Source organism: Dendropsophus ebraccatus, chromosome 6, assembly GCF_027789765.1.
Source record: "Dendropsophus ebraccatus isolate aDenEbr1 chromosome 6, aDenEbr1.pat, whole genome shotgun sequence".
Taxonomy (NCBI): Eukaryota; Metazoa; Chordata; class Amphibia; order Anura; family Hylidae; genus Dendropsophus; species Dendropsophus ebraccatus.
In genome coordinates, this window is record NC_091459.1 from 119,345,510 (window position 1) to 119,412,321 (window position 66,812).

The following is a 66,812-nucleotide window of genomic DNA, read 5'->3' on the forward strand; positions in this document are numbered from 1 at the left end:
ACCAGCAGGGGGCACTGTGTCCTCCCCACATAATCATAACAGCAGTGGGCAGTATATCCTCCCCACATCATCAAACCAGCAGGGGGCAGTGTTAAAGCCCTCACCACAAGGGCTCCATACTCCAACCTGTTAATATTATTTTTCTTACTGTTGTTTTTTTTTAAAGATAGGAAAATTCATTCCTCCAGCACAGAAAGACGGATACCTAAGTGAATAAGACAGGATGATGAGACATACCCATTCACTTTAGCGTTGCCTGTATCCTGCATCAATTACAAACGTTTCTCTAGATGGGAAAGTTAACTGCAACACTGGACACCAGTCAGGAAGACCAAAGGGGCCGTTTCCACTTCACAGGGTCTGGTCTGTGGTAGTCACACTCTACGAGTCAATGCTCTATTACCAGCTAATGTGCTTCTGGCAGGAATTAATTTGCTGGTATTGATCACATTAACATTCTAGCAGATAGACTGACAGCACAGGAAATCTCAAGATTTACTGAAAACACCAATAGAATGGAATAGGGAAAAGTTTCCCATGATCAGAACAGATCTAAGCTTTGTACAGCAGGGTAACATTTTCAATAGAGTTTCTGTGACTTTCAAAAAGGTGCCTATTGGAGAGAAGAAGAAGATAGGATAGAAGAAGAAAGAAAGAAGGAGAGGAAGATGGAAAGAGAGAAAGGAAGAGAGGAAGAAAGAAAGAAGAAGGACAGGGAGAAAGAAAGGAGGAGGAGAGGAAGAGAGATGAGAGGAAGAGAGATGAGAGGAAGAAAGGAAGAAAGAGGAGAGGAAGAAAGATGAGAGAAAGAAAGATGAGAGGAAGAAAGATGAGAGAAAGAAAGATGAGAGAAAGAAAGAAAGAAAGAAAGAAAGAAGGAAAAAGGAAAGAAAGAAAGAAGGTAAAAGAAAGAAAGAAAGAAAGAAAGAAAGAAAGAAAGAAAGAAAAAGAAAGAAAAAAGGAGAAGAAAGAAGAATCCTTATCCTTACATTCCCAACCTTTTTGGTGCATGATGTAATGACGTCATGTAAAGTGCTCAATGTCACTGTAACCAAAAACTGGCCTCAGTGATCATGTGTTCAATGTGTAGAGTCTGAGAGTGATTGGCTGCAGTGTCACATTTTACTTGCAGAAAACATGTCGTTGTTTGCTCCAGCTTTAGGGGAATTATGATGACGCAGAAAAAGATTTTTCTCTTCCTTGGTGTCCATTGTATTAGAAAAAATGTTGTTTTACAAAATTTATTCCAGAACTTTTTTTTTTTTTTAGAAAATAAACAGATGGCAAACGAAACAGTGGATTTTAACACCTTACTATCATTTCAGTGAAGTTCTGATAGGTCAGTCTGGGTGCACAGACCCCCAATGATCAATAGAAAGAGTGGGGAGAAGGACTCTGCTAATGTCTTCAATCCTCATTTCTCTGCTTACTGCAGGACATGGACTCTACAGAGGTTTATGGAACCTGTCTCCTGCAGTGGGCACAGAGATGGGTAGAGAAGTGCTCAGCTATGTGCTTCTCCCAACTATATTTAGAGATTCTGACAGATCAAAACTTTCCATGTCAAAGATTTTTCGTCTGTTCGGTTCCCTCCTCAATACATAGCTGCAGGTGGTGGCCTACTGTACATTTATAGAGAAGTTTTTTTTTTTTTTTAGGGGTGGGGAGCATTATTTATACATACTTTATCAGTCTATGCACCCAATGCATACATGGAACATACTGTAAATGTAAAAGAACCAATTCCCCAGCCAGTATGTGACTATATCATTACCTGTAGTTCTGACATGTGATGCCCATCCTGGTCTTCCTTCTGTGTGACGTTCACACCATTACACTCCATTAAAGCCACTTTTAGCCATTTCTATTTAATTATATAAAACATACAATTATTCACAATTTGTTGTTTCCATGAAAAGGTTCAGGGTTAATCATTAAATGGGATTGCTAAAAACATTCATTCTCCGCGCCGGCCTCGCCTGTTCATCACAATGCCGCTCTGCATTAGACGCGTGACACGCAGACAATTAGTGGCCGCTGGATTGTGTCAGGAAGGAATTAAGAACATTTTCTGTGGACGATCAAGAACGAGAATTCAGCAGCTGAGACGAGAGGAGACTCAGAGTTTGGAAGGGACAGAAGCCGAGTGAACTTCTCCCAGCCATTTAATGAGGATTTCATTCACAGTGTCCGGTCTGTAAGAGACACAATCACAGTATTATCAAGTCATATAAAATAGCCAAACACTTATGCCCTGGATTATATAACTTTTTATACCTATTATTTTATCATATCACAGCTGTTTTATACTTGTAATGTACTTCTACTGTATTATAGTAGTTATATTCTTGTATATAGAGGGCAGTATTATAGTAGTTACATTCTTGTATTCAGGAGCAGTATTATAGTAGTTATATTCTTGTATATAGGAACAGTATTATAGTAGTTATATTCTTGTATATAGGAGCAGTATTATAGTAGTTATATTCTTGTATATAGGATCAGTATTATAGTAGTTACATTCTTGTATTCAGGAGCAGTAATATAGTAGTTATATTCTTGTATATAGGAACAGTATTATAGTAGTTATATTCTTGTATATAGGAGCAGTATTATAGTAGTTATATTCTTGTATATAGGGGCAGTATTATAGTAGTTATATTCTTGTATATAGGAGCAGTATTATAATAGTAGTTATATTCTTGTATATAGGAGCAGTATTATAGTAGTTATTTTGTGGGTGGTAAGATGTAGAGACCTGCACCGCTCCAAATATGGCACTATGTGGAGTGGGTCTGTGGAACGGTCTTGAGCCAGACAATAAGTGTGAATGTGGCTGCTGGGTGGGGGTTTAGACTACAGAGGCAAGATGTACCAAAGTTCAAGAAAAGAAACACGTAGTAGCACTCACCCGTACTTCAGCTTAGCGGCTTTATTACATTCACAAGTTGCAGGGAGGGGAAGGATTCAGGTGTGTGCGCGTCCTGGGACGGCCGTTTCGGGGATACGCCCCCTTTGTCGACCAGGTGACAAAGGGGGCGTATCCCCGAAACGGCCGTGCCAGGACGCGCACACACCTGAATCCTTCCCCTCCCCGCAACTTGTGAATGTAATAAAGCCGCTAAGCTGAAGTACGGGTGAGTGCTACTACGTGTTTCTTTTCTTGAATTATAGTAGTTATATTCTTGTATATAGGAGCAGTATTATATTAGTTATATTCTTGTATTCAGGAGCAGTATTATAGTAAGCATATTCTTGTTAATAGGAGCAGTATTATAGTAGTTATATTCTTGTATATAGGAGCAGTATTATAGTAGTTATATTCTTGTATATAGGAGCAGTATTATAGTAGTTATATTCTTGTATATAGGGGGCAGTATTATAGTAGTTATATTCTTGTATATAGGAGCAGTATTATAGTAGGTATATTCTTGTATATAGGAGCAGTATATAGTAGTTATATTCTTGTATATAGGAGGCAGTATTATAGTAGTTATATTCTTGTATATAGGAGCAGTATTATAGTAGGTATATTCTTGTATATAGGAGCAGTATATAGTAGTTATATTCTTGTATATAGGAGCAGTATTGTAGTATTTATATTCTTGTACATACGGAGCAGTATAATAGTAGTTATATTCAGTATTATAGTAGTTATGATCCAGGAGAGAAAGAAGCGCTGATCCTCACACCTATGGCTGACACTAGTGCCTCTCGGCTGCATATAAAAAAATCAGAAGTTTGTGTGTAAATTGATCAAGCCACACTGCCCCATGTACCAACGTGCAGGTCTCTGATACACATGGGTCCCTACACTAAGTCCACACTGTGTCGGTCAGTGACCACCACCCCCGCCAGTAGTTATATTCCTGTATATAGGAGCAGTATTATAGTAGTTATATTCTAGTATATAGGAGCAGTATTATAGTAGTTATATTCTGGTATATAGGAGGCAGTATTATAGTAGGTATATTTTTGTACACAGGGGGCACTTTTTCTATTTTTCATCTATGCACCCACCTTCTATTCTGCCTTTGTACCATCTGTTTTCTGTTGGGACGTGACATACAACAGCAATATACACAATCAGGTACAAAATGAAACGATCTATCACAATCAATAGTGAATGAACGCTGTCAGCATAGAGATTCAGATGTCATTTATGAGGCAGTAACCTGTAATTTGAGGTTCTGAGATTTTCCCTCTAATGTGTGTTTACAACCACATGTTATATTAGTAGAAATTGTCCTGCAGACTGTTATTTCAACATCTCATACAGGTCACATTATAGCCGGCTGGATCTCTCCTGTATAATTATTTTGTATTTTTCGTTACAGTTCAAGTCAACCGAACTTGTTAAAAATGTCACTTTGTACAGAGCAGCGGTGGAGTGTACTACTGGGAGCAGACTGTCAGCTTTGATTTAGGGGACCTTTACAATTAAATAGCCCCCTGAGACTTGCCTTGTCTCACTCCATCGACGTAGGAGGTGTCAGGGCTGGTAAGAAGTCTATCATGTTAGCCCTCTTGCCAATGTTAAATGACTTTTGGTCAAAAGGGGCATGTAGCGAGTTATTTTTGTACTCTGTGATACATTTGTCTGTGCTGTCAAATGCTATGTAATAGATTTACAGTGTCCTGTCCTGGTGATTGATTCTAAGTAAGTGGATTACCTGACAGACAGTAAGAACAATAAGATTCTAGCATACTTTGTACTCTTATGCAACGGCTGATCCCTACCCCTATGTGTATGCATTAGGTATCAATGACATTAGTTTAGATAATGAATGGTAATGGGTGGGTGCATGATGTCACTATTAATACGACATCACTGATGCAATGTACTATGAGCAGCAGTAGCAGCATCCCTCTATTCTGTCGTATACTTTCTACTAGTTGTTTGGGTTCAGTTCCTATGATAATATCTCACAGCTGATCTATTGCTCTGGATCAGCCATCTTGACTGCCAGCTCTAGACTGCTTGGAGGGTAGTTCCTATTTGTTTGTCTCTTTAAAAATCCCTGCTTGTGCATTTTTATGCAGACTATATTGTCTGCTCTGGCACTTTTCATTGGTTTTGTTCAGCTTTATTTTTCTGGGTCCTAGACCCTTCTTGTTGTCTCTGCTAGGGAGAGTTAGTTTAGGGTTTCCATAGGGACATTGCAGGGACAGTGAGGCCTAGCTTGTCTGTGTTTTTGTTCTTATTACCTGCCGCTACTCATTAGGGGAGGCTACCTTGATGTCTATATATTACATGTTAACACCAGAATAGACATTACACGGGGGCGGGGATGTTATGCCAACAACTGCTGCACTAACGCCAGGAGGGAGAGGGAAGATAAGGACCATTAGCACTTAAAACCCCACTGCTGTCCCTACCTACCTGCCTCAACTACCCTAAGACGACAACTTGGCGACTGCCACAGAATGCAGAGAAGATGAACGAACAAATACAAAAAGTGAACTAGCCAGGGGTCAGAACCTATTGAGCACCATAATCAGATCCTATATAATAGTCAATTAGCAAGAGAAGAGGTCACAATAAACAAGGAAAGAAAGATAAAAGGAAATGCTAGTACGCTTAAACTGAGACTAATAGCAAGCACTGGAGTCAGGGATAGTTTATGGGAAGCCAGGAATATGCCCCAGGTGTGCTTGGACCGGTCCCTGACATCCCAGTTATCGCAGAAAGAACAGGAGAAGTAAGAGCGGTAGGGAAGGATGTCAATCACAGAAGCAAAACTAAATTTAACTGTTAGACAGCCAATGTAATCTTAGCAGAAGAGAGGGGAGATGTAGAGATCTAATTACCACTTCAGAGGAATAGAGCCGCGTATAAACAAGGCACAAGAAACCAAAAAAGCACAAGATTATAGCTGAACATGCCTCCTCTGCGCCATCTCCTGGCTGTAAGGTACAGCAGAAGTCTGAATGGGTGTGGATGTTAAAGGGAAGCTGCCTGTCCTGAGAGCTGCAGCGCAGTGTAGCAAAGTGATGGGGGACAATTGTCCCTCGGCTATACTGTGCCGCACCTGCAGCACTCCCAACACAGTTTCCCCAAATGCAATGTCTATTGTAGTACCAACATGCATTATAGAGGGACACTCAGAATCACTAGTTAATGCAGATATTGAATGGTCCCAAGACAAGGACTTGAGCAGCCCTGCAGTTCCCAACACTGCCATTGGTGGCAGCAGAGAGGCCATGTCACCCCTACTGCTGCTAAGGGGTAGTCACATGTCCATTGAATTCTGTCCGTACTTGGCTGGTGTTCGGCGCACTGGACCTGGGAGCTCCCAGCCTCATGATTAATTATGATGTCGGGAGCTCCTGACACAGTACACCAGCACAAACATCCCAACATTATAATTAATCATAATGCTGGGAGCTTTCAGGTGAAGTCTGCAGAACAGCGTCCGTGTACGGACGGAATTCTACAGACGTCTGAATGACCCCTTTAGTGTAAAAATGTAAAACAAAAAATATTTTGTACATTTTCCTTTAATAAAGTGTTAATACAAAGTTATATTACTTTATTAAAATAAATGTAAAAGTTCTGATATGTCGGGGTTAGACTGTTCAGTCCCCCATTAATCTCTAGAGCTGGGAGAAGTGAATGGCTGAGCGCTTCTCTTTCCAACTCTCTGCAATCTCCATCTCACTGTATGTGACGAGCTACATAAGCTTATAATGTCTGATGAAGATCACAAGGAGCTGGGGAGTGACGTATTAAACCACTACATCTAATGAAAACCTGAACAGTCCGACCTGACCGATCAAAACGTTTGACATCTCTGTGCGACTCATCAAAAGATTAAAATCTGAGCTTAAGCCTGTGGAGGATTTCTTTATGTTTGGTTTTATAAGTTCATTACAATGAATGGACGAGGTTGCTCCGCTGTCTGGGTCTATGTTACTTATCTAGGTTTTGTTGTACAATCCTGTAGGACTGTGTAGCCGGGCTTCCCTCCTGTGTCTGTCATAATAACCACACACGTTTCTTTACTCTGTGCCCCCAATTCTCACTGAGCACAAAGTAATTGATCCTACATTGATGATTCAATGCGAAGGTCAAGCAGTTGTGCAGCGTCCTCTCCACAGCCGGGGATCAGGTGTGCGCCGAGGACCAGATCATGTATAAATCACAAGGAGTTCAACAATAGGTCAAGATAAAGCTCCATGACTCAATGTCAGCACGAGTGACAGGCAGGTGACGGCATCGCAGCTCATCGCTGCCGGTGGGGACGCTGTATGGCTATGTATGCTGAGGGCACGCTCTACACATGCATCACACATACAGCACGGAGAAGCGCTGAGAAAATAAGACTGAAATTGCTATCAGGCAATATAATTGCACAAAGGACTAAAGTGGAAAAGCTGTTTTTGGGGGAAGAAAAAAGTCACCATAGAGGTGTATTTTCCCTGTAACTGGTGCTCATATGTCTTCCATATCTAGCAGCTCTTGCCTTCATCGGTAGTAGTAGGCAGTCACATGGAGCGATGGCTCTGAGCTCCCAAAGCTGACAGCAGCAAACACTGTAAATGCACATCAGTGGTGGGATAGGGGGGCGGCTCCCCGTGACAGGCTGTGCCGATCCGATGGATCAATTTAAGGCCATGTTCACTGAATAGGGGCTGCAGAAAACTGAAATGTCAGTTGTTTGCGGTGCCGCTAGGGATCCGGTCGGAGCGTATACAATGTGTATACGCTCTGGCCGGGATCCCATAGACATCAATGAAAAGAATATTCCTGTAATAATAACGGCCGTTGTACAACGGCCGTGATTTTATGAAAATATATGTTCTGTGAATATAGCCCAGTACTGTATGAGCAATCAAGGAGATGGTCATAAAAGACCCCTATGGGGATGGAAAATATATTTAAATATATCTGTCATCACCGTGTGCGTAATTGTCCAAACTATTAAAATATAATGTTAGTAATCCCATAAAATGAGTGACATATATGAAAAATAAACCAAATGCCAGAATTGCTAAAGATGCACACAGCTCTCTAGGTGGGAAAATAGAAGGCAGACCAGTGGAATTAAAAGCAAATTCATTTAAAAAAAAAAAAAAAAAAAAAAAATATATATATATATATATATATATATATATATATATATATATATGTATTTTGTTAACTTGAACATCGCAAAAAGCTACATTAATTGGATATTGTTCTAGTTACACTGACCTGAAGAATCACGAGGTAAACAGCATCAAAACAATCAATAAATTTGCAAAATTGCATTTTTTTTTTTTCAATTTCACCACAATTTTTTCTGATTTACAAAACAAGGCTATGTTCACACTACGTAAAAGTACACATCGTATACGCTCCGGCCGGGATCTCGTACGGGGCCGCAAATAACTGACATGTCAGTTTTCTGCGGCCTCAATTCACTGAATTGCGGCCGCAGAAAGACCTGTCAGTTCACACAATGAAGCGAGCGGCTCCAGCCGCTTGCATCATTGTGTGCTGTGGGAGGTTCTGATGTGGGCGCGCGCTAATGCGCCCGCATCAGAACCCTTTGGCCATTAAGATCATCCGGCCGGTACCTAAGTACCGGCCGGGATGATCTGGGCAGAGACCGGCCGTTCTGTGACCTGGCCGGGTCATGGAACGGCCGGTCTTATACGTTTTGTGAACATAGCCTAAATGTGTAAATCCCACCACAAAATACAATTGGTCCCACAAAAAACTAGCCATTGGAGATAATAAAAGAAGTGTGGCTTTTAGGAGGCAAGGAGGAAAAAACAAAAACACAAAACAGAAAATTGGCATCTTCCATAAAAGGTTGATCTAATGGGCACTTTAAAGGGTTTTTCAGATTTAACCTACAGTAGCGTGTCCCCATCTACAAGATATGGGACAGGTATGAAATTGTGGGGGTCTAACCTCCATGCTGCCCAGAGATCTCTAGATCAGCACCCCAGATCCTTTCATTTGGATGGAACCACAGGTCGCCACGTGACCCTCAGCTTCATTCATTGTCTATTGCAGACTAGTGCTTGACAAGTCCTTGACTTAAAGGACTTGTCCAGAACAATCAGGTTAATTTACCTCACCCCAGAAAACACATGAACAAAGAGGATAAGAATAGGGTCTGTGACCTAAGGTCTCGGGGGATCTGGGAGAAGCCTTGTGTTCTTGTATAAATCAATGGGATTGTATTTCCTATACAAAAGAGACAATGTCCAGAGGGATAGTAAATGTGGGTGTCTGCCTGTACGCCTTAATCTGCTCTAATAAGGTACCTGGAAAGGCTCCACTTTGGTAGACTTCTGCTAAGTAATGAATTACAGCATATAGACTTTACAGGTGGAAAGCCGTTGTCAGACATCTATCACGTCTTATAAACCCAATAACAAAAGTAGATGAAATTCAAGATGCCGGATCCTTCTCTCCATTGAAGGTATCAGGTGTGATGGCTGGGGAGAATCAGGAGATTGGGGAGGCTTGCATACGCATTGATGGTTGGCCAATCCTACTGACATCAGTATGTATGGGCAGCTCTACAGACAATGGTCTATGACAAAGAGGTATACAACTAAACTGGTCTCCAAAAGTAAGAACGGGTTCTCTCCAGAATCACCAATGAAGTCACAAGCCTCACAACTTGACTAGGAATTTTACTCAAACCTGAAACCGATAAACTGTTTTTTTTCTATGTACTTATTCCTTGTTATCAATTTAAAGGGTTATCCAGGGTTCTTTAAAAAAACAGCACCACCCCTGTCCACAGGCTTTTTGGTACTAAAATTCAGCTTCATTTATTTTAATAGAACTAAACAGCAATACCACACCCAAACTGAGGACAGGGGTGGTGCTGTTTCTGGAAGAAAACAGCAATGTTTTATTAGGCTATGTTCAGACCTCGTATTAGACCGGCCGTCTATGAAAAATTCTGATGAAAAAATTCTGATAAATAGCACTGAATAGCGGTCGCAGAAAACTGACATGTCAGTTGTTTGCGGCGCCGCGAGGGATCCCGTCCGGAGCGTATACTATGTGTATACGCTCCGTCCGGGATCCCATAGACAGCAAGCCAACGTATTTTTTCGTATTAACAACGGCTGTTGTTGCAATCGGCAACAATGGTCGTAGAAATACAAAAAAGTACGTTGTGTGAACATAGCCTAATCCTGTACAACCGATTTAATGGCCAGATAAAAGAGTTTGATGCAATGAGAATAACAAGGTCTACTTGAGGAAATCCAGCTGATGTATGGAGTCTTGGAGGCAATGTTCCACGTCTATATCATCTAATAGATTAGATGATCATCTAATGTGTATGGAGGCCTCTTGACTCTCCTTCCATGGCAGATTTCAAGGGGATGTTGAATTTTAACTGCTTAATAGTGTTTAGCGGACTCTCCAAACTGTTCAGGTTCAGTAGTGTGCTCCGAACGCTTGGCAATTGACTCCTGGTGGCAGGAAAAGATGGATGCAGTCCTAGGACTGCCTGGAAAACATGGATACAGCCTATGGCATATGGCCGTATCTATGTTTTCCAGGACTCCCTAGGGCGGCATCCAACTTTTCCACCCACAGGGAGTAAAATGCTGAGCGTTCGGGTTCAGAAGAACGTTGCCGAACATATCGGCACTACAGCCCAATCCTATTTTTCTTAGGAAGTGGTGCGAAAAACGTGGCTGCTTTCTTCCAGAAACAGTGCCACTTTGTTTGTGGTATTACAACACAGTTCCACTGAAGAGAATAGAACGAGTTACAATACTTCTGGCAGCTATATCCTTCTAATCTCAGACAACCCCAGACAACCCCTTTAAACATTGGACAAAACCAATTCTTGGCTCTGATCTCACATTAGACATTATGTGTAACCTGCCATGCCGTTCTGCAGCCCTATGTAAATCAAACATCCTTGTTCTGACGACTGTACAGCACCAGCAGCTGTACATTGTAATATATTAAATACAGTCTGGGGGTGTAAATCACGAGACGGCGGCGCTCCTGCTGAGAGATGTGCGGATTAAGTATTCTCACAATAAACGAGTAAGTCCGGGCTTCTCGGCAGGAACCCTATGGCTCATTCATCTAAAATGATATAAATGATGTGTATTATGTCCCCGTATAAAGCTGCGGTTATATCAGGTGTAATGGCCTCATTATTTTTACACGTTACGTGGCAGCGCCGGCTGCGAGGCCGCAATTATATATGGAATCGTTACTAAATTTCCTCTGTACCATGTTATTACACCGGCAATGGAGAGCCCTTCCATCCTGGACTCCTATGCATATGGAATTCATAATCACTTTCATGTGCTGTTATATAGCCATTTATTTTAGTGTTGTCACAGTCTGTTTTATATGCATATATTAGGAGGGCTATAAACACGGATATAACACTATAATAACCTGCAAAAGAAGAAATTATTACAGTGTGTGTGTGCGGTAAATGCCTCTCCCACCCCATAAAAACACAATGTCTGCTGAAGTTTGTTTACTGTGAGCGAGGGGCAAGTCGTCGGGATTGTTCACACCTTCAGGTTTTTAATTGCAGCACAAATTTTTCAAACAAGAAGTCTCAATCCTTAACCCTTTAAAAACCGGGTTAACTTTTACGGTTTTATTGGTAACACTTATCTACAGAGCCAAAGGAGGGCTTGTTTTTTGCAGGACCAAATGTACTTTCTAATGATCTCTTTAATCTTACTATAAAATGTAGCGCAAACCTGAAAAGTAAATTATTTGTGGAGTGGAATGGAAGTGTCCTTGTCATTAAACCTCTTCATGTCATAGCAAATTTTCATTTTTTGCAATTTTGCAGTCTGACAAGTTTTTTTTTTATGTCATTCACCCTGTGAGATCAGGGATCTGATTTAATAGTTTGTGCGATCCTGCATGCAGTAAATATGTTTAATTATTAATTTTGTTTACATTTTTGTATTTGCAAAATAGTAAAAGGTGGGTGATTTAAAGAGACGTATTTTTTTTTTTTTTTTGCAGAAATCAATAGTCCAGGCGATTTTAAGAAACTTTGTAATTGGGTTTATTAGCCAAATATGCCATTATCTGCATTTAAAAAGCCTTTCCCCAGGTCCCCCCCCCCTCCTCTTTTCCATCCACTGCAGAAAATCAGGAAATTGTGACTTGTTGCATCAGACATACCCAGTCTAGTCTATAGAGAGGGGAGGAGGGAGGAGAGAGGAGGAAGGAGGGAGTTAGCCGACAGCAGAAAGCAGATAACAGGATTACAGGCACAAGCTGGGTAACAGCTGTAATCAGAGCTCAGAGTAATCAGAGCTCAGAGAGGTCAGTGGTGACTGTCAGAGGAGATAAAGGGTGAGGTATTTGTAGATTAACTCTTTGTTGTCCTGTTTTGGTCTTTTATTTAGCTCTCTCCATAAGAGAACAATGAAGACAGGGGGGAGAGCTTCAAACTGCTTTTTCATGATAAAAATGCATTTTTTGACTAATAAACCTAATTACAAAGTTTCTTAAAATCGCCTGGACTATTGATTTCTGCAAAAAAAATTCACGACAGTGACACTTTAAACTTTTTTTTGGGATGGATTTCTTGATGTTTTACCATTAAGATCCATGGAGAATTTACTGCATATTGTTTTTTGGCAGATATTTTGGCACTTAATGCATTTGCAGCCTGTCCTTATAAAGATAGATAGGTGACTGGTTGTAATTCTGCTTTTGATGAATGCTAGGACATCCTGCTGGGATAGAGGAAGGGCAGCTGCTTTATTCAGCATCTGGACACAGAGTCGCTTACAAGGCTGCTGCAGAGACCACGTACTGCTGAAATTATTATAACAGGTCTGCAAGAAGTGCCCAAACCTGGTATATGTAGGGAACATATCATGCACAGGCAGTCTTATTCATTGAAGTGTAACTAATAGGTAAGTGACCTAGTAGCGTCTGTAGACATCTGACCTACAGTGATTAATATCCTCAATATATACTATATCACACTCCACCAGGAAAACAAATATAATATAAATTATTACACACAGGGTATTGACAAAGCTAAATTGCTGCCAGTTGTTACCCCTGGCATCTTGCTCCAGCAAGTGGCAATAGCTCCAGCTGAGCAACTAGACATCTCCTCCTCTGGTCGGGTTAATCATCCATTGCCGTGCTCCCCTCCTCACCAAGGCTGGTGTAACCAGCACACACAAAATTCATCCTTAACCCTTTCAGGACCAAGGCAAATTTTATGAATATGACCTGTGTCACTTTATCCATCAATAACTTGGGAATGCTTTTACCAATCCTTCTGATTCCAAAATTGTTTTTTTGCTACATATTCTACTTTATGTTAGTGGTAAATTTGAGTTTATAGCTTTAGAATTTTTTTGTGAATAACTCCAAAATGTTGTTAAAAATTTTAAAAAAAGCGCATTTCTCTACATTTGAAAGTCTCTGCCAATAAGGAAAATAGTAATACAACATTCATTATTTATTAATTCATATCTATAACATGTCTACTTTATTTTAAAAGCATTTGGTGAACATGCTTTTACTTATTTAGGATGTTAGAGGCCGTAAATGTTTAGTAGCAATTTTCTAAATTTTCGTGAAAATTTCAAACTCAGAAATTCTTTAGGCACCAGTTCAGTTTTGGAGTATATTTTAGAGGCTAAAAAAACTAAAAAACCCCACAATTCAACCCATTTTGAAATCTTCACTCTTTCAAATGTTTAAATTTACATTCATTCAGTTATTTAACCCTTTGGGCATTTCACAGGAATAACTGCAAAGCAAGAGTGAAAAGTTAAAATTCGCATTTTCTTTCCAGAGATTCCAATGTAATCCTATGTGTTTTTTACAAGACCAATTACCGTTACTGATCCACCAATGACGGCAATTGCCGATGCTAGACCCTCTTTGGGGGTCCAGTGGCAGTTACACTAAACTGTCAGCTATCAGCTGAAAGATTAGTTGCAGCTCCCGGTCACTGTTTGTGTAAACAGTGAGCATCTGAAGCAGGTCAGTAAATTTACTGACTTTTGCTTAAAAGGGGTTAAAGGGGTTTTCCAAAAACATGGCCACTTTCTTCCAGAGACAGCAAAACTCTTGTCTCCAGATTAGGTGCAGGTTTTGCAGCTCAGTTCTATTGAAGTGAATGAAGCCTAATTGCATACCACACCTGAACTGGAGACAAGAATGATGCTGTATCATGAAGAAAGCGGCCATGTTTTTCTAACGCTGAATTACCCCTTTATGTTTCAGACCCTGATCTTGATTTCTGGTTGACCTTATTCCTGGATATCACTCCTACCTTACCTTTGGGATCCTTTACTCTACTCCCCAGTCCAGCAGCACTAATACAACTGGGACTTAAAGGGATATCCCCATCTCAACTAAAATACTTATACTTGTAGGACTCATCAAGTAAAATATTTTTACTTACCAAACTTGTCTTCTTCCCCTACAAATGTTAGTTGAGATAGTAATACCCATTTAAAGGTTCCACTTCTTTGGTAAGAAACATATGACATGGTTATTTTATTCCAGTTTATGTGACTCCAGAGGTTTGCTTACACTACAGTGTATACATTGCATCTTTAGGAAGATATATTTTATCGGTCGGAAGTATTATATATATTCTTTTAAAATCTATGTTGGATCACATCACACCAGAAAAGCATTAACCCTAAAATCTGAGGACTGCGATCACTTTCAGAGAAGAGGCAATCCGCCAGCAGATAACATGACAGACCTGTAATGTAACCTGAGACAGTAGGTTAAATGAATGCCACTGAGCAATGTCACCAGGGCGCACAGATGGGTGACAGCAGCCGGGACTGAGGATTAATGAAAATTTTTCTTATCAGCCATCAAACTTGTCAAGATCCCATCTTCTCCAGACCAAAACTAATCCAGTGGAAATGTCACCACTGCTGGGTAACAGTATGACTCCGAATGACTGCCAGACGCCTCATAGTAACAATGCTGCAGAATATAATGTTTAAAGGGCAACACCACAAATTACCTATATTACTATATATACTTTATTACCGATATTATAAACTGAGCCCTAAATCTTCCAAACATACAGATGTATGCGGTTTTAGGAGATTCATCCCCAGTCCATTTATTTGCATAAAATAACTTTATACCTTTCATAACAGCCATGAAACTGTCCACTATATTTAAGAACATAACTACTATACTAGGTAAATGAAGAGAATAGGAGCGGTCACTCACCACGATATAGCCGTTGAATGCTTTATTGTCCACATAGAAGTGTGGCAGGTAAGGGGGAAGGTGGATGAGCGGGTGCAATCAGACAAACTTTTTCATGCGGTCATGTGCTTCGTCAGGTCTGGCCAGACCTGACGAAGTGCGTGACCACGTGAAAACGTTTCTATGATTGCACCCGCTCTTCCACCTTCATCCTTCCCTGCCGCACTTTTATTCTCTTCATTTACCTATGTTGGATTGACTGTTTAGCGCTGAACAATTCCACCAGCCGGTTAGACCACACAATCCAGTACTAAGCTAGATAATTTCGTCTAGCTGTATAATCAGTAGTGCCAGCCATCTGATTCTTTCCCTACTTGTATAACTACTATAATACAGCTCAGTATATACAAGAATATAAGTTCTATAACACTTCCTCCTATATACAAGAAATACCATTATAATGCAATGGTGCAGATAGAAGACAACGGGGCATTAACTGAATCTTCAGGCTTGCTCATACTTTATTTAGCCTTGGCAGGAAGAAGCGACAGTGGACGTGAAACTGTGTTCCGAGGGTGTGCATGCCCGCGAGTCCGCCTGTCCTCCCTACTCTCCGTGATGTATCGATCTAAGTAAAGTATAGCAAGCTTAAAGATCCAGTGAGTGCCTCATTGTCTTCCATCTGCAACTTTGCATAACTACTATAATACTGCTCCTATATACAAGAATATAACTTCTTTAAAACTTCCTCCTATATACAAAAATCTAACTACTATAAGGCTATGTTCACACAGCGTAAAAGTATGGCCGTTGTTGCCTATCCGTACGTACAGCAAAACACCTTGCATGTTCTTTTATGGGATCCTGGCAGGAGCGTATACACATAGTATACGCTCCGTCCGGGATCCCAAGCGGCGCCGCAAAGAACTGACATGTCAGTTTTTTGCGGCCGCAATTCAGTAAATTGCGGCCATAGGAAACCCTGTCAGTTCACACAATGGAGCGAGCGGCTCCGGCCGCTTGCTTCATTGTGTGCTGTGAGGAGTTCTGATGCGGGCACACGCTGATGCGCCCGCATCAGATCACTGCGACCGGAAAGATCATCCGGTCGGTACTGCAGTATCGGCCCGGATGATCTTTGCAGAGACCTGCCGTTCTATGACCCGGCCGGGTCACGGAACGACCGGTCTCATACGCCATGTGAACATGACCTAATTGTGCTCCTACTATAACACTGCTTCCTATATAAAAAAATAACTAATATAATATTGCTCCTATATACAAGAATATAACTACTATAATACTGCTCATAAGTACAAGAATGTAACTACTATAATACTGCTCCTATATACAAGAATATAACTACTATAACACTGCTCCTATATACAAGAATATAACTACTATAATACTGCTCCTATATACAAAAATATAACTACTATAACACTGATCCCTATATACAAGAATATAACTACTATAATCCTGCTCCTATATACAAGAATATATCTACTATAATAGTGCTCCTATATACAAGAATATAACTACTATTATACTGCTTCCTATATACAAGAATATAACTACTATAATTAGCAATTTGTAGAGCAGGTCTGAGTTAGCACCAAAGTCCGTATAGTATCTGCTGTATACCCATGAGCTAGGATCATGCACGTGAGGAATCTAGGCAATGGAGAGCAGCATGGGGGTGCAAAAAGCTTATAACAGAGTAAATGAAATCCAAACGAAGAGAACAGAGCTTGCACTCACCAGAAGATCGCTGCAAATCAATCCATTTATTCAGTCTTGACAGACATGTGTAAGGAGGGGTAGTGAAAGCAGGGGCGTCCTGATGGCTACAGACTGTTTCCCGTGGCTAACCACGCATCTTCCGGCCTTATTTTGAATATCATTTACACATGCATGATGTAAACTATTTAAACTACCCTCCCCCCGGTAGTGATGAAAGACTTGACAAAGCGCTGAGGCGCGAAAAAGTTGTCTGCTACACGCTCCCGCACCCTTGTCCCCGCTCCCTCCCTGTGATGTCTGAATAAACGCACAAAGAGATCATTTCATCCGGTGAGTGCTTGGACTTTTTTCTACCTATACACATCGTACTGCCCTTGTCTCTGTTTGAGCACCGTGGCCATTGATCATTGCACCTTAAGCCCCTTATCCGACTCCAGCGCATAGCCACTGTTTGAGCAGTATTCAGACAGTGCCGGAACCTGTATCTTCCTCGATATAACTACTATAATACTGCTTCTATATACAAGAATATAACTACTATAATACTGTCCCCTATATACAAGAATATAACTACTATAATACTGCTCCCTATATATAAGAATATAACTACTATAATAACTGAGGAAGAAATTCTGAGTTTGCACCAGAGTCCAATAACATGTAAAGTCTGCCCACGAGCTAGGATATGCAAGGTGAGGATAAATAGGCTACGGTATGCAGCATAGGGGTGCAAAAAGCCATGTAGAGGTACAAGGACAATCCAAAACCGGAGATAAAGAAGCTTGCACTCACCAAAACCGCTGCGGTATAAGTCACTAGACGCACCTGCCTTCACTTCCACTCCCCACTCATGTCTATCAAGACGGAATAAAACGGACTTATACCGCAGCGGTTTTGGTGAGTGCAAGCTTCTTTATCTCCGTTTTTGGATAACTACTATAATACTGTCCCCTATATACAAGAATATGACTACTATAATACTGTCCCCTATATACAAGAATATAACTACTATAATACTGCTCCCAATGTACACGAATATATCTACTATAATACTGCTCCCTATAAATACAAATATAACCATTGCCCAAAGGATAATAATATGGAGGTAAACAAAACAGCTTTAAATCTGGCAGTATTATTCCTTTCAAAGATTAAATTGACTGTAATCTTTTCTACTATACGGGTGAATCCCCATTGGGGCCATAACACATACTTCTCCATCTGAGTCCAGTGCCCACAGTCTTCAATATGTCCTCTTGTCAGATTTGGAATCTATACAATAAATAGTTGAATACAGAATGTTAAGCTGGTCACAAGAATTATATACAATGAGAACCATAAGGGTTAGTGCACTTGTACTTATTAGGAGAAATTTTGTACTAGACACATAATACAGAACCAATAGAAGTCTATGGGACCCTACTGTGCCTCCATATAAAACTGTAGATAAATAATATAGGAACTCATCATGTGACATGTCATATGATGGTGGTATTTCTAGCATTGCCTGTAGGACAGGATATCTATATATTACTGGCTTTATGTATGATCCTTAGTGGACCTGAATGTACAAAATATCTGGTAACTGGTGATCGGATAGAAAACATCTGTGAATTGTGCAAAATATCTGCAAAATTTTGGGGATTATAGATTATCAATGATAACAGAATTTTGATCATGTCTATGGTGATCGGATTTCTCTCGTACTCACCCTCTTCTCCATGCCGGTGGTCATCACTGGAAGTAACACTGGATCCTTCTCGGCTGTCACCATCAAAGCTGGAACAAGAATCTGAAAATGGAAGAAAAAAAATTGTAAAAGTTCTTTACAGTACTTTTGTTTGTGCCTATGGAGAGAATTGGGTTCCTGCTGCTCCAGCTACTTCCATATCCCCCTTATAAGTCTATGGAGAGAATGGATGTCGTGCTTCTCCGGATACTTCTATATCTCCCATATAAGCCTATGGAGGGAATGGGGGTCCTGCTGTTCTGGCTACTTCCATATTTCCCATATAAGTCTATGGAGCGAATGGGGGTCTTGCTTTTCTGGCTACTTCCATATCTCCCATATAAGTCTATGGAGAGAATGGACACCCTGCTGCTCCAGATACTTCTATATCTTCCATATAAGCCTATGGAGGGAATGGGGGTCCTGCTGTTCTGGCTACTTCCATATTACCCATATAAGTCTATGGATAGAATGGGGGTCCTCCTGCTCCAGCTACTTCCATACCTCCCATATAAGTCTATGGAGAGGACGGAGGCACAAGGGTATCCTCCTCTCTATATGTTCCCTGCCTGTATGTAGAGGCTGCTGGCTGCTTCAACACATCGTATGGACAGCACTTATTTAATGGAGGAATACTGTTAAAGGGATGGTCCATTATAGAACTCCTCAGAACAGTAAATGTAGAAAATACCAGGATAAGATAACATTTTGTTTAGTGTTAGTGAGGTTCTCTACTTGGGATAAACTCTACTTGTTAGTAGGATATCTTTGCGGATCACCAAGCATCCTCCTTGTGAGATCTCCAGCAATCGGCCATATTCTGACATGAAACTTGGAGAGAAGTGTTCACTTTCCCTGCAGCGCCACCACAGGGGAACATAAGAATTACACATGTTGTATGTGCTAAACAGGAAAGGACGGGACCTCCAGAGAGGGAGACGCTCTTTGCGAACAATCTCTACTTTGGCAAGGAGATCCGCCTCCTGTACATAGGACTTTGTATTAACTAGCACTTGATTTTTCAAACTGAAGAACCCCTTTAATTTTCTATAAGGTGGCCATCGTTCATGCAGGCAACGATGTAATAAACTAGATGTTTTTACCATTGTCTTCCATCTTTTAAATATGACAACGTAATAGAAAACCTTTAGCTCCAGGCAGCCACTGACTGCCGCACTGGTGGCCATACTGGTCATCACTCTGCTCTCCCGATATTTTTTATTTATTGCTGGGATACCCTGCTGGGGAACTCAGCCTTTTACAATATCAAGCATATAAATCAGGAGATTTACAATGTCAGGGACTGTGGGGTGTCAGGATTTGTTTTGCACTGTCAAAATCAGAATAAATCCTCCATATAAAAGCGGCACATTATCCTGTTATGAGAAAGCTGGCGGGAATGTGCGGAGCAGCAGGTGCTTGCAGGATATCGCCATTGTCTGCAGACGGGTATTAATATATTTACATAGTGAGACATTAGAGACGCGCTCCTCACCTGGGGTGCAGGGGGAAGCTCTTATAGATCCGCACAACGTTCTGCTCCCATAATTATATGCAAAAGCTGAATTAATAATCATATGAAGAGTAACCATGCCAAACCAAACCTCCCTGTGTGTCACATCACATCTGTCTATATGCAGCGGCCAGAAGACTGCGGAGCACCGAGACTCCACTACTCACCAATGTCACATCATTCATATTACTACACTGTATTCCAGCTGATAGAGAAAAGGCAAGGTCCTTAAAGGGGCAGAATACAATGTCTATCTATCTATCTATCTATCTATCTATCTATCTATCTATCTATCTATCTATCTATCTATCTATCTATCTATCTATCTATCTATCTCAGATCGCAGATGGTCCCCTTATTAGAGCTCCTGTATGGACATTATTACATCCAGACCCTGGAGCACAGGATAGGTTCCAGTGATCAGTTTTCTATCAGTCTATGTGCTAATCCACATTAGATGGGAATATTCAGTGATGTGAGTGACTTGGAGTGAGGTCTGGCTAGATACACCAGGGTCAGGATGTCAGTGCCAGCCTTGAGCGGTTGTCTCATGCATTGCTGAGAGTACAGTATATGGAAAAAGGAGCAATCGAAGAGAAACATCCAGCGAAAGTGGATCATGGGGACAGAAGTAACAGATGAAAAGCACAGTCTGGAAACTGCATCCACATACAACACTGGTGTTCAGCAAACATGTCCATACCCACAACTCCCCACTGCTGAGCACAGATGGGCTATAGCAGCAGATGACCAGCTCCAGGGCAATTGTGTCTAATGGTCCTTTTACACGGGCCGATTATCATCCAGGAGTGTCGCTAAAAACGCTCAGGCATTTGATAATTGGTAATATGTAAAAGTGACATTGATCAGTAAAAGACCAAGAATACGCCCAACTTTCGGCTGATCGTATTTTTTGTGCCTGCTTAAAAATGTATTTTTATTGGATGCACATCGTCACAGGGGTTTGTGCGGCCAAGAAACATTGTACATAGAATGTATATATTTGTGCTGTTAGTTTCGAGATGACAAGCAATCTTAACCTACCAGCCATGCTGCTTGGCTCTCCAGTCCTCTGACCGTGGCTATAACTTCAGGCTGCTGCCTTCTCCGAAATGATTGACAGCTGGAGGAGGCGGGCCTGAAGATACAGCAGGCGCAAGGACTGGAAAGCCAAATACCGATTTACAAGCAGCATGGCTGGTAGGTACAGACTGCTTGTGTGATCTGGTAACTGACAGCACGGATATATACTGTACATATCTATGTTTTTTGTTTCCAGGGCTGCACGATCAATACAAGTATCATTCATGCAGCCCATCTGCTCAGGCTGCTAGTGGAGAAGGTGTAATTGTGGGGAATGTTTTCCTGGTGGACCCCGGATCCTCTGATACCTGTGGGCGGACATTCACCTGTTTCCCTTTTGGCAAAAGGCTGTCAGTAGGACAATGCACCATTCACCTGGGTCATATAGTCATGTATTGGCTCGAGAAACAGGACAGGGAGTTTTATTTGCTGCTTCAGCCTAATCCTACAGACATCTTTGGGATAAGATAGACCAGGCTGTTCAGGGCATGTCAGGACCGCCACCTGTCTGCATGAGTTGATATTTCAGCAGAATAACCCACTAGAATCTGTCGCTAGGAATTGTTGTGATTCTGAAGGAGACATGATACTAGACCTGTGGCCATTCAATATATATTTCCATTACTCTACCTTCCTGTGCATCTCATTGCACACTTATTGACCGCTATCTTACAAGATATATGGACTTACCTTCCAGTTGTGAGCCTTGACTGCCCACTCCCAGCTCCGGTCCATGTTTCTGTACCAGTTTAATGGCCCCCTGTACGACAAAGAAAGTGGATCAGTCTCCTTTACAAATATATGTCTGATCAGCCCCAACATAATATTCTCTGAAAGTTTATTCCCTCATCATGAAACCTCACAGCAAAGGAGAGACGTCTCCCTGCTCTTACATCCAGTGCTTGCTTTTCCCATTACTGCAGATCCCTGCTGCTGTCCTGTGTTCTGTCTGTGTCCGATAGCAGTATAGGCAACAAATCTTTTCGCAAAAGGTACGGCCATTGTTGCCGATTTCAACAACGGCCATACTTTTACGAAAAGATACATTGTGTGAACATAGCCTAATACAATGAACGTCACACCAACCTGAATCCACTCTTCTTGAACTGTGAGACGTAAAACTGCAGCTCAGATTCACTTAGCATCTTGCTTCGAGGAACTTCTTCTGGGAGACCGACAAACAGGCCGCCTATGGTAACAGGACAGCAGGAAATGTATCATCTATATCACAAAACTACAATTCCTATTTCTCATGGGAATTGTAGTTTCGCAACAGCCCTAAGGCAGCAAGTCTGACACCTGTAATCTATAATTGGAAAATTTCCTGGAGATAATGGAAGGAGGGATAGTTACCTCGCTCACAAACTCCGCTGGAGCTGATGAAAGATGGAAGCTTGTCCTGTAATAGAAGAAATGTAAGTAAGAAGACATGAGCCGCCATGTTTCTGGGCCCCGGGGTTCTTTGCACTGAATGGTAAACCATTTAGAAGGCAAAACTTTACTTTCTCTCGTTAGTAACAATCCTGATGAGGGAGCGCAGAGCATGGCAGTGCGGAGACATGGCGCAGTCATCGGGGACAGGGCGTCAGGTTGATGGAGAATACAATGTGACGCCAGACAAATGGTTATATAAATCCTGTCTAAACTGAGGGCCGCTGTGATGAATTCAGCAGTCACCCCTGCAGCAGCTGCATCCATCATCCCTGATCACTCCTGCCTCCATTGGGCTTGTTTATCAGAGGCAAGAAGGTGGAAAGCTGAGAATAGACTTTACATAGCTATCAGCCACATGGCTGCTCTTCGTGCCCCCCCCATACATAGGTCACTGCCACATCCCTCTGTCTCCTTCACACTCATCTGTCCCCACAGACACCCGTGACCCTCCAGGACCCCTCTGTCCTCCTCCAGAATCCTCTGTTCCCCACCAGACTGCTCTATTTCTCTCCAGATTCCCTTGTTCACCATAGACTCCCACTTTATCCCCCTCTAGATAACTATTCAGTATAGATCCCCGTTCTCTCCATACTGAGCCCCCTTCCCCAAACAGACCTCTTTGGTAACCCATCTCTAGATTCCTTTGTTGCCTTGACCCCATGACACCTCTGCCACCCCACAAATCCATACCCCCTAAGACACCTCTGCCACCCCCCAATCCCCCATACCCCATGACACCTCTGCCACTCTCCAATTCCCCGTACCCCTATGACACCTCTGCCACTCCCCAATCCCCCATGACACCTCTGCCACTCCCCAATCCCCCATACCCCATGACACTTCTGCCACTCCCCAATCCCCCATACCTCTATGACACCTCTGCCACTCCCCAATCCTCCATACCTCTATGACACCTCTGCCACTCCCCAATCCCCCATGACACCTCTTCCACTCTCCACTCCACCATACCCCATGACACCTCTGCCACTCTCCACTTCACCATACCCCATGACACCTCTGCCACTCTCCACTCCTCAATCCCCCATGACACCTCTGCCACTCTCTACTCCCCCATACCCCATGACACCTCTGCCACTCCCCAATCCCCCATACCCCTATGATACCTCTGCCACTCTCCATTCCCCCATGACACCTCTGCCACTCTCCACTCCCCCATACCCCATGACCCCTCTGCCACTCCCCAATCCCCCATACCCCATGACACTTCTGCCACTCTCCAATCCCCCATACCTCTATGACACCTCTGCCACTCCCTAATCCTCCATACCTCTATGACACCTCTGCCACTCCCCAATCCCCCATGACACCTCTTCCACTCTCCACTCCACCATACCCCATGACACCTCTGCCACTCTCCACTCCCCAATCCCCCATGACACCTCTGCCATTCTCTACTCCCCCATACCCCATGACACCTCTGCCACTCCCCAATCCCCCATACCCCTATGATACCTCTGCCACTCTCCATTCCCCCATGACACCTCTGCCACTCTCCACTCCCCCATACCCCATGACACTTCTGCCACTCTCCAATCCCCCATACCCCTATGACACCTCTGCCACTCTCCACTCCCCCAAACCCCATGACACCTCTGCCACTCTCCACTCCCCCATACCCCATGACACTTCTGCCACTCTCCAATCCCCCATACCCCTATGACACCTCTGCCACTCCACAACTCCATACCCCTATGACACCTCTGTTACTCCCCAATCCCCCATGACACTTCTGCCACTCTCCCATACCCCTATGACACCTCTGCCACTCCCCAATCCCCCATACCTCTATGACACTTCTGCCACTCTCCAATCCCCCATACCTCTATGACACCTTTTCCACTCCCCAATTCCCCATCCCCCCATGACATCTCTGCCACTCAAGGCATTCTGCTATTAACAATGATCTTGAAGACAGTGAAGCTTTAAAACATAGTGTATTAGAAAGTTATACAACTGTACTTATAAACTGATTAAAACTTATTTACATAACTCATAAGGACCATTTCATGTCGTCACCCAAGCTGATAAGAAATGTATGTGATTCTGGGGTCTAGGAAAGCTGGGTAGAAACCCCCATGAGAGCTGTAACAAGGGTCGTTGTAAGTATCACCCAGCTTTCCTAGAAACAGAGGTGACTAAGAAATACACGATGTAAGAAATCCACAATGAATAAAAGTTTTAACACCTTGAGAAAAGACGACACCACAGAGCTTCTGTAAACCTTCTCTCCAATATAGAGATCATCAATAATTGATGGAGGAGAAGGGAAGAGTTTAGTGCCGCTCTGGTTAGTACTAATCTCTCTGACTCCTGACCTGTCCGTGTCACCAACACCTCGGATAGGAGAGTCTGACTCCAAGAGCAGGAGGTGACGGGGAGGTTACATATGACGGCTGCTCCGCTCCTCTCACCGGATCACTTCCACCAGCTGTCAATCATTGAACCGTGTAGCAGACTAGGAGGGTGACATTCTGAGCAGCCCCCACAGTACTGTGATCCCCATATACAGTACATAAGAAGACCCCAGGGAGCACAGTGTACAAATAAATATAAGGTATATATGTGTATGTGTGAGTAATATCTTTTCCATAAGCCGCCACAATGAGACGGAGTATCAGTTCACACGTATTCTGTGACACATATAAAACATTAATGAGGTCGGATCCTTTGTCGCTGCTATTTTCCAGCATGGAAATCAGGAAATCTGGAGACGCTCGAGATTTTCTCACTGAACATTTCACACTTCATGTCTCGTGTTATATCACTATTAATCATGTAAAACACGGTAGAGGGTTGTGTGTGTGGAGAGAATGGTGAAAACCAGATATTGTCCTTACAATGTGTCTCAGGAATAATCAAATATTACTATATTATTAGTATTATTATAGTTAGCACAAATATAAAAAGCAATATAAAATTTTACAGTAGCATAAAAAAAAGATAGATAAAAATATTTTTTTGAATATGTTAAAAAAAAGGATAAGGCAGAATTGTGAGTGCAGCTCTGGGGTAGAATTACCTTTTCACCTGGACCGCGGAAAAATATTTTCATTGTTCTTTCTAAATTTTTTTCCAATTCTGCTTCAGCAACACCCTGTAAATGGAAAGGTGATTAACCATGGAGTCGGATGTGGGATTAAACAGATGGCGGACTATACTGATTTGTCTCTGCCATGATGTCATCTGCTTTAGTCATCACGTCACAGATAAAGATGGCTGCTCAACAGCACGTGTGGTCAAAGGTCATGGTGCAGTGTATTCTCATGTAGGTAAATGCTCCTCATAGTGCTGTGGACCATGCTGATACTTGAAGTTCTGTACTGAGGAGGATAAGAAAATGAATTCGCTCACCGACTCCTGGAAATAAACCTGGTAATCAAACAGGGGGTTCTGCTTCATCCTCTCGCTGGCTCTGACCTCTGGATCAGCGGGGAAGAATGGAGTATTTAGCGACGCAACCGCTCTGAAAAACAGAATGTATGAAATGGTAGAAATAACCTGCTAGTTCTTAAATGGTCACTATCGTTTAATTTTTATTTTTTTAGTACAGGCGATTTTAGGAACCTTTGTAATTGGGGTTTTTAGCCGAAAAATGCATTTTTATCATGAAAAAGCAGTTAGAAGCTCTCCCCCTGTCTTCATTGTTCTCTATGGAAAGGGGAGGGGTTGAGGGAGATGAGGCACCAAAACAGGACAACAAAGAGTTAATTTACAGCTACATCACCGGGCTATCTCCTCTGAAGTCAGCACTGACCTCTCTGACCTCTGAATATCTGCTTTCACACAGGTCCCACTGTGTAATCCTTTGTTCTCTGCTGCTAATCTCCCTCCTCCCTCCTTTCTCTATAGGTTACACTGGGCAAGACTGATTTAAAAGAGTCGTGATTTCCTGATAATGAGCAGTGAATGAGAGAGAGGAGGGAAGGGGGGACCTGGGGAAAGTCTTTTTGAATGCAGATAAAGGCATATTTGCCTAGTAAACCCAATTACAAAGTTTCTTAAAATTGCCTGTACTATTGATTTCTGCAAAAAAAAAATAAAAAATAAAAAAAAAATATGACAGTGACACTTTAACCCTGTCACAACCTGGGGTCATTGATTCCTCAATGCCTAAGTCGTTTTAGAACATCAGCTTATGGGATCATAATGATCCCATAAGCTGATGTCCCGGTGTCTGCCCTCTCTCCGTTGTCCCCTGCCGCTGTTACTATCTTGTGACAGCGGCAGGGGAGAGAGGAGGGGGCAGAGCTCAAGGGCGCGTGCCCAGCCTTCCCTCCCAACCCCCGCCGGCTTCCGTAGCCAGGATACCATGGCTACCATCAGGGCTCTGCGATCACTTCGCAGAGCGCTGATGGATACCGGCCAGAGAATTCTCCCTTAGTAGAGGGAGAATTCTCTGTCTGGAGCCCTATAGATGCTGTGATCTGTGCTGTCAATGTCCCTAGTTCTTCCACTACATACACTTTAGTCTGGACCTCCCAACTATCTCATCTATCCTCCTAATTTCACGACAATACCGTCACATATAGGTGTCATGTACTTACTTGACTCTCTCTGGATAAAAGAGCGCCATGTTCCACACAAAAGCACCGCCCCAGTCATGGCCGATGAACGTAGCCTGTGAAATCCCCTGCAAAACCAAACATTAAGAATAAGGCAACACTCACACATTATGTAGGGCTACAGACTTTATTTAAATAGCCCCCTTTGCGCGTCCATATGCATTAAGGGGCCATGATCAAAGAAGCAAAAAAAAATTACAGGCCCTAATATAGATCGCAACTGCAGCACAGATCACTGCCCTCTAATGAATAGGTGTATGCATAGTGGCAAGCTATGGACGTACATTGGTAGGGATGTCTGTGACTACAGGCCCTCGGCTATGAATAGCCCTGTGGAACGTGTGAATGTAGTCTAACTATTGACCCCTTGCCACCTTAGAGAATTTTTTTGCATCTCCATATTCCTGCCCCTATAACTTTATAATATTAGTTTTTTTGTGGTGTGAGCTGCACTTCTCATGGATACCATTTTGCTTCCATTTTTATCTAGATTCTGATGTTCGCAGTAGAAGATAGATACTAGTAATATTTACTAGTTCGACAACTGATACCGATTATTCATTTCATTATGGTTTATATTCATTTTTATATGGTGAATAAGAATCAGAAGAAGCTTTAAACTTTATTAAACTTTGATTACTGTTTTTTTTTATTCCTTCCAGTAAGGAACGTGCGATTACCTGTACAATACACTACAGTAGTTCTGGGTTGCAGCATATTATGTTTTTACTGTTCCATTACACCCAGCCTACAGAAGATGTAACATAGGCCCACAGCACCCATTACAACCCCTTAACACCCCACAATTGTGTTATAGATGTTGTCTGAATCCCAAAGAAAGCCCATTTTCTATATATTTCTATATATAACCCCTAAGAGGCCACAGTCACTAGTGGCCACAGCATCTGGAGGGTTAAACCTCAGGATCAGAACTATCTCTGATCCCGTCTGTAGCCAGAGGTTATTATCTGCATAGCGCAATATGGAGTGGGCTGAGCTCCTGAGCCTGCATTATATCTCCATGGCGCCATACTTTCCCTGCACACATCCACCTTATATCTACAATCAATGTCATCAAGGGTTAAAGGGAATCTGTCAGCACCCGAGTCCTACCTAAGGTGGTGACAGTGTGCTGTAGCTGGTAGTCCCCTAGTAATGGTGCCTTTTGGTAATTTGCCCGTGCAGTGGATTATGCACAATCTCAGGTCTCCTACTGTAATGAAGTGTCAAAGAAGAGTCGTTTGTGCCACACTCTGGCACACCTCACCACTCCTTCCTCCTCCCTCTTCTTCATGAATAATCAATGCTGCCCGGCCTCCTGCTTGCTCAGCTGTCAGCCAGTGTCTCTGATTGCAGATCAGTCCTGTAGGGCCTGGGTGCTGACAGATTCCTTTTAAATATAGAGTAATATGGCAGTAATAATAACATTTAGCTTACATGAAATACATGATTGTGTAGAGCCTGTGCCCCCTACTCCATACCAGGGACAGAGGGATTACAATATGTGTGTGCTCAGATGCAGAATATATCCAGAGAGAGATTATTAAATATATTTAACACATAGTAAAATGACTTAAAGGGACAGATGTCCTAGCTTCAAGGAAATAAGAACATTACACTGTCCTAGCCTCTCTGCTCCGACCGCCATCTCTGCTCTCTCTGATATAAGTAAGCAGACCCCATGTCACCCCCTGCCTGGGAACATCAGCGGCTACTACTCCTCTACAGACAACAGCGAAGGCGATAAATGGAAGCGCAATGTGCTGAGGTCGGATCGCTGCCCCCCCGCTCCTCTGCTATATTGTGAACAGACAGCGCTGTAATAAAACACAGATGGAACAGCAATAAAGCCAGACACATAAAATGAGCAGAAAACATAGAGGTGAGAGCTACAGGCGCAGATCAAGAATGTTACACTCAATAAAAAGGTCCGTATACCAGCAAAAATAATGGGAAACATCAATTTTATATCACTCACCAGCTTATCCAGGAAAGTAATCATATCCTGCAAGAGATATAATGGTATATAATACTGTGAAAAGACACAAGTGTATAACTAACAATGTAAAAACCATAGACAGTCTATACTGCATCCAACTTGTGGAGCCGCGGCAAATGCTAAGCGTTCGGGTACAGAGAACATTGCTGATATCATCGGGCACCGCAGACACGGAGTGCCGACATTGCCATTTATTACAGAGAACGTTGCTAAACCCTAAGAGTTTGACAAGTTCGCTCATCCCTACACGTAAGCCGCTGTCCCCCAGTCGTTCGGACATTACTCACCAGATGTGACAATGCACAAAGCACAGATAAATGTAAAGGTATATAATCTGCAATCCATTATGATGGTTATTATTCGGCCCTCCCAATGCTCCATTGGGAGATGGCCTTAAAGCCTATAAAGAATATACAGTAACTCCCTTGTGCACCATTGCTTTCATCTATTAACGTCCTTAAGTAAATCTCTGAAATGTCTGGCAGCTGAACGAGGTTCTATTATTACTGACGGGAAGACTAGCTTGTGCAGCTTTATGTGCCCTGGCCTGCATGAGAAAGCTGACCCTGTGTATAGGACAAGCACTTTGCCTCTTGTGTAACACCCCCCCCCCTCATTTCTGTGTAGTCTATCATGATTCTCCAAAAATAAGACATAGCTTTATTTTGGTGGGTGTTAAATATAATCCCTATTCCAATAATAACCCCTAGTTACAGTCAGCTGACCAGATCTTGACACTGGGTGGCTGAGCATCAGACAATCAGGGCCAGATATGTTATCCTCCGACCCCAACTGCTCAACACAGCCTGCAGGGGAGGCAGGAGGGGTAAGAAGATGCATAGTAGGGGACATTGGATATGGGGGGGGGGGGGGAGAGGGTACGGGGGCCAACTACAGAGGAGGGAGGGAGGTATAAAGTATGTGGAATGGGGGGGGGGTCTTACTATAGAGGGGAGAGGGAGGTATACAATAAGGGGGCCTTACTGCAGAGGGTAGAGGGAGGTATTTAGTATGGAGGTCTAACTACTTGCAGTATAGGAGCCTAACAACAGTGGGACATACAGCATGGCAGCTGCCTACTGTATAAAGTGGGGATACAATGTAGGGGCATACTGAGTTTCTCAGAAAATAAGACCTAGCCCTATTTTTGCAGAAAAAAAATATTATAAGACCTACTGTATCTCTGTAATACCTTGTTTATTCTGACTCTCTGAACTGCTAAGTTCTGCAGGATATTGTAGCTACTATATACTGCATAGATCTTGTCATACCTTGCACAGTTGTGGTTGGGAATATTCTTCAATCTCTGGAATAAAATATAAACATACTATTACAGACTATGGATACTATAAATGCATTGTAAATGCATTATTTCATTGTAATTACTTTGTGATATATATCTCAATTCTAAACATTATGCTAGAAAAATGTATATACAGTATATTGTTTGACGTTTTGTATACATACTGACCGGGTGGAGCGGATGACTCCCCGTAGCCCTTCATATCCAGGGCTATCGCTCTGTAGCCAGCAGCAGCCAAGGTCGGCAACTAACAGGAACACAGATCAAAGGGGAATGTTATGTCTGGATCATACATTTATAATATGTTACACCTCACTGGCCATTTTATTGATCCCGCTGTGAACACACTGATCAGATGCTACCGTCATGTCACCCTGGATGACATCACCATTTAGAAATAGGAATGAGAAGTGTCATTCTGTAGCTGTGAAAGATCTCATGGACCATAAATATAGGTAGTGCCACTTTAAAGCGGTCCAGCACTGCGAAAGTTACTAAAAGAACTATAGGTCCTCGTATTGCTTACCTGATACCTCCAGGAATACCAGCTCTCCGGAAAGCCGTGACACAGGCAGATGACCGGCCCGCTGCCCACGTCTACATAATGCAGCTTCACTCCGGGCTGGAAAGAGAGAAGTATAACAATACAAGAGAAACTGAGCTACAACCACATCTGAAAGAACCGCCATGATTTCTACACGAGAAGAAAACAACTTCACAAGACTAATTCCGTCCATGGTTTTCTGTTAGAGATGAGCGAATATGATTCGATCGAGTAGGTATTTAAACGAATATTGCGGTATTCGAAAGATTTAAATTCAATCAAGTAGTGAGTCGAATACGCGGGAAAGCCCTCCCATCGCAGTTGGCGCTTTTTTCAATCCAATGACCATGCAGGGAGGCCGTGAGGGACCCTGGGAGTACACACACAGCGCAAAAACGGCGTCTACCCTCATTGGACGGCTGAACCACATGACCTCGAATCTTAAATACTTGGCTCCCGCCTCTCGACCGCAGATGAGCTTTCAACCTAGCCAGGGAAAGATCTTGCAGCAGGGAGAGATAGGTTTTAGTAGCGTTTTGGTCAGGCAGGATTACTACAGAACCCAAAAGTCCTTTTCAGGGCTAAGATCAAGCAAAAAAGTCATCTCTGAATCAAACAAATAGATGATATAACAGCAGCATCAACAGGTGTATTCATTCCAGTACCCTGTGTGTACAAGTGACTTATAGTGTCCCTGTTTAACACCACTAAGGGCAAGTTATACATATTGTTCCAGTAGCCCACTAAGGGCACCTGATATATACTGTTCCAGTAGCCAAGTAAAAGGCATGTGATACATATTGTTCCAGTAGCCCAGAAAAAGGCACATCATACATACTGTTCCAGTAACGTTCGTACAGCATTACGCGTGGTACGCGCGAATAACAGGATGCTCTGTGGACGCACATTGGAATCATGTATAGTATGTAACACTGCGCAAGAAATACGAAGGAAATGTGTGAACATTGCCATAAATGTTCGTAAAGCATTTGCAAATATTTTACCTTCGCAACTGCAGAGAGTGGCATTATACAGCGATTTTGGGGTGTTGGGTGCACCCAGGCATGCCCCCCCTAATGTCCCAGTGTCATTCTGGAGGTGTTTGCATCGTTTAGGGAGGTTTTATGAGAGACTTGGTGACCTCCAAGGGGTCGAATTTTGATTTCCAAGTGACGGAAATTTTTTTCCCATAGACTATAATCGGATCGAATACTCGTTCAAATAGTCTAATATGGGTGCCTTTCGAATTCTCGAATATTTCACTACTCGCTCATCTCTATTTTCAGTGTTTGTGTAACCTTTTTGTTTTAGCTTAAGGATTCCGAAACATTCTCTCTACTCAGTGATACATTGTATATAAAAGTATCTCATCTGATAGACTCACAGTGATTTCAAGGAGTCCTACTATCTGCCCTGTCCTGCAGAGAACAACCTCAGTATATGTGGAAAGTGAATGTAGATCTACTGTATCGAGGAGAGGAGTAAGGGCCCTATTACACTGGATGATTATCGTGTGGAAAATCGTTATATTGTTTGAATTTAAATGATAATCGTCCCGTGTAATTGCAGGCAACAATCAAAAAATTTTTGTGTGTTGTTGATCAATCATTTAGATCTGACCCTAAAATCACTGTTAATTAGCTAATCTTTAGTTTAATTCTGCGTTTATTCACTAATCGTTCAGTGTAATTCTAAATCGTTCCTTCTTTTGCTGGGATCAGATGGAGTAAACGATGTTTAACGATTGTAAATAACGACTATCGTTCTGTGTAACATGGTGAACGATTTTAGGTTAACAATAAACAATCTCGTTTGCGATCATTTATCGCTAATCGTTCAAAATCGCTTCTTCTGATAGGACCTGAACTGTGACCAGAACTCTATTTTTGCATTGTGGAATTCATAACATATGAATGAGAGGATAGATAGATAGATAGATAGATAGATAGGAGATGGTCGGTCAGAATATAGCTTAGCCAGATGGTATACTGATGGTATACTGGGCACACAGGTATGGTGGCACACCTGCTTTTAGTTTATGGAGGCTATCTATACCCTTTACCCTGTGGTCAGCTACCTGCCGGGCTGTGAGAGGGTCCCTTGGGCAAATATCACGCTGGTCCAGAGTAGAGTTGTAACCCATCCGGACTATCAGTACCGCCACCCACAGAAAGGGGAGATGACGCAAGGATGTGGTATCTACTGTGTAGGTGCTTGAACAAGAATCACTGAGTCCCGTTAGCATAAATAAATCTCCTTTAGTGAGAGTATACTTTATACAGCAGTTAATAGTGCACTGTAGACTAGACAAGACAGGAACTGTACTGAGGACCTTCAGAGCTTTGAGTAGCGAGTAGTTGAGAGGAGTTGGTGTTGAGAGTTTAGAACAGCTGGGAGGAGTTTGTACTGCAGGTTCAGAGTAGAGGAGAGGAGTGTGTCGTGGGAGTCCCAACCCAGGGTAGAAGTGTGCTGTGCCGGAACTTTGGAAGAAGAAGAAGAAGTAGAATACTGTAGACTTGAGAGTAGACTTTTACTTGTGCCCGTGTTTTGACTTTTTGTCTTTACACCACCTACTGCCCACCAGTGTCGGACGACCCGTCCTAGAGTGTGATACATGCCCCAGACCCTGTTACCTGGGATGAGCAGAGTGGCCAAGGTTTCCTGGTGTCACCCGCACTGCGAGATAGAGTACGTAGGCTTCTAATGACTTTGCTCTATTCGGATCAGTTCCTCTTGTTATCAGGATACTGTCCTGCTCTTTTAGACTAGTTCTCGGCGGGGGTTGGGATTTTATCTGACTAGTCCTCTTCCTAGAGTAGCCTTACACTGCATAGTGTGTAGAAGTGCTGCTTTCAAGAAACTGGTGACTAATTCTCCCATATGGGTCTCCTCTGCTCAACCAATAGACTAGGCACAGACTAGAGTGGGGGTGTACTTACTCTTCCCATGCAACAACTTCCTACAGGTGATGCAACTAATCCCTGTGAGTGGTGGAGAAGAGAAACATAGAAGAAAGGGGCTCAGAGATAGGTAGAGAGAAGAGAAGGTCCTCATTGCTGCACAGATCACAATACACAATTACCCTTTGGTTACCTATAGCTGTGCAAAACATAAGTACAGTTACATACAATAGTGACTTATTGTGGCAAAACTTAGGCACTGCTTCATCACCACAGTTTAGTTAGAGTACAGACTTTTGCGAAGGGTGTAACCATAAGCAAACCCGTGGTGGGACACCACAGATAGATAGATAGACAGACAGACAGATAGATGGCAGATAGATAGATAGATAGATAGATAGATAGATAAATGACATATAGATAATAGATACATTGGAGATAGATAGAAGATATATAGATAAAGATAGATAGATAGATAGATAGATAGATAGATAGATAGATAGATAGATAGATAGATAGATAGATAGATAAATAGATATTTTACCATTATGTGGCCCTTTGGACCGTGGTATGCTCCCTCACTTCTACATAGATATAATCCCAGTATCATCCTAGGATGTCCCCGGCAGCTCCAGAAAGTGAGATAAATGTGATTTATTGGGGCTGGCGGCTCATAGTATTAGTGAGGCTTCACTGCCCCCCTGACCTCATCCGTGCACAGCTATCCAGTCCTTTCATGTGGCGCTGATCAATGTGCTGCCCACTGAACACAAGATAATGGCCTCTCCTTTATCTCCTACTGCAGTAAGCAGGGATATATCAGTATATATTACTCACAGGGTCAGAGGTCACACACCGCCCATATCCACAGAGGTCAGTGGCCTCCTCACCTTACAGAAATAATCATACACAATAAATGACTGAGGATGATGCATAGAGTGAGAGTCCTTTATTCCGGCATTAAGGGTGCAGATAGGTGATAGGTAGAGATCATAGCTCAATGTAAATAGCTGCTGTCACTGCCACACTGCAGGTATTGCTGTGAAATCATAGCACTGCCAAAACTTGTGGGAAAGAAAGTTCTGCCACACATTAGATGAGTCTATTCTAGCCCTGTCCATGCAATCTATGGGTTAATGCAGTCTGGCCATATAACTAGAAACCTTATCAATGTCAGTCAGCGACTAAAACCCTCTAAACAAGGCTCCTGCCAGCATCACGGCTGGTGACGGGCGTTTATCTCTTGATCTGATGCCAGACAGCAGCTACCTGCGGTACAAGATGTTCTACAAGGAGCAGCTTCTTATCTGCTCCTTACAGGAACAATACCAACTTAATAACTACATGCTGCCGTACGCTGTCAGGAGCCATACACTGCCATGGGGAGCAGTACACTGCCATGGAGTAGCCCTACACTCGCAATGGGGGAGCCGTACACTGCCATAGGGAAGCCGTACTCTGCCGTGGGGGAAGCCGTACTCTGCCGTGGGGGAAGCCGTACTCTGCCGTGGGGGAAGCCGTACTCTGCCGTGGGGGAAGCCGTACTCTGCCATGGGGGAAGCCATACACTGCCATGGGGGAGCCGTACACTGCCATGGGGGAAGCCGTACACTGCCATGGGGGAAGCCGTACACTGCTATGGGGAGCCAAGGATTTGAGGAGTTTTACATGCTAGTGATATAGCCTATGGCTATGTTCACACAGCATAAGTACCCTGGGAATAACAGAATTCCCGCGGAACTTATGTAGTGCTGCCTTCTGAGGAAATCCTGGCCGGAGTGTATACACATAGTATACACTCCGGCTGGGATCCCTATCAGTGCACACTATGGAGTGATAGGCTGCGGCGGATGCGCCTGCACCAGAACTCTGCGCCGCAAAAGATCATCCGGCCGGTACTGCAATACCCACCAGGATGATCTTATCAGAGACTGGCTATTACATGACACAGCCGGGTCACGGAACGGCCGGTCTCTTACGTAGTGTGAACATAGCCTATGGCTGTATCCATGTTTTCCAGGACTCTCTCTAAGACAGCATCACACTTTTCCAGACACTTGGCGTCAAAAGTTGAGCGTTCAGTTTAGAAAAACATTGCTGGACTCAAATAGTTTGGGAAGTCCGCTTAACGCTAGTCCTGCATGCAAGAGGCGGATCTGACAATATCTCCTGTGGAATGGCTTCAGCGAGCAATAAGGAAATTAGAGAGGAGTGGAAGCTCAGTTCTCATTCACTTCATGGGAGATGAGCTGCAGTTACCCAGCATGACCGCTACACCACATGTCTGTCTCCAGCTATGTTCTATGTGCGTAACACGGCTCTGGCTGATGGTTGGAGATGCTGGGTGTCGGACCCCAATACTGATGGCCTGGCCTAAAAGGGTCCTGGAAAACTCATTAACACCAGAGGAAGCAATTTACCCTACAAAGAGTACAATGGCATGTGCTATGTGTAATATGGAGCATCCTCTCAGCAGGTACTTACATAGCCCACCTACCAGGACCATTTCTACTAGCTATTTAGTGGCTAGATCTGTATGGTTTATTTATAGCGATAGCCCTAATGTAAAGTGACTCCCTTTAGACAATAGACAATGGCTTCTCCGTATCCTCTTCAAGGACTGAATCATCAGCGTAACATTTCCATTATCTTATAGAACAAGCTGTGGCATATATAGATATACACGTGTGGTCTGTGATGAGATGCAGCCTGTCAACTCTCAATGAGATGAACACAGGAGCTGCCACAGGGAATCGGCTCCGCTCCTCTGATATCACTAATAATATCTTATCATCGCGTGTTAATAGAATATCCATGAAACAGACTGCGCTTCATTATAACGTGTTCTGCCAGATATAACATCCAGCACAAGGCCGAATCTTTTGTAAAAGAGGGAATAATAGAGAAGTAGGTGAAGGACATGATCCGGTGTAGACAAAGGAGAAACTGTGAATAGGTCGCCTGCATGGTCTGGAAAACATATATGTAGAGTGATAACATTGTGCCATGAAACCAGCTCCTACATGTGGAGACCTGGACCCCACAGCTGTGTGATATATTATCCTGGACCCCAAAGCTGTGTGATCTATCCTCCTGGACCCCATAGCTCTGTGATATATCCTCCCTGACCCCAAAGCTGTGTGATATATCCTCCCAGGCCCCATAGCTGTGTGATATATCCTCCTGGACCCCATAGCTCTGTGATGTATCCTCCTGGACCCCACAACTGTGTGATATATCCTCCTGGACCCCAAAGCTGTGTGATCTATCCTCCTGGACCCCATAGCTGTGTGATACATCCTCCTGGACCCCATAGCTGTGTGATGTATCCTCCTGGACCCCAAAGCTGTGTGATATATCCTCCCGGACCCCATAGCTCTGTGATGTATCCTCCCGGAGCCCATAGCTCTGTGATGTATCCTCCTGGACCCCATAGCTCTGTGATGTATCCTCCCGGAGCCCATAGCTCTGTGATGTATCCTCCTGGACCACACAGCTCTGTGATATATATCCCCCCAGACCCCATAGCTCTGTGATCTATCCTCCTGGACCCCATAGCTCTGTGATATATCCTCGCTGACCCCAAAGCTGTGTGATATATCCTCCCAGGCCCCATAGCTGTGTGATATATCCTCCCGGACCCCATAGCTCTGTGATGTATCCTCCTGGACCCCATAGCTCTGAGATATATCCCCCCAGACCCCATAGCTCTGTGATGTATCCTCCCAGACCCTATAGCTCTGTGATCTATCCCCCCAAACACCATAGCTCTGTGACGTATTCTCCCAGGCCCTATAGCTCTGTGATGTGTCCTCCCAAACCCCATAGCTGTGTGATGTGTCCTCCTGGGCCTGGACCCCTTAGCTGTGTGATGTGTCCTCCTGGGCCTGGACCCCTTAGCTGTGTGATGTGTCCTCCTGGGCCTGGACCCCATAGCTGTGTGATATATCCTCCCTGGCCCCATAGCTCTATGATGTGTCCTACTGGAACCCATAGCTCTGTGATGTGTCCTCCTGAACCCATAGTTCTGTGATGTATCCTCCCGGACCCCTTAACTCTGTGATATGTCCTCCTGGACCGTATAGCTCTGTGATGTATCCTCCCAGACCCTATAGCTGTGTAATATATATTCCCGGACCCCATACCTCTGTGATGTATTGTCCCAGACCCCATAGCTCTGTGATGTATCCTCCCGGACCCGATAGCTCTGTGATATATCCCCCCAGACCCCATAGCTCTGTGATGTATCCTCCCGGACCCCATAGCTGTGTGATATATCCTCCTGGACCCCATACCTCTGTGATGTATTGTCCTGGACCCCATAGCTCTGTGATGTATCCTCCCGTACCCCACAGCTGTGTGATATATCCTCCTGGACCCCATAGCTCTGTGATGTATCCTCCCAGACCAAATAGCTCTGTGATATACCCTGCTGGACCACATGGCTCTGTGATATATCCTTCTGCACCCCATAGCTCTGTGATGTGTTTTCTTGGGCCTGGACCATACAGCTCTGTGATTAATCCTCCCGGACCCCATAGCTCTGTGATGTGTCCTCCCGGGCCTGGACCCCATAGCTCTGTGATATATCCTTCTGGACCCTATAGCTCTGTGATGTGTTTTCCCGGGCCTAGACCCCATAGCTCTGTGATATATCCTCCCGCACCCCATAGCTGTGTGATATATCCTCCTGGACCGCATAGCTCTGTGATGTGTCCTCCCGGGCCTGGACCCCATAGCTCTGTGATATATCCTTCTGGACCCCATAGCTCTGTGATGTGTTTTCCCGGGCCTAGACCCCATAGCTCTGTGATATATCCTCCCGCACCCCATAGCTGTGTGATAAATCCTCCCGGACCCCATAGCTCTGTGATGTATCCTCCCGGACCCCATAACTCTGTGATGTGTCCTCCCGGACCCCATAACTTTGTGATGTATCCTCCTAGACTCCATAGCTCTGTGATGTATCCTCCCGGACCCCATAACTCTGTGATGTGTCCTCCCGGACCCCATAACTTTGTGATATATCCTCCTGGACCCCATAGCTCAGTGATATATCCTCCCGCACCCCATAGCTGTGTGATGTATCCTCCCGGACCCCATAGCTCTGTGATGTATCCTCCCGGACCCCATAACTCTGTGATGTGTCCCCCCTGACCCCATAGCTCTGTGATATATCTTCCCGGACCCCATAGCTCTATGATATATCTTCCCGGACCCCATAGCTCTGTGATGTGTCCTTCCGGACCCCATAACTCTGTGATGTATCCTCCTAGACTCCATAGCTCTGTGATGTATCCTCCCGGATCCAATAGCTCTGTGATATATTCCCCCAGACCCCATAGCTCTGTGATATATCCCCTCACACCAAATAATTCTGTGATATATCCTTCTGGACCCCATAGCTCTGTGATGTGTTTTCCCAGGCCTGGACCACACAGCTCTGTGTTAAATCCTCCCAGACCCCATAGCTGTGTGATATATCCTACCGGATCCCATAGCTCTGTGATAAATCCTCCCAGACCCCATAGCTGTGTTATATATCCTCCCAGACATCATAGCTCTGTGATATATCCTCCTGGACCCAATAGCTCTGTGATGTGTCCTTCCAGATCCCATAGCTGTGTGATATATCCTCCCAGACCCTATAGCTCTATGATGTGTCCTTCCGGGCCTGAACTCCATAGCTCCGTGATGCCCCCTGTGACCCATAGACCAGGCGCCTTCTTCCCTTGCATCATGCTCTAATTCTATAGACACTATCGGGGGAGGACAGGGGTCACATGGCCTCTGACCGGTCTGTGGGCCCCCATACACAGCTGTCATGTCCTGTGTCATCTCACTCCTTTCTATCATAGACAGCAGGAAGTGTTTCAGCAGTTTACTCTACAGCAGTTCTTCTGTGGGATTGGTGTGATCTGGAAAAGGTCGGCACTCCGATGAAAAGCGGTGCCTGGGCCAAATAGGGAACATCAAAAAGAAAAAATCCCGGCACTCGCCAACTTCTGCAAAGTGATTTATTTACACGTGCATATACAGACAGGCGGATAAGGACGCGTTTCGGCGTAGAGCCTTTCTCAACAAGAAAGGCTCTACGCCGAAACGCGTCCTTATCCGCCTGTCTGTATATGCACGTGTAAATAAATCACTTTGCAGAAGTTGGCGAGTGCCGGGATTTTTTCTTTCTTCTGTGGGATTGGACCTGATGGACTAGCCTTCACTAGCCCACACACACACAGCAGTGAGCCTTGGGCCCCCATGACCCTGTCCCGAGTTCTCTTTCCTTGGACACTTTTAGTAAATACTGATAACAACATAACATCCCATAAGACTGTCGCTCTGGAGATATTCTAGGCCCGGCGTCTAACTTTCAAACTGAATGGTCACTTGCTTCAATATATTCCCCCTCCCATGACATGACAGCCGCCATTGCCACCAGATGGTCTATGTTATTCCCATTACTTGAATGTGATTAGAATGGCTATCGTTGATCAGTGTAATGAGTTGGCATTCTGTGTATGGTATATGAATATAGTGTGTTGTAGAATTATATTTATTACATGGAATATGGAATCTTACTTTTATGGTAACGTATCCATGAGGGACAGTGTCGGGGTCTGCAGAGGGGGGCCGTACTTCTTCACTTTCTATGATCTGTTATAACACAAGAGGGAAATTTATTTTCATACAATATATAAAAGCCTTAGGGCCGTATTCCACGGCCCGACATTGCACTGTAAGCGAGTGCCGATCAGATAGATCTGCCTTAACACAGCTTGATAATCGTACATGAGGCTGCACAGATATTATTAGCGATGCCCATGCAGCAATGTGCAGCAATGTGCTGCCCGCGGACGACGATTTTTAAACTTGGTGAAAGACAATGAGCTATATCTGCCTGAATCGTCCTGATTGGGCAGGTTATTGCTCCGTATGATAGGACCATTACCCAATGCTCATAGTCTGTTTTCCCCAGACACATAGTTTGCTATATTCTCATCTGGATGCCGGATAATCAGACATGATTTCCATCCATTACCTTCACGCCTGTCAAGTCCTGTAGCTCCTTCAAAGCATTTTCTGTGTCCTTGACCAACACTGTCGCTATCCCCATATCACGGGCGGGTTTCAGGTTGGCACCAATGTCATCAAGGAAAATGGTCTGTAATAGAAAATAGACAGTAGGTAATCAGCGTCATGGAGAACATTCTGGAAAAGGATGAAAAAAAACGTACATGATGTGTGCACAATTATGTCTGTCACCCCTAGTCTTGTCAACAGAAGGTCTGGGATTTGTATACAGGAAGGTTCTAGTTTGGAGTCTTTAAATAGGAGGGTTATGATCTGGGATCTGTATATAGGAGGGTTCTGGTCTAGGATCTGTATATAAGAGGATTCTGGTTTGGAGTCTGTATATAGGGGTATCAGATTTGGAATCTGTATTTGGGAGGGTTCTGGTTTGCGGGTCTGTATATAGGAGGGTTCTGGTTTGGGATCTGTATTTGGGAGGGTTCTGGTTTGGGGGTCTGTATATAGGAGGGTTCTGGTTTGGGATCTGTATTTGGGAGGGTTCTGGTTTGAGATCTGTATTTGGGAGGATTCTGGTTTGGGGGTCTGTATATAGGAGGGTTCTGGTTTGAGATCTGTATATAGGGGTATAAGGTCTGGGAAAAGTGAAGATTGGCCTGCAGTCTTTATACAAAGCAGTCAGGCCGGGGATCTGTTTACAGGGAGATCAGAATAGCACAGCTACTTTCTTGTAGAAACAGCTCCACCCCTGTCCTTAGGTTGTATGGTATTACAATACAGTTCTATTCACTTTAATAGAACTGAGCTGCAAAAACCCACACCCAACCTGAGGACTGAGTGGTGCTGTTTTTAGAAAGAGGCTTTTTTTTAAAAAAGGATCAGCCCTGTAAATGATTTTGTAACAGACATAACCCCCTATATGATGGTGATTAAGATGCTACCCCTATAAGATAACGGCTCACCTCCTGAGGCTCGGCTTTCAGCATCTTCAGGGCATACTCATATATCCGGCTTTCTGGTTTCCTCATTCCGATGCGGCAGGATTCGATGACCAGGTCAAAGTGGTGGTTCAAGAAAGAGAATATGTCAGCGGTGCGCTGCCGGCTGGGGCTGTCATCCACCCAGTTGTTAGTGAGCACACAGGTTTTGAACCCTGTAAGTAGAGAATTAAATGGTGATGCAAGTCATGGACCTGTCATGTGAAGGATACTCAGAATACCATAGAACAACCCATGCTTCCCAAAACGTAGCTGATAAAGTGTCTGTACCACATCAATGGTAAAGATCTGATGTGTCAGGACTGATAACAGCATTTGTGTCTGTAATTGCCCTTTAAAAAATACAGATGAGGTGGTATATGAAGACTGAAGCCATACAAGACTGTGTGATCAATGATCCTGGAGAGAAATAAGATGTTCCCATAGGATCTGGTTATTCGGCATATGTATAAATTAGCTGTGACATGTTAACATTGCAGTCAGATAAGAGGTGTAGGTTAGTCCCTGACCTTGTCCCTGAGAATGGATCATATTGATCAGATGTATTGACTCCCTCCATACGCCTCTGATTTATATAGAGGTACACAGAGGTTTTTCATGTGCGTCTCTGAATGTTAAGATCTATATGCCCTAGAAACACACAACGCTTCAATATAAGGTTACAGTATAAACATATAATCACTAGGGGTTAGCAAAGTTAAACATCCCCATCTCAGAGGGCTCTGAAGGGCACTTTACATGATGCCAGTAGGTGGCGTTGTAGCATTTGTAGGGTTTAGCATTCGTCAGTATTAAAGCTGATTAGAGAGCAATGTTCAAAATTAGGGGGGGGGCAACTTGAACATTTGTATTGTGATTTCCCTAACTACAGCGCCACATACCAGTAACTTTTGTACCAAAATTTTTTATCTATTAAAGTGACTCTGTACTGTCACTTTGCCGCCCTGAAACCAATAGCACTGCGTTGTAGAGCTCCTCCCACCACGCCAGCGGATCGGGGGTCGGCCTGTCTCCCAGTGCCAGTATTTAGAAGAGAAACGACTTTTATCAATGCAACTTTTATCAATGAGGGCAGTAAAACTGGTGTGGCCTAAAGGCCCTATTCCACCAACAGATCTGACGACAGATTATCTGCCAAAGATTTGAAGCCAAACCCAGGAGCAGACTATAATAAGAGATCAGGTGATAAAGGAAAGACTGGATTTCTCCTCTTTTCAAATCCACTCCTGGGTTTGGCTTCAAATCTTTGGCAGATAATCTGTCGTCAGATCTGTTGGTGGAATAGGGCCTTAAAGCATCAGTGCCCTAGGCATTTGGCGCCACTCTCCCCGCCTCCATCCAGCCTAGGGGCGTTCTGTAAGCGAAGGGAGAGAGGCGTCACAGGCCTAGTGCAGTAATGTTCTGACTGCCACCTGCCCCGCATTGATAAAAGTCGGCAAAGTGCCGGTACAGAGCTGCATTAAATATCGAGCACATCATATTAAATGCCCATTGTGTGGCTGTCATCTCATTTGGAGCAGCAGGGCCCTGTGAGTCAGGGAAGATTAATTTCACTAACCCTGTACATTGCATTATTCATCCTGTCCTAATCCTTAATAATATCCTCTATTATACTCCAGAGCTGCACTCACTATTCTGCTGGTGGGGTCGATGTGACAATGAAAAGACAGCAGTGTAAAGGATCCTCCATCTCTTATGTCTTATCCATCATAGATACATGGACCAACAACGGACATTTTACTGCTCCTCTACTTACCTTGGTGTGACTGCTCTTACAGTAAAGAATCCTCTCTATGCTGACAGAGACACCTTCCTTCCTCTAGATGATAATAACATCCGCCATTCTTACCGTGGTTTCTCAGCACTATGGCGGCTTTCAGAATCGGCTTGTTGATTCCTCCATTGTCAAATATATCATGGAAGGCCGGCTCCAGAGAGAAGGTATCGGGAAGGGTGACCCCAGATTCTTCAGCAGACGTCTGACATTCCTTTGTCATTTCTGTAACAAACTATAAGAAGACAGACCTCAGCGCGCAGGAGTCAAACTCGAATCCCTCCAGCTACTGCAAAACTACAATTTCTATTTTATGGCATGAATTTAATAATTAATCACTGACCAACCAGCTAAAATTCTGGCTCTCACAGACCTGTTAGTTTCTCTTTAAGAAGCGCCTCCTATTCTGCTTTCATTACCTGTAATATTTGCACCTGTTTGACCATGTAACCTGTATAAAAAACAACTGTCCACACACTCAATCACACTCCTCTCCTCAATCACACTCCTCTTCACCATGGCCAAAACCAAACAGCTGTCTAGAGACACCAGGGAAGAAAAAGTAGACCTGCACAAGGCTGGAATGGGCTGCAGGATAATAGGCAAGCAGCTTGGTGAGAAGTCAACAACAAATGACTGTCAATCTTCCAAACGCTGGGGCTCCATGCAAGATCTTGCCATGTAGGGTAAGGATGATTCCGAAAAAGGTAAGCCCAGAAAAAGATCAGCCCAGACTACACAATAAGATCCAGTCAATGACCTGAAGACCCAGTCATATAGATTACCCTTAGGCTGCACTCACACGTCAGTGTTTTTCCTTGTCCGTGATTTTGGTCTACTAGCTACCTCCGTGATCCGTGTAAAGCAGTCCATTTTGTCATCCGTTTTGCATCCGTGTCCATGTTTTTCACGGATCTGTTTAAAGCATTTTAAATTACATTTATTACATCAAATCCGTGTTTTTCACAGATGTCACCGTGTCAGTGAAAAGCACAGATCTCATTGATTTCTATGGGGAATCCTTTCCGTGCATCCGTTCTGAGTAATGACATGTCCTATTTTTTAACAGCACGGATCACGGATCCGTTAAATCATGGAAAGTCTGAATAGCCCAATAGAAAGCAATGGGCTGTAAAATTGTCCGTGAGCATGGACAACTTCACGGAACGTGTGAATGCAGCCTTAGTTATACACTACGCCATCATGGATTAAAATCCTTAAGGGCACATAAGATCCCCCTGCTCAGACTAGCATGTTCAGGCCTGTGTGAAATTCCCCACAGACTATCTGGATGATCCAGAGGAGGAGGCATGGGAGACTGTTGTGTGATCAGATGAGACCAAAACGTAACTTTTTGGTATCAGCTCCACTCGCTGTGATACTGACCAGAAACACACAGCCAGCACAACTAAGGAGCGGCTCCAAGAAGCATTTCAGGGTCCTGGAGTGGCCGCCAGTCTCCACACCTGAACCCAATAGAAAATCATTGGAGGGAGCTGAAACTCAATACTGCCAGCGACAACCCCAAAACCTGAAACATCTGGAGAAGATCTGTATGGATCTCCAGGTCAGGTTCGGTTTGCAGTTAAGCTCCATTCACTTAATGGAACTGAGCAAAACCCCGCCCAAGCTGGAGACAAGAGTGGGGCTGTCTCTGGAAGAAAGTGGCCATGTTTTTGTAGCGCCGAATAACCCCTTTAATATACCTTATTACAGTGGCCATTATATGTGTTACATATCCTATGCATGTTTATGAGACCCTTCTGCGGACAGATGTATATACCACTGTACCATCTCATTCATATGATACATTACGGTTCATAGACCACAATGCTTTGAGCCTTTGCAGCAGTTTTCCACCTCACCTGAGAGAGCGGTATCTGTCCCCTCTCTGCCCGGGCCAATGGTCCATCAGAGCCACTCTTCACAAACACATTCAGCAGGAATCCTCTGGAAGAAAAAGAAAATGCAGACACATGTAAGTCCATAGAATCCCATAGAACCTTTTATTATCCAGTCTTAGGGCCCTATTACACGGGGACCATTATTGTGTGAAAAATCATTATATTGTTCGAATTTAAACGATAATTGTTTTGTGTAAATGCAGACAACAATCAAACAACCAACGAGAAATCGTTCATGTGCCGTTGATGGTTGAGTTTAGGCCGATCCCAAAATCATCGCTAATCATTCAGTGTAATTCCACATTGTCGTCTCTTTTGCTGGGATCAGATGGAGTAAACGATCATAGTAAGACCTTAGGCTACACAGTGACATCGGTCAGGCAGGTTTACATCACTAGGTAACGATCCAGGATGCCGCCACATCACAATCAATGTAAATAAATGATCGCTCTCCCAAATAAGTGTTAAATATTTTAAGAAAAAAAGTAAAGCCATAAGGCAATGGCTGCAGTTACCTATGAGACACGTATTGGCCTCTCTAATGTAAGCAGGATTAGAAAATATTAGCATAAGAGCGTGCTCACTGTAATGGAGCCATTACCCATCATCCCCCCGGATACAGATACCTAACTCTAATACCCTTATCCCTAAAAACCATTCAATGGATTAAGCACATGAGAAAGTTTAGTGTCTTATCGTGTAATATCCGATAACCACAGGATGGATATATCATGCCCCCCCCCCCCTACAAACACACATAGGGCATCTCATCATCTAATATTCTGAATATATTACAACCAACCACACCCTGGCAAATGCTCCGCAACCAGAGATGTGCCGGCCTGACCTGACATGTCATTTATCATTTGCAGAGAGGGAGATGGAGGCTCTTATGCAATTCATTTTAATGAAAAAGTTTTAAAGTGTTGCTGTCGTTTACATTTTTTTTTTTTTGCAGAAATCAATAGTCCAGGCGATTTTGAGAAACTTTGTAATTGGGTTTATTAGCCGAAAAATGCATTTTTATCATGAAAAAGCAGTTTGATGCTCCCCCCCCCCCCCCCCCCCCCCCGTCTTCATTGTTTTCTATGGAGAAGGGAGGGGTGGAGGGATATGAGGCACCAAAACAGGACAACAAAGAGTTAATTTACAGCTACATCACCGAGCTATCTCCTCTGATGTCAGCACTGACCTCTCTGGCCTCTGAATAGCAGCTTTTACACAGGTCCCGCTGTGTAATCTTTTGTTCTCTGATCTCTACTGGTGACTAATCTCCCTCCTCCCCTCTCCATAGAGTAGACAGACAGGGCTCAACTGATGTAAAAGAGTTGAGATTTCCTGATAATGCGCAGTGAACAAGAGAGAGGAGGGAGGGGGGGGGGGCTGGGAAAAGGCTTTTTAAATGCAGATAATGGCATATTTGCCTAATAAACCCAATTACAAAGTTTCTTAAAATCGCCTGGACTATTGATTTCTGCAAAAAAAAATAAAACGACAGGGACACTTTAATCGAAGAAACCAATAACGTATTTATCTCAGTCTGTAGTGTATACGGTGACGCTGCACTAGTTGGATTTCCCTTCTAGCAGAGGAGGAGTGTTTGGCTTTGTTCACACAGGTGCCGGGTTACAGTCAGTATCACTGTTGCTTTTCCACTATAAAAACATCTTTGTATTCAGCAATGTCCTTGGAATAAAAAAGAAGCTTGTAAGAAACAAACAGAAGGTTTATAGACTGGTAAAGATCTCTAGCTGTCCTTACCTCCCAACCTCAGCTTATAGTATTGAGTATGGTCCATTATAGCTGTCCCAGGAGAGGTACATTTGTGTGTCTATTAGATAAGATATCTAAGAGGGGGCTCCATAGCTGGGACCCTCATTGCCATGTTATGGTGAACCTCAGATAGATGGTGCTACACTGATCCAGCAAGGCCACTGTGAAGGCTTACTATTAGCCCAAGAGAGGCCAGTGTGAGTGTAGGAACCATCTCTCTGAGGTCACCATAACATGGTCAGATGGTACACTCTATCTGATCAAATGCTTTGCTAAGAACCTCATTTTTGTTCAAATTTTACTGTAGCAGTTTTTCTATAGACAAATATCTATATAATGTATTGGGTAAGTCCTAGCATTTGCAGGTTGCTGTTGCACTCTTGTTTTTGTGTGTATCCTAACAATGGCAGCACGCACCTGCTTAGTGTAAACAGTGGTATTGGTTGTGGTGGCTATTTTTTTTTTCCTATGTCATTAGGCATGTCAAAAGTTATTGATTACAGTGGGTTTCACTGCATTTATCAGGAGATATAACTTGGGAGATAGTACCATCCACTTACTGGCCATATCTCCGTATTGGCCGATTCTGACAATGTAAGTCTTTGAGGCTATGTACATGGTTGAAATTAGCGAGCAGCCAAGGGATGGATGGCGCTGCTGCTGCTGCTGCGGTCTCTCTCCAGCTATATCTCCTGATCTCTGCAGTGAGACTTGCTGTGATTAATAACTTTTCACATCCTCAATGACAGGTCAGAAGTTATTTTTTATGACAGTGACCTAAATAAGAAGTCTGGCCACAGCATTTTTTTTTTTTCAAATGACACGGACTGGGTTAACATAAACTATGCCAACTCTCCAGTGCTGGATTGTCACTCTGAGACCCCTGCCGGGCTCCGGGATGTCCACCAGAGCTGGCGTCACAACCTGGCTGATGGTGACTGGGGCGAGACGGCAGGAGGCTGAGGGTACAACACATCAGCCGCGACAGGTGTCATGATCACAACTCAGGGGAAGATGCCTTCTGGCGGGGGTCTCGGAGCTGGTCTTACGGCGCATCGTGGGCACCAGGAGAGGTAAGCAATTCTTGATTGTTATTTTGTCCCTGCTGGCTCTCGCCTATTTCTTCCCGGTTTGACACTTCACCAGCATTTATAATATGTTTTGCCTCCTCCTGTGTCTATACACAGATGGATGGAGCACAGATGAGAATGAAGACGCTCCTCTAAGGGCCTCAGATTCCTGCTCTTGCACATAAGTCAACATTAGACATGGTAACGTCACCGATAACTATGATGTCATCTTTTCCTGCTATTTAAGAAGTTTCATCCGCCAAGGGTTTATCCTAACCCTCAGTCTTAAAGGGGTATTCCACCCAAGAGCTAGAAAAAATGAAATGTTCTGAAATGTTCTGATGCGGGCGCATCCGTGCGCGCCCGCATCAGAATTCCCCAAATCACACTATGGAGCCGCTCGCTCCATAGTGTGCACTGACATGGATTTCTGCGGCTACTATTCACGGCCGCAGAAAACTGACATGGCAACGTGGGGTATTGTGAGTACTTTGAGATTCTGAGGGAATTGGGGAGGTGTAGTGAGTCAGGTCCCTTAATCGTCTCTATTGCACACTTCATTAAATTAAGTAGGCTCCACTGTAGTACACAGGATTTATTCAGATATATTCTCAATACAGTGAAAGAAAGAAACTTCAGTGGTGACAGTGATTAAATGCTTCCAAGCACCCACACAGTCTGGCTGCTTCTCACAAAGGTCAGTTTACAGGTACCTGTGTTTCACCAGTCTTATCCTGTATTCCATCACATTCCCACTGGGCCAAATTTTCTCCCTTGTGGCAAATCCAACTTCTTCGCTATGATCTCTGGCTGCTGTTTTCACATAAATCTGGCTTTCTCTGTCACTGCTTTTACCTCACACACAGCACCTTGCTTTCTTTTACCTCACACCCAGAAACTTCCTCCCATATCGCACAACACTGGCTGGGCTCCCTTCCGGATTCTTCTATGTCCCTCCTCTCCCAGTATGCATAGCACAGCTCTTACTGTTAACTTCCTCACTACTGGACAACAAGCAATGTTGTGCGGTTGCACTACCGGCATTCTCTAACTGCCAGACAGAATTTATTAACCCTTGACAGTGACAGTCAAGCTTACCCTGGGCCACATATCCATCCACAAAGAGAGATTAGAAAGAGATGAGATGAAACACCTGTTTCTTTTCCCCTATACTGCTCTGGAGGCTGTCACTGTTCTGTTGTTTCTCTGCCCCTTAGCTAGGTGCTCACTGATTGGTGTGATGTCAGTGGTGGGCGGGGTTAGAGATGGAGTGTTACAGCTTGCCTGGCAACAGAAGAGACAGATCATGTGACTTTGGTCTCGGAAGGAAAAGGGAACACAGAGGAGCCCAGACCATGTGGACCAGAAAATGAGAATTTTAGTCACTTTGTGTCATTGTGGTCCCTTTGTATCCCCATATGTATCTGGCATGACAGTTTTGGATTATTGTGAGGGGTAGTTTGAGGCTAATAAAAGTGGGGTCATCCTCTTAGGGGCACACATCCTATATTACACAGGTCCTGGGATAGCCAGCAATCTTACAGAATACTTGGAGACCTTTACAAGAAACACTAGAAGGTAAGAAACTCCCCTCATCACACAGCCCCCTTCCATTGCTCCCCTCGTCTACACAGCCCCCTCACATCGCTCCCCTCATCTACACAGCCCCTTTCCATCGCTCCCCTCATCTACACAGCCCCCTTCCATTGCTTCCCTCGTCTACACAGCCCCCTCACATCGCTCCCCTCATCTACACAGCCCCTTTCCATCGCTCCCCTCATCTACACAGCCCCCTTACATGGCTCCCATCTGCACAGCCCCCTTACATCGCTCCCCTCATCTACACAGCCCCCTTACATGGCTCCCCTCATCTGCACAGCCCCCTTACATCGCTTCCCTCATCTACACAGCCCACTTACATGACTCCCGTCTGCACAGCCCCCTTACATCGCTCCCCTCATCTACACAGCCCCCTTACATGGCTCCCCTCATCTGCACAGCCCCCTTACATCGCTCCCCTCATCTGCACAGCCCCCTAACATCGCTCCCCTCATCTACATAGCCCCCTTACATCACTCCCCTCGTCTGCACAGCCCCCTAACATCGCTCCCCTCATCTACACAGCCCCCTTACATGGCTCCCCTCATCTACACAGCCCCCTTACATGGCTCCCCTCATCTACACAGCCCCCCTACATGGCTCGCCTCATCTACACAGCCCCCTTACATCGCTCCCCTCATTTACACAGCCCCCTTACATCGCTCCCCTCATCTACACAGCCCCCCTACATCGCCCCCCTCATCTACACAGCCCCCTTACATCGCTCCCCTCATCTACACAGCCCCCTTACATCGCTCCCCTCATCTACACAGCCCCCCTACATCGCTCCCCTCATCTACACAGCCCCCTAACATCACCCCCTCATCTACGCAGCCCCCTTACATCGCTCCCCTCATCTACACAGCCCCCTTACATCGCTCCCCTCATCTACACAGCCCCCCTACATCGCTCCCCTCATCTACACAGCCCCCCTACATCGCTCCCCTCATCTACACAGCCCCCCTACATCGGTACCCTCATCTACACAGCCCCCTTACATCGCTCCCCTCATCTACACAGCCCCCCTACATGGCTCCCCTCATCTACACAGCCCCCCTCATCTACACAGCCCCCTTACATTGCTCCCCCTCATCTACACAGCCCCCTTACATCGCTCCCCTCATCTACACAGCCGCCTTCCATCGCTCCCCTCATCTACACAGCCCCCTAACATCGCTCCCCTCATCTACACAGCCGCCTTCCATCGCTCCCCTCATCTACACAGCCCCCTTACATCGCTCCCCTCATCTACACAGCCCCCTTACATTGCTCCCCTCATCTACACAGCCCCCTTCCATTGCTCCCCTCATCTACACAGCCCCCCTCATCTACACCGCCCTCTTCCATCGGTCCCCTCATCTATACAGCCCCCTAACATCGCTCCCCTCATCTATACAGCCCCCTAACATCGCTCCCCTCATCTACACAGCCCCTTACATCGCTCCCCTCATCTACACTGCCCCCTAACATCGCTCCCCTCATCTACACAGCCCTTACATGGCTCCCCTCATCTACACAGCCCCCTAACATCGCTCCCCTCATCTACACAGCCCCCTTACATCGCTCCCCTCATCTACACAGCCCCCTTCCATCGCTCCCCTCATCTACACAGCCCCCTAACATCGCTCCCCTCATCTACACAGCCCCCCTCATCTACACAGCCCCCTTCCATCGCTCCCCTCATCTACACAGCCCCCTAACATCGCTCCCCTCATCTACACAGCCCCCCTCATCTACACAGCCCCCTAACATCGCTCCCCTCATCTACACAGCCCCCTTACATCGCTCCCCTCATCTACACAGCCCCCTTCCATCGCTCCCCTCATCTACACAGCCCCCTAACATCGCTCCCCTCATCTACACAGCCCTTACATGGCTCCCCTCATCTACACAGCCCCCTTACATCGCCCCCCTCATCTACACAGCCCCCTTACATCGCCCCCCTCATCTACACAGCCCCCTTACATCGCTCCTCTCATCTACACAGCCCCCTTCCATCGCTCCCCTCATCTATACAGCCCCCTAACATCGCTCCCCTCATCTACACAGCCCCTTTACATCGCTCCCCTCATCTACACAGCCCCCTTCCATCGCTCCCTTCATCTATACAGACCCCTAACATCGCTCCTCTCATCTACACAGCCCCCTTCCATCGCTCCCCTCATCTACACAGCCCCCTTCCATCGCTCCCTTCATCTATACAGACCCCTAACATCGCTCCTCTCATCTACACAGCCCCCTTACATCGCTCCCCTCATCTACACAGCCCCCTTACATCGCTCCCCTCATCTACACCGCCCCCTAACATCGCTCCCCTCATCTATACAGCCCCCTAACATCGCTCCCCTCATCTACACAGCCCCCCTCATCTACACAGCCCCCTTCCATCGCTCACCTCATCTATACAGACCCCTAACATCGCTCCTCTCATCTACACAGCCCCCTTACATCGCTCCCCTCATCTACACCGCCCCCTAACATCGCTCCCCTCATCTACACAGCCCCCTAACATCGCTCCCCTCATCTACACAGGTCACGTTCCCCCTCAAAGTAAACTTGGATACTGTCACATGATCACAACTGCACGCTTCCCGCCTAAACTCATCAAATGACCACTGTATGACGTCACCCGCTGTCGTAGAGCTGGACCCGCTAAACCACGTGATCCCAGGTGAGCGGCACTTTCCTCACCCGGGCAGCCTCAGCGTCTCCTCCAGTCTCCGGAAGGCGGCCTGCAGCCCCGGGGTGAGCAGCACTCCCCCCAGATCGAAGAGCACGAAGCGCTTGGCGGACATGTCTGCGTGTATAACTCCCGGGACACCGGCCGCCCAGCACTGACACCGAGGACTGTGAGCGCCGCCCCGTGTGAGGCGGAACCGGGGAGTACAAGGGGCGAGAGGCCGCTCCTGTATACACTGTGATAGTGAGAGGCGGGCAGAGAGGGGCACCTGGGATATAGAGAGGGTGTGCACAGTATATAGGAGTATTAGGACCCGTTTACACACACAGATTATGTGACAGATTTTTGCCACCAAAGCCAGGAATGGACTGTAAACAGGAAACAGGTCATAAAGGAAAGACTGAGACTTCTCTTTTTTTCAAATCCATTTCTGGTTTTGGCTGCAAAAATCTGTCAAATAATCTGTGTGTGTGTAAACAGACCCTTAGAGGACCCTCCACCCCAGGTGCAGTATAAGGGTCCATGCATACAGTATTAGGCTATGTTCACACTATGTAAAACTACGGCCGTTGTTGCCATGGGAACAACGGCCGTAGTTTTTGCGGGGTGGAACAATACCTTAATTTCAATGGGATCTCGTCCGGAGCGTATACACATCGTATACGCTCCGGCCGGGATTCCATACGGGTCCGCAAATTACTGTCAGTTTTCTGCGGCCGCAATTCAGTGAATTCCGGCCGCAGAAAAACCTGTCAGTTCACACAGTGAAGCGAGCGGCTCACTGTGCTATGGGAAGCTCTGATGCGCCCGCATCAGAGCTCTGCGGCCGGGAAGATCATCCGGCCGGTACTTAAGTACCGGCCGAGATCATCCAGCCGTTCAGTGACCCGGCCGGGGTCACGGAACGGCCGGTCTCTTGCGTAGTGTGAACGTAGCCTTAGAGAGGATGTGCACCTTATATAGGAGAATTATAGAACCCCCAACTACAGGTGCAGTATAAGGGTCAATGTATACAGTATTATAGAGGGTGTGCACCATATACTGGAAAACTATAGGACCCTTCACCCCCAGGTGCAGTATGAGGGTCTATGTATACAGTATTATAGAAGTTGTGCACCTTATACTGGAAAACTATAGGACCCTCCAGGTGCAGTATAAGGGTCCTTGCATACAGTATTAGAGAGGACGTGCGCCTTATATAGGAGAATTGTAGAATCACCAACTACAGGTGCGGTATACGGTTCCTTGCATACAGTATTATAGAGGGTATGCACCTTATACTGGAGAACTATAGGACCCTCCACCCCCAGGTGCAGTAGAAGGGTCTATGTATACAGTATTATAGAGGGTGTGCACCTTATATAGGAGAAATTTAGGGCCCTCTATGCCAGGTGCAGTATAAGTGCCTGTGCATACAGTATTATTGAGGGTGTGTACACCCATATAGGAGACCTATAGGACCCTCCACCCCCAGGTGCAATATAATGACCTTGCATACAGTATTAGAGAGGATGTGCACCTTATATAGGAGAATTATAGAACCCCCAACTACAGGTGCAGTATAAGGGTCCATCCGCACAGAAGAACTATAGGACCCTCCACCCCAGGTGCAGTATAAGGGTCCGTGTATACAGTATTATAGATAGAGGGTGTGCACCTTCTTTGGGAGAACTATAGGACCCTCCACCCCCAGGTGCAGTATAAGGGTCCGTGTATACAGTATTATAGATAGAGGGTGTGCACCTTCTTTGGGAGAACTATAGGACCCTCCACCCCCAGGTGCAGTATAAGGGTCCGTGTATACAGTATTATAGATAGAGGGTGTGCACCTTCTTTGGGAGAACTATAGGACCCTCCACCCCCAGGTGCAGTATAAGGGTCTGTGTATACAGTATTATAGATAGAGGGTGTGCACCTTCTTTGGGAGAACTATAGGACCCTCCACCCCCAGGTGCACTATAAGGGTCAAGGTATACAGTATTACAAAGGTTGTGCACCTTATACAGGAGAATTATAGATCCCCCAACTTAAGGTGCAGTATAAGGCTACATTCACACATCCTTTGTTCTTCCCGCAATTGCGGACAGAACATAAAACCAATGGTATTCAGTGGCCCCGTTCACACATCCGTGTGTACGGGGCTGCAATCCGTGCTGCAAAAAAAGGAGATGTTGTAGTTTTTACTATTACTGTTGTGAAGTAGATGGTAATTCATCACTTTATGGTTCATGTTAGACCTGCAGCTTCCATTAAACCCCAACGACCCCCACAGTCAGGTGATGTAGGTCGCCCCATCTAGCTACATACATGCCATGATTACTATTGATGCCTGGAGTCCATTCCTGGTCACTGCTGGCAGGTATGAGCGCTAATACACAGTGCACACTCTGCGGATGAGACTGCACCATATTTCCATAGATGTTAAGTAGGAAATCTAGGACCCTCAGGTGCAGTGTTGGGGTCTCTGTATGGGGCTTCACTTAGTCATATGTTACCTAATCCATTGTATATGGCCCCCTTGTGTACGGTAAGGGCCATGGTGCATGCATTAGTAAAAGCTAAGTTATGCTGACACTGTATTATGTCTGATCATACAGAATATCTTTTGACACCCGGAAGCTCTTTGTATTCTGGATTGGAGGAGGTTACTGCAGGATTGTGTATTATTTATTTTAGTTGTCAGTCATTGCTGCGGGGATGAATATAAATGGAGGGTAATGTAACATAATCCTTAACCCCAGGTAGGGATCGACTCCTGAGCAGAGTATATCGCTGCTTATCACTGCCAGACAGGATATTCTTACCCACATAATGATTCCCTTATATACATGATATGCTGTTCTAAAAGCCCCTGATCGTGCCGCCTTTATTGCCAGTGGAGTAGAAGAATATGAAGCATTCATTTATATTATTCGGTAACTCAAGTGATGTAAAGCAGGACGCTATATACGTAGGCCAGATGCGATGATCGTAGAGGATCCGCTATTGAAGGATATACTGGTTAGGGGTTTCCCATCCTTGTAGAGTCGCTTGAGGTTCCTGGCTGCTGCACGTCTTTTAGATACAGGAACATACGCTATAGATTTCTTCCTTAAATAAATATATATATATATATATATATATATATATATATATATATATATATATAGCTGTAAAATTATAATTGTGGTTGTGTATTAGTGAGTCACATATACATTCTGTACATTGCAGCCATATTTTATAGAGATTGTGATTGACCCCATAAAGTTCAGCTCTTCTAGTAGGATTCCTGACATTTTCCTAGTTGCATAGGGTTCTGACATTTTCCTAGTTGCATAGGGATCTGGGGAAAGGGTATACAAAAATTTTAAAAGCATTGGCCATAGCATGAAACACAGTGAAGACGTCAAGAAAAAGTGAATAAAACTTGGCACAACCGGGACATTACCAAGAACTAGACGTTCCTCCAAAAGAATGAAAAGACAAGAAGAAAACTGGTCCTGAGAGGCAGCGTCAACATTAAGATAGCTGCAGTGATTTCAAGCAAGTCCTGGGTGTATACTGCATGTGACAATCTCATGTATTCTTCACATGTATGGGCTGCAGGGTAGAGGGGACAAGATGGAAGCCTTTTCTAAAAGCCTCATCAAACATCAAAGCCTGGATATGCCCGGCCTGTGGGTAAATGTGTTGTAGTCCGATAACACCAAGGGTGAACTTTATGGCCAAAATTCCAAAAGTTATGTTTGGTGCAAAACCAACAGGTATCATAATGCCTGGAGCTCCAAATCAGTTTAAATCTTTGTGGTACTGTACTAATACCTGATGTCGGAAATGCTAAAATTCCATTGCACACCATCAGTATATATAGACCGTGCACGGAACATGTAAATAAGGGCTTATATGTCTGCTGAGAAGCTGAAAAGGAAGACAATCACCCAAAGCATACAGCCATATCAACACAGGAATGGCTTCACCAGAAGAAGATCAAAGTTTTGGAATAAGCTTAACAGAACCCAGGCCTGAATCCAACTGACAATCTGTCGGTTGACCTGAAGAGGGTGCTGTATACTGGAGATGCCCTCACAATGTGACTGATTTGGAGCTTTTGCAAGGAAGAGTGGGTTGAGACTGCCAAATCTAGATATGCCATGCCGATACCCCTATAAAGACTGAATGCTGTCAGAAACTACAGGACTTAGAGAAAGTATTAGTGTAGGGGGTGAAAATTTATACAATAATTTTTCCACCCTTAGAGTGGGTTCACACATAACATATCTGCGCTAGCCTGCCGCAGCCACTGATTGGCTGAGCAGGATGACCAGATGCCGGGAGCCGCCGAAACGCGGACTGGTAATGAACGTACTGGGCCAGGGGAGGTTAAAGGGAACCTGTCACCCCTGTGCCGGGGCAGAGCCCAGCCGACCACCCGCTAGAGACCCTTATACTTATGCCATGCACAAAGTCTGCTCCTGGAGTCGCTCCCACCACCAAGATCACCACCTGAAGCTCGGCGCGCGTACATCAGAGATGAGTCCGACGCTCATAGAGAATGACTGGAGCCGGGCTTCAAACCGTGATATCTCGGTGGCGGGAGTGGCTCCAGGAGCGGGACTTCGTGCACGGTGTAAGTATAAGGGTATCTAGCGGGAGGTCGGCCGGGCTCTGCCCCAGCACGGGGGGTGACAGGTCCTATTTAGGAGGGCTGCTGCTTACATACTCGTAGTGGGATAACAATTCGGCTGCGAGTATGTAGTTTCATTAAAAAATGACAGTGAAGAGATCTGCAGCGTGAAATCCTCTGCGGATATATGTTGTGTGAATCTAACCTTAGGGTACGTTCACACTTACCAGATCCGCAGCAGATTTCATTTAAATAACTGAACACAGCATCAAATCTGCTGCGGATCCTGTAGGTGTGAACGCACCCTTAAAGGGAACCATTCACCCCGTGGCCCCCGTTAGAAACAGACAAACCGTTACATAAAGGTCAATATACTTACCATATCGCTCCCGGTCCCGTCCCGGATCTCGTTGTTGACACGGAGAAATCGACGATTCTTCTTCTCGCGCCCATTATGGTAATGAGCGCCGCCGGCCCGAAGTCCAGCCTTCTCCCCGCCTCCGACACTTGATTGACGCCGGGTCTTCTTCCTCCTCGTCTTCTTTCTTCTCGCCGGATCCCGCGCAGGCGCCGTGACGGTCGTTTTCGGCGCATGCGCAGTTCACAATTGAAGCCGCTCCACAGCTTCAATGTTTACTGCGCGTGCGCCGATTGTCAGAGCTGAAGCGACGTGTTGGACTTCGCGCATGCGCGGTACACAGGAAGGTCACGAGCACGTATCCTGTTTACCGCGCAGGCGCAGAAGAGATGACGAGACCTTCGCAACGGCGCCTGCGCGGGAATTCGTGAGGAGACTGAAGACGTCAATCAAGTTCCAGGAGGCGTGGATGGGCGGCGACGAGAAGAGGACCTCATGAATAAGTTGGACTCGTCCGTCGTTTCCTATGGACGTTGGACTCATCTCAGCTCATTACCATAATGGGCGGGAGAAGAAGAATCGGCGATTTCTCCGTGTCAACAACGAGATCCGGGACGGGACCGGGAGCGATATGGTAAGTATATTGACCTTTATGTAACTGTTTGTCTGTTTCTAACGGGGGCCACGGGGTGAATGGTTCCCTTTAAAGAGTTTATACATACACATACTGGATTGGCGGCAGATTTTACTCTGTGTTTAATCATTGAGTAACGTTGATATCTGTAGCAGATCTGTACGTGTGAAGGTCTCCTTTAACTTATCCCCTATCCACAGGTTAAGTGTGACATTAAGAGGCAGGGGGACAAACGCAGGGATTCCTGTGACCCCCAGAACCATGCCGACTTCTTTGTTTAGAATGGAGTGACCGATCTACCCAAACGCCACAACTCCAGTCATTGTCTATGGAGCTGCTGAGCACTGTACTTGGCGCTTTAGCGTCTCCATGGAGAATGAATTCAGCAGATACTCTGCTCGAGTCGGGACCCTATCCTGTAGATCGTGGTGGTCCTAGTGGTCAGACCCCTGCCACGGGATAAGATAGACGACATTCACTCGTACCTAAGTTTTGTCCGTAATTGTGGATCAGCAATTACGGTCAAATTTAGGACCCATTGATTTTAGTTTGGCTGGTCTCACTGTCCATAACGTCCGTAACGCTCCTAAATCCATAAATACGGAGTAATCGTTTTAAACCATTCTCACCTTCCCTTTTTTTGCAGATCTCCCTGCAATTTGTTAATGCAGCACAATTTTGCATTATATAATTGTATTTTCTATACAGGGTGATCTGACTCATGGCCTGATTCTAGTGAGTGAGTGAGCTGGGGAGTGGTGGCCTTTCCTCTAATCTCTGGGACAAAAGGGAAACACATAGCATATGAGGTAGTGAGAGCGCTTAGCATAGCTGCTGGTGGGGAGCGGTGGGCGTACTCCTCTCTGCTTGGTTACGGCTCTGCAGCCACCTTTCACCCAGTGCTCTATCAGGGACATGATTAATGTGCAGCCATTCAGCGCCTTTGAATCTGAGTCTCAAAGTACAAGAAGGAGGAATCCTGTGATGGGTCAGATGGGTTTACACTGAGATACAAAATAACGCTCAGTCCTTGTGCAGTCACTAGTCATAATAATGTACTTTAGCAGAAAGGTCATGGGGGTAGATTAATCGTTGCGTCTTCTGTTGGGCTTTGACCCATGCAACATTTTAGATTACTGTATATGTCTTAAAATCTTCCAGACGAATCCCCCGCCCTGAACACTGACCTTACAAAACCTAAAAGATTTATAAGATTTCTCATTATTCTGTTTTAAGTAGAGGCACAAGTTGCAGCAGCCGCATAAGGACAGCAGCATGTCTGTATATTCCTGCAGAGGTGTACGTTATGCCAGGGGAGTGTGAGATGCTGTGCCGCAATACTGGGCCCATCTAGCAAGAGAAAGTTTGTAGAAAATTGGGCTCAGTTCAAAGTACCACTGGTACTGCGGTTGTAGATAGTCAGAGGTACTTTGCTAACCAAGTCTATGGGCCTTTTTTTGTTCATATGCAAATGAGGCTCAAGTGTCCAGAGGGTGTTCCCCTTCACAGCAAGAGCCCTCGTATGACCAGCCCACATTCTCTTTATTACCACATCACAGCCTGCTTGCATCCTTCTACCATGTTTGACTGACAGCCACAATATACAGAGGATGTGGCCTGGACTTGCTCTTGCTGTGCTTGTTGATGCCCCCTGGACACTTGAGCCTCATTTGCATTTTAACAAAAAGGCTTCTTTCTCACCAATGGAGAAGACTTTTAAAATAATAAAGATATGCCCAGAATCCTAATAACTATCCCTATCTAGCCATGTGCTTGTTTAAACACCTTTTTATAGCTGAAAGGTCCACTTTAAAGGGGCTGCTTACTTTGAACAGCCTCACAGGTCATGCATCACAGGTCATCCCCCTGCTGGTACCATGGTAATAACCTGTAATCAGTGCGGAAACCTGGCAGTAAGTGTTCAGTTTCCTTGCAGCGCCACCGCAGGAGAAATAAAATATTACACATTGCCCATTCATATTAATGAGCAGGACAGGACGTGTCCTCCAGAGACGGAGACACTCTTTGTATCTCTCTACGCTGGCCATGTGGAAGGAAGAAAGTCACAAATTTGCGAATAATATAAGCAAAAAAGTGTAAATACAATTATAAATTCCCCCTAGTAGTATAACGGCTCGGGACTCCTAGTCAGCGCGTACAGTAGTCAGGCGCTCCTCTAGCTTACTTTACTTTATACTCTCGTAAAATATAAGTAGATGGAAGAGGGAGCTCGGGGCAAATTGAAGTTCACAGATAATAATTAACTTTAGAAATAATTACATTATCCCGTCATAAAATATCTATTTATTGGCCTTTTAGGAACAGTAATAAATTGGGTAAATTTCCAGCAGTTGGCAGGGAGGCTCTTAGGAGATTAGTATTTAAAGGTAAATGTGAGTGAGAATGAGCTTCACACATTGCAGTTTTACTCTGTGTGAACTTGCCCTTAAATCGTCAAGTTAAAGATTTTTGCAAATACATTGATTTAGCAAACTTGTCGCCTCCTGATATGCTGCTCTTTTTCTCCTATTGTTGACAGCTCGTTGTCTGTTACTGACCACCACTCTGCTCCAAAAGCTGTGGTCTGGCTGGTGTATATATAGATATATTTTGTGTGTATGTAGATAGACACACACTATACTTCTACACAGCTATATTATGTCTATCTATGCATATACACCAGCTTTTGGAGGAGAGTGGTGGTCGTTAACCCAGACAACAATCTGTCAACAATGGGGGGGGGGGGGGGGAGATCATATCAGGAGAAGGAGGCAAGTTTGGGAAATAAGGCTGGTATTACACAGAGCGATTATTGTTCTAAAAATCATTAAATCGTCCGGATTTGAACGATAATCGTTTCATGTAATAGCAGGCAACGATTAAATGACCAACAAGAAATCGTTGATCGTTTAATAGGATCCGGACCTATTTTTATTGTTTGATTGTTCGCACATTGTTCGGTGGAATAAGAATTCGCAGCTGAAATATACGCAATACTGACGACTAAACGACCGCAAGTATGATCATAAATAACGGTCATCGTTCCATGTAATTGGGCGAATGATTTTGGGTCGTTTGCCTTAGCGGTCGTTTAAGATTGTTTATCTTTAATCGTTAGTCGTCGAAAAATTGCTTTGTGTAATAGTACCCTAAATGTATTTGCAGAAATATTTATTTTGATGATTCCTGCAAATATATCTCTATTTGCTGAGATAGTAAAGCTTTTTTCTTTACAGTTTTTTTTTTAATTTGTTATTTTGAATGGTTAGTGCTGAACAGAAGGTAACTTTTTTTTTAGTATTTAACAGTTTATATGTCCCTTTAAATGCAGTCCTGGTGATGTTATTTTTCCATTGTGCAGTATATAATTAGCGTTGTTGGTTCCTTTATTGCCCTGTGTTTACATTATTGTAAGCATCCTATAGAGGAGGCCATGCTGCGCCCGGTGAGTCACCTCCAGTCGCTGCTCTGAATTATCTACAAGTGGTTTGTTTTCACTAGAAAGATGAAAGCTGCAATCATAACCGAGACCGCAGGAGCAAATAAACAGGAGGTTAGGAGTAAGCGCTCGATAGGGATTGGATTAACGCTTCACATCTGGTGGCGGTTCAGGCAGGTTTCATTCTGTGTTCTCTAAATCAGGATCATTTTTATTATTAGTGATGGAACTGGACTGTGGACAGCCGGTTATCATCACATAAATCATCTTATCACCTGCACATAACCTCAAACCTGAAGTATGCATGGCTTCTACAGCAAGACACAAACACAACGCAAATCTAAAGAAGAGCGCTAGTATTAACAATATGCAATGGCTAAGTTACAGTCTGGATCGGAGCCCAGCAGAGAGACCTGAAATGTGTGGTGCATGTAGGACCCTCCCAGCTTGTCTACACTCATACACCTGCAAAGAATAGCGGGCCGACATCTTTATTTACCCCTAGACGACCTGGGACGTACCAATACGTCCTGGAAGTCTGTGCCCAGACGACCCTGGACGTACTTGTACGTCCTGAGCTATAAAGCTCGCTCCAGAGCGGAGCGCGCTTCATAGCAGGTGGGGGCCCGCTGCAATCAGCAGCCGGCACCTCACCGTTAATGACACGCTGCAGCGTAACATTAACTCCTCAAACGCCGCAATCGCAGATTACCGATTTTGTTACATTATATATATAAAAAAAAATACTAAAAAGTGATCAAAACGTCTGATCTTCACAAATATGGTATTAATAAAAATTAGAGATCATGGCGGAAAAAATTACACCCCATACAGCCCCATAGGTGTAAAAATAAAACCGTTATAAGCCTCACAATAGGCCCATTTTATTAATAATTAATTGTCAAAAAAAAGGATTTCATTAAAAATATATATATATAACATTAGAGAATCTGTGTATGGTTGTGTTCGGACTGACCTATAGAGTAATAGTATCATGTTGCTTTTACCATATAGTGCATTACATAGACACAGGAACCCCCCAAACGTTACCATATTGCATTCTTTTTTACGATTTCACCAATTTATATCTTCATAAATAATATATTTGGGATTCCGTCATACATGATATGGTAAAATGAAAGACGCCATTACAAAGTACAACTACTCCTGTAACAAACAAGCCATTACATGGCCTTGTAGATAGAAAGCTGAAAGTGGTAGAGCTCTTAGAAGGGGAGGAGGGAAAAACGAAAGTGCAAAGATCAAATATTGCGCGGTCCACTGGGTCATTTTGGGCCTGGTCCTCAAAGTGTTAGAGAACAGGAATTTGGCTCTGTCCTGACTGGTTAAGACTCTGTTCACATCTGCATCAAAGTTTACATTAAGGGTACGTTCACACTTACAGATCTGCAGCGTATTTTCTGCTGCGGATCCGCAGCAGATTTCATTTAAGTAACTGAACACAGCTGCATATCTGCTGCGAATCCTGTAGGTGTGAACGCACCCTAAGGGTGCCTTCACACCTACCGGATCCGCAGAGGATCTCACGCTGCGGATTGGCAGCAAGATCCGCTGCGGATCCAGCCCCATTGATCACTATAGAGCACATACTCGCAGTGGGATCAGTTCTGAGTGAGACTGGAGCCGGAAGCCTCAGTGCAGCCGTGCCGCCGAGCAGGTAATGTATGCTCTCGCCAGCAGGATGCGGGCTGTAGGGGGCGCCGGGGCTGATGCAGGCGGCGAGGCTGCGTTGCGGGCAGCAGGGGGTTAAAGCACGTACTCACAGTGGGATGTAAATCCCGCTGCGAGTATGTGCTCTATAGTGATAAATGGGGCTGGATCCGCTGCGGATCCGGTAGGTGTGAAAGCACCCTTAAAATGGAAGGCACAATGTTCTGCTGGATGCATTGTACTACGGATGTTAACTAAATGATGACAATGATTACACAGGTCCCCAGCAGTCTCACTTTTCTCTTCATCTGATGAATGTCATACAGCTGTAAACCAAGCGCTAGAGGGGTTTTCTCTGCAATGTCAGGTAGCTATCCCTGTTCTGATAGACTTCACTTCCAGGGATGCTGCTTCCCCACACCTCGTGCAACCCAGGCCCCACTGTTTAAAGTAGACTACTCTATAAATGCACAGGGCAACCTAATTCTTCGGCAGGTATTTATCAGTCCACCAGAGTTAGGGATTCCCTCTCAGAATCTAAAAAGCTCCATTAGTGTGAGAACACCACCACTTTACTCAGATTTTATAGTGTTTTACTTTACTTCCACAGTCCAAGCAGACACACAAGAGCTAACACCTCCAAGTTGACACTCGGTCTATACCACTTCACTGGTGGCTCCCAAAGAGCTCTAGACCACCCTCCACTTCTAGCCTCTTCCTAGCCTCTATTGGCCACTTCAATTGCTCACTGCCTGCTCTTCAACAAAAAGGCACTGGCTGACAAAGCTGCATAACTGCTTGCAACCCAGAGACTCTTTACAACACAGATGATCCTTGTATGCAGCTTTACACAGGCATGGGTCCAGATTTTCAGTCAAACATCAGTTTAGCAGCCTTGTAGATGTCAGGTCTACTCTACATTACACAGCACTTTCCACTCACACCTCCCGGCAGCTGTCCACACGCTGCCCAGCCGGTGCCAAACCTCATCCTTTACCACCTCTAAAGTTCTCCTACGTAGGTAATCATCATCACCACGCACAGCCCTGGACGGCCAAAGATCTTCACATCTAAAAGGCCCCTAAGGAGAAAAAGGTTTGCAGGAAATTTGCGACAATTTTATCCTTGTAAAAATTCTCGTGAATATTGAGCAACTTTTCCTTACGATTAAACACAGAGACTGCACAATGGACATACTGTCCCCCATTCTCATTGTGACTAGTCACTACTTTCACAAATAGGATCCTGTGCTTAGCTGTCAGTCACGTTTATAGTACAGAGGAACTCTATCAGCAGACATGGAGTGATCTGAGGTCTATATGACTTTTATATAAACCAGCCAAACCACATTACTGAAGGTTTTACAGATTAAAATACTTTTCTTTTAATCTCCTAGGATTTAGCAATTGGCAGGTAAAGGACGGTTCAGATAACTTGTTCATATCTTGAGGTCGAATGACTGGAAAAGTTATTGCCACAATGGCAAAAAAAGTGAAGAGAGAGTCTGCGTGCGTTTTGACCACCTCTAGAAGATTTCAGATATAGGAATAGATACACCGATCAGCCATAACATCAACACCAGCTGCCTGATACTGTGTAGTGCACCTCATGCCTGTGGCATCTGATCCAAGATGTTGGCAGAACATCCTTTAAAGTATACCAGTCATTAATAAAGACGTTTCATATGTCACAGTTTTGATCGGTCAGGATCTTGTTTTTCCAGCACATCCCACATATGATGGATCGGATTAATATCTGCAGTACAAGTCACCATCCTCATCTCTTTATCATGTTCCTCATTCCTGAACAATGGTTCCCGGCGCATTCTCTGCTGCCATCATGGATCCTGTTGCCATGAAGGCGGGGAACTTGATGTGCACAATGGTTTGGTAGGTGTTACTTGTCACAGTTGAGGAGGAAGTGAGTCCTGACCTTAGATTGTCCGGAAGGCCCATTGAAGACAAGTATTACACAGAGCAACGCGCAGCAGACAGTGACTGTTGTTATCATGAATTTTTTAATCTGTTAAAAGACAACGATAAGTCGACATTGTGCATGTTGGCTGATATTGGTCTTTAACAGGCGCTATTACACTAAATGATTATTGGCCAAGTATGGACGATAATCGTTTGGTGTAATGGGGCCCTAACATAGCACATCCTGGTTTCAGTTGAGTGATGCACACACACCCAGTCATCCACATGATGGAAAATATGACCCATCAGATCAGGCACCCTCCATTGTTCTGATGCTAGTGTACCGGCACTGATGCTGGAGTGCCGGCACTGACCAATGATTTACTGCAGACACTGTTAGACTGATCTCATAATTTCCATTAGGTATGGGTTAAGCTCTTGACTTTGGCTCTCATTGTACTTGTCAGTCAGTGGATACAGACCCCGTTACTAAACACGACTTGGGTCCCATACAACTGGCAGAGTTCTCACTGTAATTGGTATTGTTCTCCTGGTGACAGTCATCCCGTCCATGACACTGCGCCACATTCCAGCTGACATCCTGTCTCCGCGTTTCCTTTCAGCATTGGTTAGAACATGGCGTCCCTGGCGTGTAAACAAACAATTCCAGTTTTTCTAGCATCCTCATGAGAAACATCAACATGTCTCCAGAAGGTCAAGAAATCATTTTCTGCCAGAAAATCGCACAGAGCACAATGAATTCACTGTATCCAGGGTTTTCTGGGCAGCGACCAATAAAACAAATAGAAATACATTTTCATCACTTTTAGTTTCCATTCTCATTAAGTTGGGGCTTACGAAATACAGTGTGGAGCAGCTGATTGGTCCCATTGACTTAACCCCTTCATGGCCACAGCTGGTAATCTCACTGCTGTAGTTTAGGATTGAATTTTATGGTGCACCATAAGAAAAGGAGAGGACAGCCTGCTCATTACTTCCAGTTCTCACCATCTCAGGCCATCTTCCACCAAAACACAATGGGGGACATTTATCAAACTAATTGCGCCTGTTTTTAGTCTAATATATCTAGTTTGCGCTCAAAATAAATCTAATATGAATTTATGAAACTTTTTTTAGACAAGACTATCCAAATTAGATGCGACTTTTTGAATTAGCTTTTTTGTTAATTAGATCAAAAGTGCGCCAGAATTCTTTTTTAGCTAAATTTATTAACTGCGCAATTTAAAAAAAAAGTCGCATATATTGGCGCATCGCTACGTCTGCTCCGAACCAGGTGAATTTATTAGACTAATTAAAAGACCATTATTTTTAAGATCTATAATAAAGGAGAAAAACAGGCAACA

At 44.5% G+C, this 66,812-nt stretch overlaps 1 protein-coding gene across 2 annotated transcripts; it reads right to left on the minus strand.

Annotated features, from left to right (window-relative positions):
- Positions 1–1,848: 1,848 nt before the first annotated feature.
- Positions 1,849–53,039, minus strand: EPHX2 (epoxide hydrolase 2). Of its 2 annotated transcripts, none has more exons than XM_069975748.1 (19): positions 52,839–53,039; positions 45,667–45,751; positions 43,877–44,036; positions 41,992–42,182; positions 41,040–41,162; positions 40,580–40,654; positions 31,083–31,178; positions 30,725–30,803; positions 30,525–30,559; positions 29,233–29,259; positions 27,237–27,322; positions 26,044–26,155; positions 25,712–25,786; positions 22,591–22,636; positions 22,324–22,426; positions 21,928–21,997; positions 18,624–18,704; positions 18,126–18,184; positions 1,849–2,195 (listed from the first exon to the last, which is right to left on the minus strand). In XM_069975748.1, exons 1-19 carry the CDS (start codon positions 52,940–52,942, stop codon positions 2,120–2,122), a joined length of 1,683 nt encoding a protein of 560 aa, XP_069831849.1. In that variant the 5' UTR covers positions 52,943–53,039; the 3' UTR covers positions 1,849–2,119. The 2 variants fall into 2 exon arrangements, with proteins under 2 accessions (XP_069831849.1, XP_069831850.1); XM_069975749.1 differs by lacking the exon at positions 52,839–53,039 and adding an exon at positions 49,262–50,101.
- Positions 53,040–66,812: the final 13,773 nt, after the last annotated feature.

Bases quoted from the DNA above. Each gene is read 5' to 3' on its own strand.
- EPHX2 (XM_069975748.1), bottom strand. From the start codon at position 52,942: ATGTCCGCCAAGCGCTTCGTGCTCTTCGATCTGGGGGGAGTGCTGCTC. The intron at 45,752-52,838 runs GTGAGGAAAGTG...TTTTTCTTCCAG, and splicing joins GAGACGCTGAGGCTGCCCGG to AGGATTCCTGCTGAATGTGT. The intron at 30,804-31,082 runs GTAAGCAATACG...TGTTCCTGTTAG, and splicing joins GGTATTCCTGGAGGTATCAG to TTGCCGACCTTGGCTGCTGC.